The sequence below is a fragment of the Mangifera indica genome, chromosome 14, assembly GCF_011075055.1.
Source record: "Mangifera indica cultivar Alphonso chromosome 14, CATAS_Mindica_2.1, whole genome shotgun sequence".
NCBI lineage: Eukaryota > Viridiplantae > Streptophyta > Magnoliopsida > Sapindales > Anacardiaceae > Mangifera > Mangifera indica.
The window spans coordinates 13,435,766-13,507,854 of NC_058150.1; the positions used below are offsets into that span (position 1 = coordinate 13,435,766).

General features: G+C 31.7%; 4 protein-coding genes across 9 annotated transcripts in view; 1 reads left to right on the forward strand and 3 right to left on the reverse strand.

Moving 5' to 3' along the window:
- Nucleotides 1-4,952, reverse strand: part of LOC123196833 (transcription factor IIIB 60 kDa subunit-like) — a 10,381-nt gene extending 5,429 nt beyond the window's left edge. Inside the window, exons 1-10 of one of the 3 annotated variants that reach the window (XM_044610969.1) lie at nt 4,326-4,952; nt 4,141-4,251; nt 3,941-4,022; nt 3,453-3,528; nt 3,295-3,380; nt 3,141-3,217; nt 2,393-2,449; nt 2,147-2,259; nt 613-692; nt 430-516 (exon numbers count right to left, since the gene is read on the reverse strand). In XM_044610969.1, the coding sequence (XP_044466904.1) occupies nt 430-516; nt 613-692; nt 2,147-2,259; nt 2,393-2,449; nt 3,141-3,217; nt 3,295-3,380; nt 3,453-3,528; nt 3,941-4,022; nt 4,141-4,202 (720 nt within the window). In that variant the 5' untranslated portion in view covers nt 4,203-4,251; nt 4,326-4,952. Of the gene's footprint in view, nt 1-429; nt 517-612; nt 693-2,146; nt 2,260-2,392; nt 2,450-3,140; nt 3,218-3,294; nt 3,381-3,452; nt 3,541-3,940; nt 4,023-4,140; nt 4,252-4,325 lie in introns of those variants that run through there. The other 2 variants (XM_044610970.1, XM_044610971.1) reach the window with 2 other exon arrangements.
- A 23,401-nt stretch (nt 4,953-28,353) lies between these two features.
- Nucleotides 28,354-32,088, forward strand: LOC123196346 (selenoprotein F-like). The gene is made up of 4 exons (XM_044610343.1): nt 28,354-28,669; nt 29,386-29,444; nt 30,404-30,585; nt 31,568-32,088. Exons 1-4 carry the CDS (start codon nt 28,501-28,503, stop codon nt 31,638-31,640), a joined length of 483 nt encoding a protein of 160 aa, XP_044466278.1. The 5' UTR covers nt 28,354-28,500; the 3' UTR covers nt 31,641-32,088.
- An 888-nt stretch (nt 32,089-32,976) lies between these two features.
- On the reverse strand, nt 32,977-37,386 carry LOC123196347 (transcription factor bHLH153-like). 2 transcript variants are annotated; one of them, XM_044610345.1, is made up of 7 exons: nt 36,817-37,386; nt 35,859-35,959; nt 35,085-35,210; nt 34,334-34,399; nt 34,156-34,221; nt 33,688-33,735; nt 32,977-33,429 (listed from the first exon to the last, which is right to left on the reverse strand). In XM_044610345.1, exons 3-7 carry the CDS (start codon nt 35,190-35,192, stop codon nt 33,277-33,279), a joined length of 441 nt encoding a protein of 146 aa, XP_044466280.1. In that variant the 5' UTR covers nt 35,193-35,210; nt 35,859-35,959; nt 36,817-37,386; the 3' UTR covers nt 32,977-33,276. The 2 variants fall into 2 exon arrangements, with proteins under 2 accessions (XP_044466280.1, XP_044466279.1); XM_044610344.1 differs by lacking the exon at nt 35,859-35,959 and having other exon boundaries at nt 36,817-37,384.
- Nucleotides 37,387-65,773: 28,387 nt separating this feature from the next.
- On the reverse strand, nt 65,774-69,413 carry LOC123195944. 3 transcript variants are annotated; one of them, XM_044609814.1, is made up of 8 exons: nt 69,371-69,413; nt 68,801-69,198; nt 67,669-67,740; nt 67,508-67,575; nt 67,207-67,354; nt 67,038-67,121; nt 66,849-66,944; nt 65,774-66,227 (listed from the first exon to the last, which is right to left on the reverse strand). In XM_044609814.1, exons 2-8 carry the CDS (start codon nt 69,161-69,163, stop codon nt 66,207-66,209), a joined length of 852 nt encoding a protein of 283 aa, XP_044465749.1. In that variant the 5' UTR covers nt 69,164-69,198; nt 69,371-69,413; the 3' UTR covers nt 65,774-66,206. The 3 variants fall into 3 exon arrangements, with proteins under 3 accessions (XP_044465749.1, XP_044465750.1, XP_044465748.1); XM_044609815.1 differs by lacking the exon at nt 69,371-69,413 and having other exon boundaries at nt 66,849-66,938; nt 68,801-69,316; XM_044609813.1 differs by lacking the exon at nt 69,371-69,413 and having other exon boundaries at nt 68,801-69,314.
- Between the last annotated feature and the right edge of the window lie 2,676 nt (nt 69,414-72,089).

Below are 72,089 nucleotides of genomic sequence, written 5' to 3' on the forward strand. Positions count from 1 at the left end.
ACCTACTAATAAACAAAGGGAGTGTGCATCATTTATATTCTAAACAATATGAATCTATCGTTTAAAATTTTATGGCACAATCCAAATCCTAGTGAAACTTCACCATGTGCACCTAATAAGAAAGGGTTACTACTTAAAAGGAATCTGTTTTAAAACCAACTATTTATTTTCTCCAACTGGGGCACCATATCACCATCGGTAAGAGCCAGTTCATGTTCTAAAATCAAAACTGAAAGCCACCTGTTAAAGGCATCCCTGCAAATAAACCTCTAATTTTCAAGGCTTTCCAACATTAGACAGATTCTTATAAACAGCTATTTAAAAGCTAAAAAAACAATCTTTTTAAGACAAAAACACAAATATAACATTAACATTCTGCAGCATGAACCAAAACACAGAGGAGCAACATAAGTTGTGAGCTTCACTTACAACATCTAACTTGGAGAACTTGAGACCATGTGTAAGTGCAGATATGTACAAAGCAGCACCACACAATCCACTAGGCTTTCTACCTGTCTGTATGTTTGAATCAAGTCACATTTCAACTTCTGACAATTACCAACTGATTCTAATGCCGAAATTGCATTGAAATAAGATAGTGAAATATCAAACCGTAATCCAATTTCGTTTCATGCTAGCCAAAATATCCCGAGCTGTACCGCAAACCTTCTTATCCCCTCCTGGTAGTAATCCTGCAAAGCAAATTGGTGATATGTCTCCCTAACTCAATCCAAAATACATAATACATGTTTGAGCCGATCTAAAGTGAAAGAAAAAAGAGGGTAAGCAATTTTTATTGTCATGAAACTGAAGAAAAGTTATTGTAAACTCTGGTAAAATAATAAAAAATGTCTAAAGTGGAATAAAAGCAAGCAAAGAGATAGGAGAGGACAGTAAGAAAATGAAAGAAGGACCTAAAATTTAACACGCATCCAAATCATCGAGAAAACACGTAACTGTCACCAAACAAAAAGATCTGTAATCCAATTCAGCAACTTAAGCCTAGTGTACAACTCAAGAAAATATTAACCGAAAAAAAAAAAAGGGGAAACAGATAAAAAATTTTAACCAAAGACCAAGTTTACAGATCAACAAGAGCCAAATAAGATTGAAAAGGAAAACTGGGTTTGAAAACCTGAAATGCCATACTCACAACGAACACTAGATGAAATAATTCTTCAAGAAACATTACCAATATTGTTATTTATAATGTGTATCTTAGAAAACCAAAATTATGATATCACCCTTCTAGCTTCAATCCTATTGAGGGAAAAAAAATTCTTGCACTGCCAGCAAACAGAACTTTAATTTAACAACGCATTAAGCTAAGAGGGATTCCACAAGTCTAATGTAAAGGCAAAAAAAATATGATGATCAAAAACCTACTAAATTAGTTTTGGATAGGCCCAATGCACTAACAAAAAATTATTCTTGACTTAGACCTAAACAGAAAAATCAATTTTGTGCATTATCAATCGACATTAAAGTAACTAATTTAGATTGACAAAAAGCTGCTGTTTAATATATCACCAGTATGATAGCCCTGGCATTGCAGTAGTATAATAGATACCTTCAACCCTTGTTTTACACTTGCAAATCAACTACAATTTTCCTTTTAACATTTAAAATCTTACAACAACAATGAAATAGTATAATAAAATCCTTGAAACCAGCCAAGAAAAGCCCTAGGATAGATGAAAACATACAATTTAGAGAAATGCTAACAGTGTTTACTAACTCACTCCCTACACTTACTGCTTGTTTTCAGATATCTCCAATGTTTTCACTTTGGTTTGTCAATCCACATATAGTATGAAAACAAGCCAAAAAGTATTGTAAAAAGTGAATTAGCAACTAACATTGGCAATCCTTTTTTACTTAAAGTTAAATTGAAAACACTTACATCAACCAAAATAGAATCTAGGAAAAGTACAATATGATGCAATCATTAGAGATATTGTCTTCAAATATGACCTCTTTGGCCAAAAGTCTTGAGGAATAGAAAATTTTAAATTAGACCCTTTTGAAGGATCTAATTTTAAAGAGATATTGTCTTCAAATATGACCTCTTTGCCCATTCCTTCCAACTAAATTTACATAGAGAAGCAATACTGCTAATCATTGTGAATTCTTTACAGAAACTTACGGTCAGTAAATTTAGGCAAAAATATGGAAGGATCAAGTTGTTTCTGTATATTGGATTCGTCTGCAAGGTACAGCACTTGGCACAGCTGCAAATATACACCACCCAGCTCATAACTGCAAAATAATTAAGAAGAAAGCAATAATAACTCATAATTGCAAAAACTTGATAGCTACATTAATGTTAATGTTAACCACACAATATAATTTGAGAAGTATTCATGAAAAAAGAACAGAAAATTTTCCTTACACATTGACATTCAAGTAATTGGCAAAATCAATTAGAAGAAATGGCTTCATTTTCTCCCTGCAAAAGAGAGATTCAAATTTTATATTAGCAAATATCTTTACTGCACAAGTTTAAAACCCAAAAAGGCAATTCTAACTTAGTTCATTCATTATCCAACTTAGGATGAACACAAATTCTTCAACTTGTGCTTGACTTTAACAATGTGTATGAATAAATTTGCAATAATTTCTTTGAGTACTTGAGAACTACAGCAGTTTGCAACTATGAGAATATTAACCAAATTAGAAGATAGCCAGAGTTCCTTGATCAAAGGGCATAATTAGCTACTGCAGAACTTGTAATTCATAGGTATGGTGGCTTATCCTTGTTAAGATGAAACAACATGATGAAGTACTTTAATCTCTTTCTCACAGTCTTACTCTTTATTATTCATAAAATTCTCCTTCAATCACAAAATTCCTATTTTTGACACACATATATGCTGGTTCAAGTGAAAATAAAGCATGAAATAAATTCCATTAGACCAGCACCAAAATCCATATTCTGTCAAAAGACCCTGATTTTGATTTGTTCTTTTGCATCCGCAAATTGATATACATAACATTATTTTTCTCTAAGAAACTGATATACATATAATCGCAGACTCTTGTCTTATATCTGGGACGACCTTTATATACCGATGCCACAGGTAAGAAAGCTATGCCCATGAATCACAGTAAAAATGTAAAGACAGAAAGAAATTTCATACCTGCATGCAAAGTATAGACAAGAAGCTTGCACTTGCTCTGTTCTACGCCCCCTAGTGAAATTCCGTGCAACAGCCATCTTCACAATTAAGAATCAATGATCAGGACAATCAATTAAGAAAATGTACAACTAACATAAGCTACAACAAAACATACTCCATAGAGGCGTTTAGCTATGTGAACTATCTCATCACTGTCACCAATACCTAAGGCATTCTTCATTTGTCTCATATCATCAAAAGCTGCAGCACCATAAACAATTAACAAAAACAACAAACTAGTACCCATGTTAACATAACATAAACAAAATATACCTCGTTCCAATAACCGTTCCCGGGAGGCTCCATATTCACTTTGAATAGTTCTTATCAAATTTCCTGACAATTGACTCTACAAACAAATCTAAACCAGTAAACATATTGGATATAAGTAGCAAAGGAAAGCTAAAGAACATGAAAATTCATCTAAAACAATGTCAATCATTACCAAAATGAAAATTCACACACAAGGCACATTTTTCAATAAAATCACCATTTATTGATGAAAAGCAACAAAAATCAAACATTCCCCAGATGAACGAATTCTACCACAGATTTCAACTAACTTGCTGTTCGGTTACAACAAGAATACAAAACCAAACACTCCCAACATGAGCAATCGACACAGTAGGGAACATGTAAATTTTAATCAAATTTCAATTCCTTAACAAATACAATACAAATCAAACATTCCCAAAATGAACATCAATACAAAAAGGCACATATAAATTTCAACAAAACCACAAATTTTAACAAAATAATACCTGCCCAGATGCATTCTTCACGAATGTAACTTCAGTGGAATAATTGTAATAGTCTAGAACTTTCCCACACAGTTCACAGAATCTACAGATTCAACCACACAATCCCACCCAAAAAAAAATCAAAATTAATAAAAACAAGACAAAACTAAAACGAAAATCAGCGGAATTCAATTCAGATTCAATTCCATCATAGAGCTTACAATTGAGAATCATAAGGACGGGTTCCAGTAACATTTTTGCCACAGGACGTACACCACACCATTCTTCTGGAAAAAAAAAAAAAAAAAGAAAACGAAGTAACTACCTCGAATCTGCAAAACAAAGAATAAAAATGAAAATCCAGAAAAATAAATAAAGACATAATGAAAAAGAAGAAAATACTCACCTGAAGTCGTGTGAGAGGAAACTGAGAATGTGGGGTTTTATTGAGAGTAATTGGGGTTTACGTGGGCCGAAGAATTGAGTTATGTTCCGTTAAATAGAAGTCACTGACTGTGACATGTGGAATGGTTTTATTGGGTGTAAGGTGGGACCTTGGAAATTGAAGTAACAGACTTGCGCCGGGTTTCTGATCTTGAGTGTTGCTGGCGAGTGTCTGGGTATGTTGCAAGAATAGTCATACGTCAACTCTTGAGAATAATAGGTTGTCCGATTCCCATACTTCCATTCCAATCTTGAGCACTCGTCAAAAAAACAAATAAGTAGGATAAGGGCCCTCGTTTCCTTAAAATCAAAAAGGACGGAAGGATGACAACTCGTTACTCTTTTTCTAAGAAAGGCGCACTCCAAGCAGGTGGGTATCGACAGACACTACGACTTAATCAACTGGATCCACCGAAGCAATTTCCTCTAGAATGAGGCTCTCATTGATAGATAGATTAGTGATTGGGTCACCCCTCCTGGCAAAGAAAGAAAGGCAGGTTCAGGCGATTAATCACTAAAATATTTCCCTCCCTTTCTTCATGACAGAGCAATTGAATGTGCGGTGCGGCTGCAGGGCCCCTATCAGCTATCTTTCAACCGGGTTTGAAGAAACTTAAAAGGCGGATAGGACATTTTTCAACCCCGGGTTTAAAGAAATGACACATTGTCGAAAAATTGAAATTAATTAAAGCGGACACAAAATTTTAAATATAATAAATATAGTTTTTTGTAAATTTAATATTTATTTTAATAATATTTTTTTTGATAATTAATTTTTTAATCATGCTCTTTTTAACAATATTTTTGTTAACATAATGTTTTAATATCATTATGTTAATTATAAGTATAATAATTTATAAATCAAAATATTGATAAACTTATTTAAAAATATTTTAATTTTAATTTGATTATTAATATATTTAAATCGAAATAAAAAATAAGATAGATATAAATGCGAGTGTAAAAGAGTGTAAGTATAAAGAATACAAGAAATACAAACAGTACTAGAAATGTAAAAAGTACTACAAATGCAAAAAATATGAGAAATGTAAACAATACAAGAAGTCCAGGTTATGAATATTTGTATAAATAAGTGTAAGAGTATTCTCGCACTCATGTATGTATAAATGTTTTTTATTATTTTTATATTGTTATTATATAATAAAAATATATTTATTTAATAAAAAATATAAATATTTATATAAAAATATATTTTTGATATAAATGTATTTATATAAATATTATATTATATATATTATATTATATACATTATATTATATTATATCATATATATATATATATATATATATATATATATATATATGAGAGTGTGGGAAATACGATTCTCATATTATAATAGAAATATATAAAAAAAAGTATATTTAAATAATAAATATATTTCTATTTATATAATTAAAAATATTTATTATATGAAAATATTTATATTTTTTATTATGGATATTAATTAAAATAGGCAGTTGTTTTCCCGTCTAAACCTTTTTCAGCAACAAATTTGACGTTTTACTTTTTTAAGCAAATTGTATTTTTCATAGTTCATTCATAAATAAAATGTTACCGTAGCATTTCGCCGATTAATTGTCTACCTTCCGCAAAAAACATTAAGATTAAATTATCTGTCATAAATAAAATTTATAAATTGAAAAATAAAATAATTGATTTTTATATATCCAAAATAATGGATATGCAGGTTTTTCTTGAAACGATGCGTTTTTTTCTCAAACAGGTTGTCGGAATTTGGAAAAATTTATAAATTGAAAAACAAAATAATTTTTTATAAAATAATTTATTGTTATATGTCCAAAATAATGGATATATAAGTTTTTCTTGAAACGGTGTATTTTCTTCTCAAACAGGGTTGTCGAAATTTGGAAAGGGGTGCGGGAAGGGATTGGGTACGTTAAGAGATGCGAAAATTTGAAAAAGGGTATGGAAATGGTGCGAAAATTTGGAAAGGGGTGCGGAAATCTTGTAAAAAGGTGCAGATGCGGGTGTGGGGATGGGGGTGCGGGAATTTGGTAAGGGGTGCTGGTGCGCGTGCACGTGCGCTAGTGTATGCATGCAGGCGCACGCGCACCGGTGTGTGCGAGCGGGCGCACGCACTCGCACCCTTTAAGCAATTGTCGCACCCTTCCATGCACCCTTCCACGCACCCTTTCGGCAATTGCCGCATTTTTAGCCAATTGTCGCACCCTTTCACGTAAGGCTGGACTCGAGCTGAGCCAGCTCGAGCTCGAGCTCGGCTCAGCTCAGTTCAGTTCGAGCCTAAAACGAACTGGGCTCTTCTCGACTTGATCGAGCTCGAGTTGCCTTACGTTGGTTCGGTAGATTTTTTTTCAAAATTTTTTATACAAAACGACGTCGTTTTGATCCATATATATTAAAAACGATATTGTTTTGATAATAAAAAATGAGTCAAACCGAGCCAAACTGAGTCGAACCAAAAATGAGCCGAACTGAAGCTGAGTCGAGTCGAGCTCGAGCCGAACTTGAGCCGCCCATAAATAAACTGAGCCAAACTCGAGTTGCCCATAAATAAACCGAGCTGAGCCTAAACTAGCTGCCAGCCGAGCTCGACTCGGCTCGAATCCAGCCCTACTTCCATGCACCTTTTCAACAATTGCGTGCAAGGGTGCGGCCAGAATTGCGGGTGCGTGAAAGGGTGAGGCAATTACTGAAAGGGTGCATGGAAGGGTGTCATAATTGCCGAAAGGGTGCGGGAGTTGTCGAAAGGATGCGGGAATTATCGAAATGGTGCAGCAAGGGTGCGGGGCACGTGGCGCGGTGCACTAAGTGATAAAATTACTAACAACTATCAACATGCAAATCAAAACGTCAACCAAACCACAAAGATCGACAGTCTCGCCAAAACCAAAATTTTACTCACGCACCATTCACCGTCAAGAAACCATCATCAGAAAACTACGGCAATGTCGTCCGAGTCATCTAAGTCGTCTCAGGTACATATTTATTACTAACATTGATTCGGCTTTGGGACATTGGATAAGATTTAGGTTTTCATTTCGTATTTCGTTGCATGCATGGATGTCGATTGGTTGATTACAGTTTTGATTATGCGATTGATTTTGTCAGTTTGACTGTGTTGGTTTAAAATATGTGATTTTGCCGATTGATTGTGTTGGTTCGTAGTTATAGGAGGAGGAGATGCTATTTTGGAGTGCTGATTTCCTTATTCACACTGTTACACACACATTCACACCTACAAGCCACCATTGACACCTTCCCGATCACTTCTCTTCTCCTGCACCCCTTCACACTTTCCCGCACCCTTTCACATATCCATGCACCCCTTACACTTGCATGCACCCTCAACGCATCCATGCACCTCTTAATATTTTGCCGCACCTGTTCACACTTTCCCACACCCTTTAACGTATCGATGCACCCCTTAGCAGTTCAACGCACCCTTCACGCATCCACGCACCCCATTAACACTTTGTCGCACCCTTTCACACTTTTCCGCACCTTTTCATATTTTCCCGCACCCGTTAACACTTTTACACACCCCTTTAACACTTTGTTGCACCCCTTTGCATTTCCACGCACCCTTTTTCACATTTTCCTACACCGCTTAACATTTTCCCGCACCCGTTTGCACTTCCACACACCCTTTAACATTTTGCCACACCCCTTTGCACTCCTCTGCACTTCCATACACCCCCTTAACATTTTGTCGCACCCTTTTGCACTTTCATGCACCTTTTAACATTTTGTCGCACCCTTTTGCATTTCCACGCACTCCTTAGCATTTTCTTGCACCCCTTTGCACTTCCACACACCCTTTAACATTTTCCTGCACCCTTTTGCAATTCCACACACCCCTTAACACTTTCCCCACGTTTTTCACATTTTTTCTCACCTATTTGCAATTTGATCGATTATATTGATTGTAATTTGACTAGTATAAAACCTTTTTGACATTTTTCTGATTTTTGGAATATGTTTCTTGTTTTTTAGGAAATTGGAGCTAATGAACGTCCTGGTGAAAGGAGGTATAACAACGGTCATTATTTTTTCGTGAAGTTCAAAGTTAGAGGTCATGTGGACACTGTCCAAGCAATCAGAAATACTCTTACTCATGCCTAGAAAAGAATGTTCAAAACATGTTGTTTCAGGAGATTTTTAAAGATAGAGACTCTAAAGCATAGCTCCAGTTTATTGCATTCTGTGTTATTTCGGCAAATCAACAAAAGAGTGGTGGGAGAGGAATTATGGTTTCGGCTTAATAGGGTGGACTGTAGATTTGGCCCTATTGAATTTGCTTTCATTACAGGATTAAAATTCAGTAGAGAAATGGGGAAGAGCAAGGTTATCGAAAAATCACAATTGAAATCTAAGTATTATGCGGGTAAAAAAGTTGTTACCTGTGGTGATCTAGCAGCAGTATTTAAAGAAAGAGCATGGGTCAACAATGATGAGGATGTCATTAAAATATATGCCCTATATCTACTTCATTTTGTATTGTTGGGATTAGACAATAGAAAAACTGTTTCAGAGTATATTTTACGTATTGTTGATGATTGAGATACTTTTAACTCATATCCCTAGGGTACTCTTGTTTAGAGGATGATCGTTAAATCTTTAGATGAGGCTTTACTAAAACAATATAATGAAGTTTCTAAATTATATCAGCTGTATTCAGAAGATATCCCAATATTAACTTACGGGATACGAGGATGTACCTTAGCATTTCAGGTAATATTAACCCTTTTTTAATATTTCATAAGTATATACTTTTGATCATTTTATTTATTTACAGTATATGCATTTTTTAATGACAGATTTGGATATACGAGACACTTAATAATTTGAAAAGTTTTGTGATTTGTAAATCGATGAAGAGAATTCCTCGAATGTTGAGGTGAAAAAGTTTAAAAGGTCCAAGCTGGGAGGAGATCAATCGTATTTTGAACTCTTCTAAAGTAAGTTATTATGTTTTTCAACATTATTTATTGTTAGTTTACCGTAACCCTCTTTTAATAAACCTAATTTGAATATCTTTAGGATATTGTCAGCCCTCGTATGATTGCATCCAAAGTTGAGAGACAATCACCGTATTACGAAGATGTTATGGATTACATTGATGATCCAGAAGAATCTAATACTATTCATATCGTTATAACATCCCCTCCAGACATCCAACCTGGAGTAGCATCCTTTCCAGATATCCTATATGTACTTGTAAGTTGGAATACTCCTATTTGTAAGCGACGGAGTACATTTGTTAGTAGTCCTGTACCATCGGCTATGCAGCCACCTGAGCGTAGTGCTTTTATATCATCGTCTCAGCCAACTAAAGAAACACATACTTGCATGCCTACGAGTGAATCTACCCGAATAGATGATGATAAATTTGATAGACTTCAAGAGCTTCTGCAAGGGTTCATGCAAAAAGTTGATGAACGACTTGGAAACATCAACGAGCGACAAACACTACTTGAAGCACGTCAAGCATCCATGGAACCCAAGTTGATAGAGCTTCAACATACGGACCATCCAAACCCAACAAGCCCAACAGAAGTGATATGTCTTTAAACTATATTGTGACATAATATATTTTTGAATAATTAAATAATGTTATTTTGAAAATTGACAAATGTTTTGTTTACTATTTTCAGGATGAACTAACAGAAGTACTATTTGAGTATTTTAACAAGTTTGATGCAGTTATCTAGCAAACAACGGATGTCACGAATGAAACTCCATCAGAGCATCATTCCATTACTCGAAGGACATTATGCGGAAGGATAATGAAGAAGGGTAAAGCACTTCGGAGCCCATACACTGATCCTTTCAAACATCATCGTGCATGGGAGGTGTATCAACGATCCTGTTTAGAGGAAGCAGAAAATAATATGTATAAATATTTGAAATGGTACGGGGACCCTCCAGAATCAGGTTTGGGCAACACTTATTTATATGGAGTGTAACATCCGAATTCAGGTGTGTCAGTAAACTCCACTTCCAAAATTACCCCTAGAGTTGATTTTATAACTTGTTGTGTAAAGAAATTGCAAAAGAATCATAGAAAACTACTAAATGAGCAATATTTTTCAAAGGGGGTAAAATGATCATTTTATAAAGATTCAAGGGACAAAGTGGGAATTAAAATTGAAGGGCACACTTGAAATTATATGGTGGTGCTAAGGGTTTTTGGTAATTGGCTAAGGATAAAATAGTAATTTATGGAAAAGGTTAAGGGCAAAATGGTCCAAAAGGCTTATAAACTTATGCTATTCATTTTCTCTTTCATTTTTGCCGAGAACTCCATGGTTTTAGCTAAGCTTTTTCCCTTAACCAAAATTTGTCTAAAAACCTAGCTAAACCACCTAATTTTCAGAGGCCTCCAGTTATAAAAAGTGTAGATCTGTCAGTTCTGATCAGGTCTAAGGTAAGAAATTTAATTTTTAAGATATGTCAAGTTTAGGGTTTTGATGAATGATCATATTTTTGGTTGATTAAGGTTGCCAGAAAGAAGAAAAGAAGGTGAATAAGCTTAAATCATCTATTTAGCAAATAAAAGGTAAGAATTTCATACTTTACATACTTGAAGTAAATTTGAGTTAGGTTATTTAAATAACCTTTACTTATATAAGTGTGTAAGGTATTAGAATTAAGATGATTTATGTTTAAAAGGATAAAGAAATTCATTAAGATTCATGATGTAATTTTTGGACATAAGGGTAAAAAGGTAAATTTTTTCCATAAGGGCAAAAATGTCATTTTATGCGATATAGGTTAATGTTGCTTAATTATGTGCATGTTATATGAAATAACCCTTATATTAAGCTTATATTGTATAATTGAAATTAATTTGAGGCATGATATATATATATATATATATATTTATATATAAATGCATGAGAAAATAACATGATGTTTGAGAAGGAATGAAAAAAAATAAGGGAAAATAACAAATGCGCATATTTCATATTGTGGTTATATATGCATACATGAGGAATCATAACATATGCATGATTTAGAAAAAATAAAGAAAGAGGAAAAATATTTTCTAAGTCATGCATGCTTTTAGAAAATGGAAAACAAGTATTTTTGGTTTTATAATGACTCATATGATACAGGAAAGCAGAAAACATACTAAAAATCCTTACACGCCAGCTGTACTGTGTGGACAGCAAATAAAATAATCGGTTGTACTGTGTGGACAACCAGCTGTACTGTGTGGACAACAAAGAAAATATTAGTTGTACTGTGTGGACAGCAAAAGAAAAATATCAGCTGTACTGTGTGGACAGCAAAGAAAAAAAAATATGCGTGTAAGAGAGAATTATACTTTGTATGGTGACTGCAACTACTATCATATGTAGTCTAAATCGATCAATGAGAATGAGGGAGAAACAAATTAGTAAATATTTTATGAAAGTCATTTGCATTAGAATTATGCATACAAGCCTGTGTGGCTGATAAAGAGTTGAGAAAGATGTACGATCAGAAAATAAAAATGTCATGGCACTCATACATGCATAAATCATAATGAGTGAATCATATCTGTATAGTAAGAAAATGAATAAATGTGTGAAAAAAAAGAATTATAATATGTGTTAAATGCGTGTCCTGTGTCAATTATTTTGTTGTAAATAGTTCAGACACGCTGAGTATGGAAAATATTAGAAAAGATTAGTACTGGTATAAAATGCTTTAAGTGTTGAGTATGATTTTCTTACTGAGCCATAGTCGCTCACTCCGTTTAATTTAATATTTTACAGGTAAAGAAATGCAGCAAAGGTTCCCGGGGAGCACTAATGAGACATGAGGCTAAGGGATGAAGGCACTATATTGTTGTTGATTTATATGTTTTGATGTATATGTGAATATATGTATATATATATATATACTTGAAGTAGATATTGGTGGATATGTATATATATATATGGCTAGTTATGAAAATTGATTATAAAGTTTCTGTGGGTGATAATTTTTATAATTGTTATTATTATGTATTTATTTTACTAATTGTGATTAAGTTGATAAAAATTCAGTCGATTGGTAGGACTGGTTTGTGTGAATTACAAATTGGGAGTGTTACAGGACATAATGAAAAAGAGAAAAATATTCCCCGGGCCCTCTAAAATAGGGGAATTCTTGCCATTTTTCTGTAACACATCCAATAGTTAGGAGAGGTTACATTTTTGGTATCAGAGCGCGATTTTGGGCGCTTAAAGGAAGATATAATATAATGTGTGGTAATATAATACAATATATCTATGGTTTTGCATTCTAATATTGCATAGGTGCCCCTCATGTCTCACAGATCAGCTCCCGAGAATCGACTGCAGTAAGTTGTTTTCTTTACCTGTATTCAAATAATAGAATATTATGTAATTACACTTATGCAGTTATTAGATGATGAGTACCACAAGATGAGGACGAGGACGGGGTTGTGGAAGGGGTATTCAGAGAGAGACGGGAGAACCGTCTAACCCTGCCCCGTCAGTTGGTTCAGGATTTGGGCTAGCAGAAATAAAAGATATAGTCCGTCAGGTGTTGACTGAGAGTCAAGATAGACCCACACCTGAAAATATAGCCAGAGATGCCATCCGAGATGAGATTAGAAGTGAGATTCGTGAGGAAGTCATAGAAGAAATCAGAAATGAAATGAGGAATGAAGGGAGAGGAGAAATTAGAGCTCAAAGGCGACTTGAGTCCATTTATTCCTTACCTAATCAGCATACCCCTCATGAATTTAAAGGTACTAAAGATCCTTTAATGGCTGATGACTGGATCAAGCAGGTGGAAAGTATTATGGATTTATTTCCTATGACTGATAGAGAAAAAGTTCGGTATGCCAGTTTCTTGATGAGGGGAGAGGCCCGCGTATGGTGGGACCTAGTTAAAGAAACCAAAAATGTGGATCTGATGACCTGGAAAGACTTTAGAAGGGTATTTGAGGCCCAATACAGAACAGCTGATGTGGTAGCAGTCAAAGTTCAAGAGTTCATTTCTTTATAGCAGAGAGAGGGTTTAGTAAAGGATTACTCTACCCGTTTTGATGTCTTAGCCAGTTTTGCTCCAGGTATGGTGAGTACCCCTAGTCTTCGACTGGACAGATTTCTTCAGGGTCTTAGACCGGAGATAGCCTTGCATGTGTTAGCTGGACCACAACCTCCTCAAACTTATGAAGAGGCATTGGAAAGAGCATTAAGATTGGAGGTATATGTTAATAAGCTACCCAGGAATGTACCTTCCATGTCAACACCTCCATCAGTGACAGTACCCCAGATAGTGATGCCAAGTCGGTCAGCTTTACCTGCTTCATTGACTATTTCAGCACCTGCTACAACATCAGGGGGTAGTTCAATTGGCTCCAATTTCAGAAACAATAAGGGAAAAAGAAAATTCCAGTCAAAAGTAAGTAGAAAAGGCTGGAAGAGTGACAAGAAGCCTAGAAAAGAAAATATTCCCCAATGTCAGATTTGTGGGAGACGTCATAGTGGGGAATGTTGGTACCAGCAGAAACAGGTGATTTGTTATAGATGCCGACAGCCAGGGCATATAGCAAAGGATTGCCAAAGTACCGAAGTGCCAGTTCAGATACAGCCACAACAAAGCCTAATTCTGCCAGTGCAACCAGGTAGAGGTACTAATGCACGGGTTTATACAGCTACCCATAGTCAGGCGGAGGCTAGTCCATCTGCAGTTACTGGTCAGCTCTTTTTCCACTCTGTTTCTTTATATGCATTGATTGATTCAGGAGCTACACACTCTTTTATTGCACCAGGGATTATTGAAAGGGTAGGTTTAGTGCCTGTTAGATCTACCCATTCCATTAGAATTGAGATGCCAGATGGGGGGAGTGTGATTATAGATAAAATGCTAAAAGACCAGAAGGTAGTGATATATGGGAGAGAGTTAAAGGTGGACTTGATTGTCTTTGATATGCCCGATTTTGATGTTATCTTAGGCATGGATTTCTTAGAAAGATATGGAGTCGAGATTGACTGTAGAAAGAAAAAGGCTCGATTCCAACTCGATAATGGAGATCACTTTAATTTCGGAGAGGGCCATCAGCCTAGTATGATGATCAGTAGTGTAAAGGTGAAAAAATTATTGAAAAAGGGGTGTACGGGATATTTAGCTCATGTGGTACATGAGCATGATGTTCAAAGATTGGGTGTTCAAGATGTCTTAATAGTACAAGATTTCCCAGATGTCTTTCCTGATGAGCTACCAGGTTTACCTCCAGAGAGAGAGTTGGAGTTTAGTATCGAGTTAGAACCTGGCTCAGCCCCAATTTCAAAAGCCTCTTACCGAATGGCTCCAGCTGAATTACAAGAATTAAAGAAACAGTTGCAAGAACTTTTAGATAAGAGTTTTATTAGACCTAGCCACTCTTCTTAGGGAGCACCCATACTATTTGTCAAAAAGAAAGATGGGTCGCTTCGTATGTGCATTGATTACAGGGAGTTGAATAAACTGACGGTGAAGAATAAATACCCGTTGCCTCGAATTGATGATTTATTTGATCAATTGAAAGGAGCTTCTGTGTTCTCCAAAATTGACTTGAGATCGGGTTATCACCAGGTGAGGATTGCAGAGCAAGATAGTTCAAAGACAGCTTTTCGGAGCCGCTACGGGCACTACGAGTTTGTGGTAATGCCCTTTGGATTGACTAATGCTCTAGCAATCTTTATGGATTTAATGAATCGAGTATTTCATGATTGCCTTGATAAATTCCTGGTGGTATTCATTGATGATATCTTGATATACTCCAGATCAGAAGAAGAACATGCCGAACACTTGAGATTTATGCTACAAAGATTGAGAAAAAGGAAATTGTATGTCAAATTCTCTAAGTGTGAATTCTGGTTGGATCGAGTAGTATTTTTGGGACATGTAGTTACTAAGGAAGGTATAGCTGTGGACCCCAGTAAAGTAGAAACAATACTTGAATGGGCGAGGCCGAAGACTGGGAAAGAGATCAGAAGCTTTTTAGGGCTAGCCGGCTATTACAGAAGATTTGTACAAGGTTTTGCTCGATTGGCCAAGCCACTTACAGCTCTTACTAGACAAGGAACTCCTTTTATATGGACTGATGCTTGTGAAAAGAGTTTCCAAGAGCTAAAAACACGGTTGACTACAGCTCCTATTTTAGTATTTCCAGAGGAAGGTGTAGATTATGATATTTATTGTGATGCCTCGCATAATGGCTTGGGAGCCATGCTGATGCAAAGGGATAAGGTGATAGCGTATGCCTCTCGGCAGTTAAAAGATTATGAAACACGCTACCCTACCCATGATTTAGAGTTAGCAGCAGTGGTTTTTGCTTTAAAAATTTAGAGGCATTATTTATATGGAGTTAAATGTAATATCTACACCGACCATAAAAGTCTAAAATATTTCTTCACTCAGAAAGACTTGAATATGAGACAAAGAAGATGGTTGGAGCTAGTCAAAGATTATGAATGTGATATTAAATATCAACCGGGTAAAGCAAATGTGGTAGCCGATGCCTTGAGTAGAAAGATTGCCATAGCTCATCTCACCATTCAGATAGAGATACAGAAAGAGTTTCAAAGGGAACAGATTGAGGTGATAAGAAGTCAAGTGGCCAGATTGGAATTCAACCTAATCTTTTCAATGAAATAAAAGAAAAGCAAGTAGAAGATTTGTGGTGCCAGAAAATAAGTCAACAGATATGCGAAGGAAAAACAATTGAGTTTCAAATGATAGATGGAATGCTCAAGTTCAGAAACAGGGTATGTATTCCCCAAGATCTGGAGTTGAGAAAGAAAATCCTAAGTGAAGCACATGATACACTTTACACTGCCCACCCTGGGGGAGTAAAGATGTACCAGGATTTAAAGAAAGCTTATTGGTGGATAGGTATGAAGAAAGATATTGGAGACTATGTAGCTAAGTGCTTGGTATGTCAACAGGTCAAGGCTGAGCATCAGAGACCTTCAGGTTTGCTTCACCCACTTAGTGTTCCTGAATGGAAGTGGGAAGATATTTCAATGGATTTCATTATTGGCCTACCTCGAGTACAAAAAGGCTATAATGCATTATGGGTGATTGTAGATAGATTGACTAAATCGGCCCATTTTATTCCAGTGAAAGATAGTTTTGTTTCAGATCAACTGGCCCAGATTATATACGGGAGATTGTGAGATTACATGGTGTACCCAAAACTATTGTGTCAGATAGAGACCCCAGATTTATTTCAGCTTTTTGGGGTAGTTTACAGAGAGCATTGGGTACGAGGCTAGCATTTAGCACAACATATCATCCTCAAACAGATGGCCAGACAGAAAGGGTGAATCAAATACTAGAGGATATGTTGAGAGCCTGTTGTTTAGATTACCAAATGACCTGGCATGAAATGATTCCATTGATCGAATTTGCATATAATAATAGTTACCAGTCCACCATTAAAATGGCACCATATGAGGCTCTTTATGGACGAAAGTGTAGATCTCCATTACATTGGGATGACATAGGAGAGCGAGATGATTTGAGTCAAGTTCTTGGGCCTGAGTTAACCCAGAGGATGGTGGAAGATATAAAGGCTATCAAGACTAGAATGAAGCAAGCTCAAGACAGACAAAAGAGCTATGCAGATTTGAAAAGGAAAGAAGTAGAGTTTCAACCGGGGGATAAAGTTTTTGTGAAAGTAGCCCCTTATAAGCACGTGATGAGATTTGAAAGAAAAGGGAAACTTGCTCCAAGATTTATTGGCCCATTTGAAATTTTAGAAAGAGTGGGCAAGGTGGCTTATAGACTTGCACTTCCACCTAGTATGGATCGAGTTCATAATGTATTTCATATTTCTTTATTGAGAAAGTACATTAGCGATCCTTTACATGTCTTGAAATCAGATGATGTGGAATTAAAAGAAGATTTAGCTTATGAGGAGCAACCAGTGTAGATACTAGACAGAAAAATAAAAGAGCTCCGAAATAAGAGAATTCCATTAGTGAAAGTATTATGGAAGAATCATAAGGTGGAAGAAGCTACATGGGAGGTTGAGCAACAAATGAGAGAGAGATTTCCCAACTTATTTGTTTAAATTTCAAGGACGAAATTCTTTTAAGGGGGGAAGAAATGTAACATCCGAATTCAGGTGTGTCAGTAAACTCCACTTCCAAAATTACCCCTAGAGTTGATTTTATAACTTGTTGTGTAAAGAAATTACAAAAGAATCATAGAAAACTACTAAATGAGCAATATTTTTCAGAGGGGGTAAAATGGTCATTTTATAAAGATTCAAGGGACAAAGTGGGAATTAAAATTGAAGGGCACACTTGAAATTATATGGTGGTGCTAAGGGTTTTTGGTAATTGGCTAAGGATAAAATAGTAATTTATGGAAAAGGTTAAGGGCAAAATGGTCCAAAAGGCTTATAAACTTATGCTATTCATTTTCTCTTTCATTTTTGCCGAGAACTCCATGGTTTTAGCTAAGCTTTTTCCCTTAACCAAAATTTGTCCAAAAACCTAGCTAAACCACCTAATTTCTAGAGGCCTCCAATTATAAAAAGTATAGATCTGTCAGTTCTGATCAGTTCTAAGGTAAGAAATTTAATTTTTAAGATATGTCAAGTTTAGGGTTTTGATGAATGATCATATTTTTGGTTGGTTAAGGTTGCCAGAAAGAAGAAAAGAAGGTGAATAAGCTTAAATCATCTATTTAGCAAATAAAATGTAAGAATTTCATACTTTACATACTTGAAATAAATTTGAGTTAGGTTATTTAAATAACTTTTACTTATATAAGTGTGTAAGGTATTAGAATTAAGATGATTTATGCTTAAAAGGATAAAGAAATTCATTAAGATTCATGATATAATTTTTGGACATAAGGGTAAAAAGGTAAATTTTTTCCATAAGGGCAAAAATGTCATTTTATGCGATATAGGTTAATGTTGCTTAATTATGTGCATGTTATATGAAATAACCCTTATATTAAGCCTATATTGTATAATTGAAATTAATTTGAGGTATGATATATATATATATATATATTTATATATAAATGCATGAGAAAATAACATGATGTTTGAGAAGGAATGAAAAAAAATAAGGGAAAATAACAAATGCGCATATTTCATATTATGGTTATATATGCATACATGAGGAATCATAACATATACATGATTTAGAAAACAATAAAGAAAGAGGAAAAATATTTTCTAAGTCATGCATGCTTTTAGAAAATGGAAAACAAGTATTTTTGGTTTTATAATGACTCATATGATACAGGAAAGCAGAAAACATACTAAAAATCCTTACACGCCAGCTGTACTGTGTGGACAGTAAATAAAATAATCGGTTGTACTGTGTGGACAACCAGCTGAACTGTGTGGACAACAAAGAAAATATTAGTTGTACTGTGTGGACAGCAAAAGAAAAATATCAGCTGTACTGTGTGGACAGCAAAAGAAAAATATCAGTTGTACTGTGTGGACAGCAAAAGAAAAATATCAGTTGTACTGTGTGGACAGCAAAGAAAAAAAAATATGCGTGTAAGAGAGAATTATACTTTGTATGGTGACTGCAAGTACTATCATATGTAGTCTAAATCGATCAATGAGAATGAGAGAGAAACAAATTAGTAAATATTTTATGAAAGTCATTTGCATTAGAATTATGCATACAAGCCTGTGTGGCTGATAAAGAGTTGAGAAAGATGTACGATCAGAAAATAAAAATGTCATGGCACTCATACATGCATAAATCATAATGAGTGAATCATATCTGTATAGTAAGGAAATGAATAAATGTGTGAAAGAAAAGAATTATGATATGTGTTAAATGCGTGTCCTGTGTCAATTATTTTGTTGTAAATAGTTCAGACACGCTGAGTATGGAAAATATTAGAAAAGATTAGTGTTGGTATAAAATGTTTTTAAGTGTTGAGTATGATTTTCTTACTGAGCCATAGTCGCTCACTCCGTTTAATTTAATATTTTACAGGTAAAGAAATGCAGCAAGGTTCCCGGGGAGCACTAATGAGACATGAGGCTGAGGGATGAAGGCACCATATTGTTGTTGATTTATATGTTTTGATGTATATGTGAATATATGCATATATATATATATACTTGAAGTAGATATTGGTGGATATGTATATATATATATGGCTAGTTATGAAAATTGATTATAAAGTTTCTGTGGGTGATAATTTTTATAATTGTTATTATTATGTATTTATTTTACTAATTGTGATTAAGTGATAAAAATTCAGTCGATTGGTAGGACTGGTTTGTGTGAATTACAAATTGGGAGTGTTACAGGGCATAATGAAAAAGAGAAAAATATTCCCCGGGCCCTCTAAAATAGGGAAACTCTTGCCATTTTTCTGTAACACATCAAATAGTTAGGAGAGGTTACATGGACCATGTGATAAAATTAAGTGGTGGAAGCTATTATGTGAAGATAACCAATGGCTACTGGATTAGGTATATTAATTTTTAAAGGCAAAAATTACATTGTTTTTACATTATATTTTTATTTTACAATGTTTGCTCATTTGTGTTGTAATATTTTATTTTTCAGCATATTGATAGTTATCTAGTGGTATTACGACATACGTTTCTATCAGCTAAATGGACTTGTGTGGAAACTTTTTTTGATGGGTGGTTACCGCATATAATAAAAGAACGAGAAAATTATGGATTAGATAATTATCAATGGGTACGATTATTATTAGATCCGATTGAAGGGATAAATGATCCAGACTTATATAGAGGTTATATATCATGGGCTGACGTTGATCGGGTTTGTACCATTTAAATTGATATTTATATATTATTTTGGTAAGTATATTAGAAAAAATTTGATTGATAGGATTCATTTTATTGCATTACATGTTTATATTTCGATCAATTATGAATCTCAACACTGGGCATGCGGTGAATTAGACCTAAATGCATGGACTTTGACGGTGTATGACTCATCCAAGGCATTTTTTGACTCTATAGAGAGGTTTCTGGAGGCTATGAAACGTTATTCTTATCTTCTGTCTATTATTAGTGCGACCAATTATTGGGAGTCATGGGGTCTTGAGCCAAAGTTAGAACCATTGACCATTACGAGATGCGTGGATGTACCACAACAAGGCACTGTCTCCGGTGATTGCGGGATATTCTCATTATATATTTTAGAGTATCTCGCCACTGGCAAAAGATTAAATTTCAGGGCTAAAAATGCTTCTTATATATGTTGCATTCTTGCATCCAAAATATGGAAGCATGGCGGGAATTCACTTTTTTCCTTATTTTTCTTATTATATATAAACTTATGAATATTCTCATTTTTTTTGTATAGTATGTAAATTTTATATATTTATTTTGTATTGGTTGGTTAAGGTGTATTAGGGTTTAGGCGTATGCATGGGTTGATTAATTGCATATCATAATTTATATTGCATATTTTTATTGATATGTTGATGTGGCTGGAGTTTGGGTTGATGGATATATATATATATATATATATATATATATATATATATATATATATATATATATATATATATATATATATATATGGAGTGCAGTTTCTTTGATTTTAGTATATACAGGTTGGGAATTGTTGAAATTACAGAGGAAATGCTGCCGGAATTTTTATGTAACAGTGTATAACGCAAGACGAAGATGACAATGAGTTTTTATAATGTTGTCTAAATGATTCTGTTAATTTGCTAAATTTGTATTCATAATCTTTATTGACAAAATAATGAATTAATTCCAGGATGAGAATGACGAAAAGGGGAAAAAATAATAGGCCAAACAGTGTGGTTTATTTTCCGCTGAAGAAACATAATTTGCACTCATTCACAATACTTGCACTCATTCACAATACAAGACATTCAACATATACCATATGCGCAATATACCCATTCAACATTATCTAAATTTACATTCTTCCTGACAAGCCCATACCTGCTAAAGATGTTGTAGCCTCAGTTAAAGGATTTGTACAAACTAAATATGTGTGCCCTTTTTGATGACATCTATTGCATTCAACTTGACGTATCTCTTCTCCTTCAGACGGTCTTCTATCATGTTCTGAGGGATGACCAGAACGTCGTTGTTGCATTTGTGGTGGATTAACTATATAGATATCTTCAGGTTGCACCCATTCGGAAGGATCACCCAAAGGTTCAACAACCTCCCGGTAAACAGCTTTCCAATATTCAGTTGAGTAATATTTATTTACCGAAGGATAACAATTTAAGAGGTTTTGAAATCCAACAATTGTCGCAACATGTGTGCATGCTATTTGTGATAGTTGAAATTTTTTACAACTGCATTCTTTTGTTGCAAGATTGACTATAGCGACAGATCTACCGAAATTATGCACTTCATATCTATCAATGGTTATCAGTTTGACAATCATATTAACTGATTTGCGAATATGAGTAGCTAACTTTTCTTCAACCCATGGAGTCAGAGGGTGAGTGCAAGTATCTGAAAGATATTATAACCAAACCAAAATTAGTAAATACTGAATTGATGGTTTGTACCTGAGATATTGCGAAGAGTAACAAATGTATGGTGGTTTGTACCTGTCATATTGCAACGAGTATAAAACCATTTTTGTAAGGTCGAACGTAGGAATTCAATGAGCATCACCACTGGCAATTTACATGCATGTCGTGCCAAAGCATTAAACAATTCAACAATATTTGTGATCATAATGTTATATCGGATACCGGGAAAGTGAGCATGAGCCCACTATGCGTAGTCAATTCCTTCCAAATAAGCTGTTACAGTGGGGTTTTCAACTTTAATCATATGCAAAACCCCCTCAAAATCTTCTATTCGATAAGCTTTCGCCGTTCTCTAAAATAATCTCTCTATATGTTTTGTTTGCTTATACCGAACATGCATATTTTCTTTTATATGATGGTTACACCAGCCATGATGCGTATTCGAAAACACTTCTCTCACAGAACGAGTGATGGCATGGTGCCTGTCTGAGATGATCACTAGATTTGTGAGATCGCCGATACATCTGTGTAACGCTCATAGAAACAAGGTCCAAGTCATCGTTTCCTCTCTTCCGCCAACTCCAAAAGCAATGGGATAAATTTGATTGTTTCCGTCCTTGCCCACAACAATGAAAAGTGTACCCCAATATCGACCTTTCAGGAATGCCCTATCAATACAAATAACAAGACGACAATACTCACGGAATGCTCTAATAGAGCATCTTAAAGATATGAAAACAAATTGGAATCGATTATTTGAGTCAGTTTCAATTTGTGTAATAGTACCAGAGTTTCGTTGTTGAAGGTTATAATAAAATATCGGTAATAATCTAAATAACTCTTCGGGTGAACCTCTTATCTCGTTCAACGCCTAATTCTTTGCACGCCAAGCTTGTGCATAAGATATATCAATTTGAAACTTATCTGTCATATCTATTATAATTTCTTTCACCCTATACACACGGTTACCAGTAGTAAATAAGGTCTGTAAGATTTTTCCAAGTGTCCTTTTACCTGCTTGCTTGTGGTGAGGTCTTATGATATCGCGAGGACAAGTATGTGTTCCTAATTTATGTAACACAAATATATTGCTATTACTTAACTTGACCCTTCCTATTTTCCATTTGCATTGTTGATGTAAACACTTTATATCTCATCTCTTCTTATTTAAGCTCCAGACCTTGAATTGATAATCATTTTCTATTGCATTTCTATTTAATGTATCTATTAAAACTTGTTTAGAGGCAAACTGGTATGTCACTTTGAATTTGTCGTCTGATGACACAATAATATGAACTTCAATTCCTTCATTTTCAACATCTCTGTAGGGTTTTGGACCACCAAAAAATGGATTACAACTACGATGTATTGGAGTAATGTCAACTAAACTTTCAGGTGTTGTCATTGACGTACCAACCCCTACATCATCGACAACATTATCACACATTTCCACACCATTATAATCTTTATCGCCCTCATTATCACAACCATTATATTCATCTTCTTCTTGAAGGTGAATACCATTTCTTGGTAAATCATCTGTTTGATAACAACCTTCAGATGTATCCCAAATTGGTTCTGGGCCTCTTTCACCGTGTGCCAGGTCTTGAGAAAAAGGATTTCAACCAATATTGTTCTCAATACCATCATGATCATGGTTTATATTTATCTTGCTACTTCCTGGTACACTTTCTGGTTGTGTATGCCAATTATCTATGGAATGAACTTCGATTGATGGATTTTGTTGAATCCCTTAATGAATCTCTCAATCTGGTTGTGAATATTACTGATAATTATCTCGAAATTCATTTTGTTGTAAAACCACTTCAAGAAATAAGGGAGACTTTTTGTGGGATTTACATAGTTGCATCATCATTTTGATATCATAATCATCTTTCAATAAATAAGGCGAATCGCTAAACTTTGTTGGATTTGGCATATAAATTTTAATTTCATTAAAACTTTGATTGATACCTAAACGAGAACATACTCCTTCCATAAATCCTTCGTAATTGATTATTCTATTGGCTGAAAATAATTTCTGAAATCTACCGATATATTTGAGGTTATTACCCTCCTCGTTGTGTCATTCTCCACCTAATCCAAACATGAACATCACTCCTACCATTCTTTCTTATGGATGGATTCAAGAACAAAAATATGAGATTAGTTTATAATAAAGCAGATTTGAACTATTAAAAATAAGTGAAGAAAAAAAGATATCTTTGTGAAACAACAATAAGGAATTCTTTCTGGAGAAAGTAAATAATCGTAGTTTTATTAATATTGCAACAAATACTTTCATCTGCCGCAATATCTACCATAACTAAATATTAATGAAAAATTGAATTCTCTTCTTATTAAAATTAATTATTAAATTCATTTAAATTTTCTTAATAAAGGGTTTTCATTGCAGATGATAAGTTGTGCATGCATGCACATGTCCACACATTAGGGTTTTCATGCACCCATTAGATTATAATGCAATGCACCCATCCACGCATCGTCGCACTCGTTGTCATACCCTTTCAGCAATTCCCACACCTTACGCAGACTAGCAATGCTTGCCACATCCTTTCAGAAATTGTCGCACTCTTTCGGTAATTACCGCACCTTCCATGCACTCGCAACACTTTGTCGTACCCTTTCAGCAATTCCCACACCCTTTCGGTATTTGTCGCACCCTTTCGGCACTTGTCACACCCTTTCGGCACTTGTCGCACCCTTTCGGCACTTGTTGCACCCTTTTGGCAATTGTCGCACCCTTTCGAAAACTGTCGCAACCTTTCAGCAATTGTCGCACCTTCCATGCACCTGCAATGCTTGCCACACCCTTTCAGAAATTCCTGCACCCTTTTCCAAATTCCGCACCCCTTTCCAAATTTTCGCACCATTTTCGCACCCTTTTTTCAAATTTCCGCACCTCTTAACGCACTCATTCCCTTCCCGCACCCCTTTTCAAATTCCCACATCTCTTCACACAACCTGTTTGAGAAGAAAACAAACCATTTCAAAAAAAAAACGTACCGTTTTTTATATATCTATTATTTTCTATATATAAGAATAAATTATTTTATAAAAAATTAATCTATTATTAATTACAGATAATTTAAAGATATATTTATTATTTTGGATATATAACAATCAATTATTTTATAAAAAATTATTTTATAAAAAATTATTTTATTTTTAAATTTATAAATTTTATTCATTACAGATAATTTAATCTTAATGTTTTTCATGAAAGGGAATCAATTAATCGACGAAGGGCAAGCGTTGCGTTTGAGAAATTAGACAAGGGGTATTTTTGGAATAAAAATAACAATTTGCTTAAAAAAGTAAAACATCAAAATTGTTACCGAAAAAGGTTTAAGCGGGAATATTGTTGCCTATTTTAATTAATATCCCCTTTTATTATATAAATATTATATTATATTTTTATATATTATATTAATAATAATAAAAATTATAATTAAAAATATTTTATATATATATATATATATATATATATATATATACATACATACATACACACAAGTGTGAGAAGTGTGAGTGCACTTCTGCCACTTATATTATAATAAAAATATATTTTTTGTACTTTTTTATATTTACACTCTTATTCATCGTATTTTTTACACTCATATTTGTATATATTCTATTTTTCATTCTAATTTAGATATAATAATAATTAAACTAAAAATTGACATGTTTTTAAATAAGTTTATGAATATTTTATTTAATAAGTTATCAAACTTATAATCAATATAATAATGTTGGAGTATACTATCGATAAAAACATTGTCAAAGAAAAAATGCGACTAAAAAAAATAATTATCAAACAGAGATATTATTGAAATAAATATTAAATTTACTTAAAAAATAAATTTAACAAAAATTTGCCTAAAAAATTTAGACGTAAAATTTTATCTTTATTTTAATTAATATCTCGTGGAAAAATCCAATTTTCCAAAAGAAAAAATCTCAACCAAAAATTACTTTGATTAAATAATTCTTTTATCTTTTTTTTCTGAAAAAATTGGAAAATTTATACTAATTTATATTAATTTTAATTGAAATAATAAAAATTTTACCATTACAAAAATAAATATAAATAAAGGTCAAATATAGTAGAAACAAAAATGCAAACCCTTACCGGTGATAGCAAAAATTCACCAAATGGAAGTTTACAATGAAAATTTTAAGCAATAAGAAATCAAAAAACTTATTTACATAAATAATATATATAATTTTATATCCAAATAATGATATATCACTATATAATTAGATAAGACTTTATCTATATTAAAAACTATTCAATCATATAATAATATGTAATTGTTTGTTTATATTATTTGTTCATATAATACTACTCATAAAAAATATAATAAAGTTTTTAAATTGGGTACTTTTATTGATAAGAAGTCCATACCAATTTTGGCATATTAACAATAGGCCAAAAGACTTGTTCATACTCAAGGTATAGTGAGATTTCAATGTGATCTTCTCTAACTTTCAAAAATCTAAACACCTACTCATGAGCAAATATTATTAAAATTTTCAGTTAAAGTTAAGGGTAAATTTGTTATTTTAATAATATTATTAAAAATATATATAATTCACTATTATTTCCCTTTATGTTTTAAAAACTAACCATTTCACGTCTATCCAGAGTTTCCTAACTTTAAAAAACACATTCTCCCCTCAAACCTAGGGTGTCCATATTATTCCAAAAATTCAACTGTCCCTCATAACTTATAAACGCTATAGTTTTCTTTATATTTTAAAAACTAACCATTTTACGTCTATCTAGAATTCTCTAACTTTAAAAAATCACATTTTTCCCTCAGACCTAGGGTGTCCATATTATTCCAAAAATTCAATTGCCCTTCATAACTTGTAAAAGCTATAGTTTCACCCCTTCTTAAACTTCAATCTCTAACATCCTTTTTATCCATCTCAGACGTCCTCTTTCACCTAAGTCGAGTCGACGTCAACCTTACCTTACTGCTCTATCCATCGACAACAAGAAAATACCACACGATGAAGAGATCTCTGTTTCTTCATTACACATACATCTTCAGTGCGATGAAAAGACATCTCCTCATCGTATTGTATGACGAAAATACTTTTCTTCGTCACACAATATTTTTTTGTTGTTGATGGATAGTTTGGGCAAGGTAAGGCTAACGTCGGCTTGACTTAGGCAAAAGAGGACGCTAGAGATGGAAGGAGAGGATGTCGAAAACTGAAGTTCGAGAAAGAGGTAAAATTATAGTTTTTAAAAGTTATGGGGGGCAACTGAAATTAGAAAAATATAAAAACTCTAAATTTGTGAGAGAAATATAATTTTTTAAAGTTAGAAAACTTTGAATAAAAATGAAATTGTTAGTTTTTAAATCTATGAGGAAAATAATAATAAATTTTATATATTTTTAATATTATTATTAAAATAATAATTTTATTCTTAAATTTAATTGAAAATTTTTAAAAAAATTTATTACTTATAAGTAGATATTTAGGTTTTTAAAAGTTTAAAGATAAAGGCTTTTAGATTTCAGGATCCCTAAGTGGAACAAGTCTTTTGCCTTAACAATATGAAAATACAATATTCCTCTTGCATACAATTATACTATTTGCAGAACAATTATAGTGTGATTAAATAATTGAAAGTAGATTAATGCATCTGTTAATTGTGCCTATCCCATAATTAAAACTATTAAAACTCATTCTTCCCACCATGTCAACTAATCTTTCTTAAGAGAAAGATAAATGTATAACACTTGAAGTAATTCTCAATGCTAAGTTCTAGCATCTTAAATTCTGAAAATCCTTTTTACATCATATTTTTATTTATTTAAAAAAAAACTTCAATCCTCTAATTTTATAATCTAACAAATAATACTTAAAATAAAATAGTATGCTAGCCCTGAGAGTAAAAAATGTTTTTTATCAACAATCTTTCTTCTTGGAGAATCATTTTCCACCAAAATTTGTAAAGTGATGTTGCAAATGATTGATGTATCATCGTCTTAATTCTCAATGGGAGTGTGACATTGTTATTGAATGTCCTTTTTTTGCTCAATCTTTTCCTCTAGAGACATTTTGCTCTTACTCGACTTTAACATATTTGCCTTCTATTTGAATTTCTTACTCTATAACCATGGATTACACCCTATTACAATCTTATGGAACAATGCCAACCTTGTTTCAATATTCAAATTATAAACAACTTTAAAATATTCTATCAAAATGTTTTCTTCTTCTATTGATGTACTATTAACTTCGGATTAAAAGTTATATTTTTTAATTAAAAAATATTCATAATTCAGCATTTTTAGATGTTGTTAAATTTAAAATATTTAATTAAATCAATCAATTATATTATAACATATTGTTCATTCCTATCGGATGACCAACCTTTCTAATTTGACATCTCTCCAGTTGGGGATAATGGTTGTCAAATCCACACAAGGGTTGGAAAGTAAGTTTGAAATCTTTTTGTCCCGAAATAACTTTTCCTATTCGGGAAACGACATCGTTTTTCCTGGAATCTTGACTCCATGTCCACCTGCTTTGATCTTAATTAAACTCAGAGACAACCCCTGGGACACAAAGGAGAAGCTTGAACCTTGGAGGCCAAAATCGAGATGGGTTTGTTCACTTTTTGCAGAATAATAGCGCTGATCGTTGCAATTTCAGCAATTTCTGTTACTTCTAAAAAGCAATTGAGTGCAAGAAAATGTGAGGATCTAGGGTTCACAGGCCTTGCTCTTTGCTCTGATTGCAACACTTTTGCTGAGTATGTCAAGAACCAAGGTGACACTTTTCCCAAATTTGTATTTCGCTTCTCAAGTTTTTTTGTTTTTCATTTTTATGTCATAGTTTTTACAGCAATTTCTTTATTTAACTGTTATTCTGTGTAATCTTTACGGCTTCTAGTGTAATCGCGTTTGATCATATGCAATGATAGATACCTAGATGAAGTTTTAGTTTTCAGGTTGAGAATTTATTAGTTTCAGGCATTTTTGTTCTGAATTTGCCTGTTTAGAATTTAAATAAGTGAATTATGTGAAGTATAATGGTTCCAATTAGGGCTGGATTCAAGCGGAGCCAAGCCCGAACATAGGCTGGCTTGAGCTCAGCTCAAATCCATAATAGCCAGCTCAAGCTCATTTGAGCTAGCTGGAGATGTTGTTGACAGGTCATTGGTGGGATGAATAGTATTGCCAGTGGGATGAATAGTATCACCAACAGGTTAAACAGTATAGCTGGAGTAGGATTCAAGTTGTAGCTTCAGTTCAAATTCAACTCAAATTGTGTCAAACACCAAGCTGAGCCAAGCTAACTCAGTTCAGATTCAACCCTTGTTCTAATGTTGAATTCAATAATTTGAAGGAATGAATAATTGTCTACTAATGTGCTTCATTTTTATTAAACTCAAGTTCATTCATGAATGTAACTTTAGATAAAATTCTTTAAGCATGCCTTGCTCAGTGTTCCAGATTTGCTGAAGTCTTAAGTTTTGGTTGTAGAGTTGGTATCTGACTGCTTGAAATGTTGCACAGAGGATTCTGATGATTCCATGAGCAAGGTATGGATCATTTAAATGAACGATAAATTTCTCGCATCTGAAAATAATTGTTTGAATACTTCGGCGATCTATGGTGCTTTTAAGTTTTCTTTTCTAAAACTTTATGATGAATGTAATATTAAATGATTCAATGATTTGGGACCTCATTTTTCTAGTATGTTGATTCTCATGAAGTGCTAAAGTTTAAGTACAAAGTTATTAATGTTTTCTATTCATTTTCTTCCTGTCTCTTTCTTACATTGGGGGAAAGAATATGGAATGGATTTGAGGAATTGCAGGTATTCCAATTATAAACAGCATATACTGGTTACTGAAGTGTAAGCAAACACTTCTTTTCCTTTTTCTTTCTATTTTTACATATAAATAAAATAAAAATTGTTGGAAGGGATTTGTTAGGCCCCTGATTGTAGCAACATATCTCAGAAGACAACATAAGGATAAAACATTGAAACCCTACCAGAGGAGGACAAAAAAAAAAAAAAGCAGATATGGCAAGAAGAGAAGAGTACACAAGGCAGGAGTGGTTTTCATATTAGCAATTTAGGATTGAATAATAAACAAGATTACCTATTCAAATTAAGATTTAGGATAAGCAAGGAAGGTTTTTACTTATTTAAACAAGTCATCATTGATGGAGGAAACATGTACATTTTCTAAACATTGTTGACAACATAGCTTTGTTAAAATAGGTATTGACAAAGTAGCTTTGCCACGATAGGTAGAGCACATCCATTCCAGTCTATGTGTAGTGTCTAGGTTATCTTATTCTATATTATATTACCTTCTGGCTTTATTTGCTTATTTTTCAATATAAACTCTTCCTGTTATTTGTTTAGCACAAGTTAGGGTTCTATCAAGATTGCAAAGAGCTTTTTTTTTTTCTTTAAAACTCAATTCCATGATTACATTGATTGCAACAACAAAAAGAAATGATGTATCATCATCTGTTGAAACTGCAGATTACCTATTCTGGAGCGATACTGGAGGTTTGCATGAGGAAACTGGTTTTCTATCCCGAAATTGTTGGTTTCATTGAAGAAGAGAAGGACAAGTTTCCCACCATTAAAGTTCAATACGTTTTCAATTCTCCACCAAAGTTGATCATGCTGGATGATGAGGGTCAGCAGAAGGAAATCATAAGGTCAGCATCCATTTACTAATATTAACTATGGATCTTTTCTGCTGAATTACTGTCCTGTTATCTACGCGGAAATTGAATCAACGGATTTGCATGACCTGTTGACCTCATGCTCTTCTTAAGTGAGTTGCGAAATTTCAAGCTAGCACTGATGCTTTTGATTTTTGCTTGGTACATTAATTTGATTATCATTCCCATAACCAGAAACAAATGAAGTACTTGTGTTCTTGCTCAAGGCACAATTTAATATTTAGTACCTAGGCTCAACTAAAGCTGAAATCCTCTATTGACCTTAGAGCTTCCCTCTATCTTGATTTCTTGCATAAACAGCTGCAAAGTGCATTTTAGGTTCAGATAAATGCTTTCTCCTAAAATAGACGGACCATCTTTCTTTTTAATGGATAAAATGTGGGTTTTATAAGGTTTACTAGGGCAATCAAGCTTGAGCCGAGTATTGTTGGACTCAAACTTAGTTCAATTAGTTTTATGGAAGGCTCGAGTTTGGGAGTTCACAGGTGGAGTTTGAGCTCGAGATAGGAATTGTTTATTCGAGTTAAAAAATCACAGTTAAACTCTATAGCCTATATATTTATTAATTATTTCTTATATTCAAAGTTCAATGTTGGTTGTATATGCAAATTTTAAAAGTTGGGAGGGGCAAATAAATTTTATCATTTTGAGATGTAAAAGTTTAGCAAAGTAAATATGAGATTTTAGAGTATAAGTGTAAGATTTTCAGCATTTAAGAGTTTATTGATATTATACTCAAGTTATGAGCTTGCAAATTCACTGAGTTGAGAGACGATGAGCACGAACCAAGCCGCAAATAGCTCACGAGTGGCTCTGCATGTTTGCAGCCCTAGGTTTTACTGAGTATTGAACAGCTTGCCTGCTGATCTAATTTCAAATTTCTTTGCTTCCTTTCTTCGATGATAATGGAAGTCTCAAAACTCATTGTCGTTTATTTCCCTTGTTTGCCTTGCAGAATTGACAACTGGAAACGGGAGCATATGCTGCAGTTCATACAGGAGAAGGTTAAGCCAACTTCGGCATCTTAATTAGCATCTTCAGGGGGCTTACTATTTTTCAGGAAAGTACAGATTAAATTGACTGAATTATACAACTAGAATGGACATAACCAATCACCATATTCACTCTAGTTTGAATATTGAGTACAAGCGACAGAACTACCAGTAGGTGAATATTTAAAGCGCTTCCTGAACACCTCTAAATAAAGTTGGATTCAAGTCGAGAGTTCAACTCAAATCCTAGACAATTTGAGTTAATCAAAGATATCGTCGAGGATTGTTGGTGGAATGAATAGTATCATTGATAGAATAACAATGTCAATGGAAGGGGATTCAAACTGAACTTGAACTGAGTTGTTGATAGGAAACTCCACTTTGAAGAAGGCTTGAATCAAGATTGCTTTCTCATCCTTGAAATGAGGAAGAAAATGTCCCACCATATAACCATAAGTAAAAGTCTTTATATTATTTTCATCTATATTCTTGTTGGATGACCTTGCTTATTTTCTGAGTAAGTGGGCAGTGTTTATTTTTGCACGTACATTTTGGAGAGAATTTAGGGTCCAAAATGAGTCCCCGAGGTTTGATATAGTAACGAAAATTCTCTTATAGTTTCCTAAATAGAAAAAAATCCCCCTGTTATTTGTAAGCCAGTGTATTTAGGGGTAGATTCAAACCAAACCAAATCTAAACAAATATTAGTTTAAACTCATTTGAATCTAAAATATTCTACTTGACCTTGAGCTGGTAAATAATTCACCAGAGAAACAAACAAAAGCGCTATAGAAGTGAACAGTAACCATAATGAGGATCTCCAAACTTCAAGTTTATCCATTAAATTGAAGTTTTAGTTCGAATCCAGTTTGTTCTAATCAAGTATGAATTCAGTTTGAATCAGATCCATTGGAGATTGTTTTCATAGCATCATGAAATAATGAACATTTACGGCTTTAACATTCCAAAGATTAATTAATGTTTAAAACTTAATGGAAAGAGGAGTTATGAATTAATAAATAAACTTACAGGTAACTTTTGTTAATTGCCAGTGGTTTTGATGTTGGTGTCACTAACTCTTAAGAATTTATTGAGTTGATACTCAGTAGTGCAGAAGAGCTCTTAAATGTGCAGTCAGTATACAACAATTCATTCTTAAGATGGTACTATTTACCCTTCCACCAACATTCTTTATTGATAACTCTTTAATAACATTTTGCTAACTCAAACTGCACTTTATAGATTCAATCTAACCTTAACCCAACCTTAAACTCGATTCAAATCAAATCCAAAAGAGATCCCTAGTTCTTTGGGGAAGACAATTTAAATTTGAGAAAGTAAAAAGAAACAAAATGGAACCATGACACTTTCATCCATAAATATATTTATCATTTTAATATGGGGATCATTATACAACTGAAGTTCATACATTTACATTTCCCTTGATCAGAGCACAAAATAACATATTAGAATGCCATGATTCCACCACCAATTAAAACGAGAATGGGGGTGCATGATTGCGATTGCAGAGTAGATAGCCCCATCTTTAGTACCTTCATGCCCCATTCCTGTTACGGCTGCCTAACAAAAATCTGTTATACATTAAGAGAGTTGTTAACCCACTTCCACATTACCTCGAATCTTTTCCGTTGGAAGTGTGATGGATCACTAATCAATGAAATTGTGTAATTGCCTTGTCAAATTTTGGTGATGTTGTCTTGATGGGTGCCCAAATATCTGCACCATTGCTTCGAGCAACTCCAGTGGTACAGGAGATGGGGACAAGACATAAACCCCTGGTTCGTAAGCTACAGTCATCAAATTCCTGCAAAAATGATTAAACATTTTAGCTCTCGATGACAAAATCATCACTACAATACTCCAAAGTACACTATCTTAGAAATTTCAATGCAGAGCAATAGAATTGGTAGATTTTGAACTCCAAATGTTGTCAAGAAGATATTGTAAATGTTAGGAAAGAGTTCTCAAAGAAAAAGACTGAAAGTTTGAACCTTTTTCACCTTCACTATTCAATTATATTATGGTTATATCCAATTAATCAATGGGTCCAGTTCATGCTCACCTGCACCATAGCCGCTGGTGTTCTTTGGAGGTAAGGAGCACTCAATACCTGTAACAATCCAAAGAAAGAAAAATAGTTGAGATCAAAGCTAAATTTGTCTCCTAAACACTCAAGAACAGAAACTCAGTAGTCTCAAAAAGTATCATAAATGTATGTACATAACCATGCTGGTACCCAAGACCGGTTATTTACCATAGAACAATATGTATGTATGTACATAACCATGCTGGTACCCAAGACCGGTTATTTACCATAGAACAATAACATCATCTATGGTCATAAAACATGATATATATATATATATAGAGTTCGACACCACTCGCATTATGAACAGTCTTGACCAACATAACCGTGCTGGTACCCAAGACAGGTTATTTACCATAGAACAATAACATCATATATGGATGATTGCTGTCACCAGAAAGGCTACTAAGTTAATCATAATATAGAAGGGAAAAGAGGACAAACCTTCACTTGTTCATGTAGAAATTGTATGTACTCCATCGCCTCCAAGAGGACCGATGCTGTATCTGTCTGCAAATAAAACAATTTCAAACAACTAAGGTAAGTTTCTAAAATTGCAGAAACTACCAAGATTAGCAGTTGTAAGGGAACTGAAGCGTAAAAGATCAATCTCCACACTTGCCTTTCCATATGGTGAAACAAGCTGCTGTAGAGCCATGATTCGTTCACCAATCTTCTCTTTCCCCTCCTATGACCAATAAGTAATGAAAGATCAGTAAGAGCTGCATTTATTTCTCACAGTAAAAGAGAGATAACAGATGTAAAAATTTCTACAGGACCATGTTTAAGATTTAGCCAGGTAAACAATGGTCAAGACAGTGGGTTTTGTGTTGTGACAAACTTTCGAGTAAAAAGGATTACAATTTTCAAGCAACTTATTATGAAAATACAAACCAAGGAGGCATATGAGACTTTAACACTTGAGAATTTAATTTATCAAAAATAATTTCATATTGAGCTGTAATTGAATTCCGCACATCTAAAAAAGCAATTGCTACCAGATTTTTCTCAGAAAAACTTCAAGCATTCTATGAAATGCAACAACAGTTACAGTAAAACTAGCCCCAAAATCACCACATTGATTGTGTACATTCTACACTTTTGATTTAAGTATTGGCACTAAAATGAGCAGAAAAAGTAACTACAAACGGGGGCAGAAAACGTGGTCCAAACAGCTAATCTGGAACAGAGGATAGACTCTAGATAGAGCAGTCCTCTGAAAATGATGCAAGGAATCCCGATTAGCTGAGACAAGCTTACAAGAGATTTTACAAGTCTTTTGATCCCGAAACAACCCTTACTATTTATCAAAGGGGAGAAAATCAGAAAGCATATATAAAGTTATAAAACGGGTAAAAAGTAGGAGAAGAAACCTTGGTGGAAATGGATAAGTCGGCTTTATGTCGTTTTGAAGCAATAGTGGTAAGACTGCCCTGATCAACAGAGCAAGGACTGCGTTTATTTTCCATCATCTTCGCCATTTTTATACCCTCTTCTCCCTGATTCGACATAGCCAAATGAATGACCACACATAATAGAAGATAAAAACATGCAGACAATATACAAGTCGCAGAACATTTCACAAGTCCCACCAGGTAATAACAATGTGAAAACAACCGTAAAGCTTATCCATCCAACCATGATTCCTTTCAAAGGTCAAGAAAAAGGAAAAATTACACAACAAACATATGACCCAACGTGATTGGAACGAAAATTTCATCAAAACGCTTTTAGCAGTACATAGGAGCTATCACACTTACTGCAAACTCAAGCTCAAACTAAAATAAATATATCCTCCAAAATGATGTACTGTCACTATTGACTAAGCTTAAGTTGAATAGATTCTCTTTTGCCATACCAAGTGACAAGAAAACTCAAGCAACCTTTCATATGTCTTATGAACATAAAGTCATCTACATCCAATTATTACTACTTTTGCAGGTCTGTTGCACATCAAGAACATTAGGCCAATCGGATTTTTCAAGGGAAAATGAGAAAGCATGATTGACCAATTCATTATACTGACTAGTGAAAACCTAAAAAATACATTCTCTTAAATCTACTACTATGGTTTTCATGTGCAGATAACTAAAGAAAAGTCCATGAAAGCTAAGCCCGTGTCTAACCGAGGCCGGTTCATCCCTTACCTCCGACTCCAATGAAGTAGGTCACCACTAAGGATTCTCTGATCCTCCTGATCACGGGTTGAATCTTTTGCCTAGATACAGATAGCAGAATACACTCTTGTCTAACGACAACCAAAATAATTGAAATTAATTGTCAACTATCCAATAAGCTTACTTTGATTAAAAAATAATACATCATAGAACAAATTACCATTCTTCTCCTCCTAGTTCAAGATAACTAAATATTTTATACACCATACAAGACAAACCCTCAAATATAAAGTATTGCAAAACTGATAATCTCCACATAAACAAATAAAATAAGCACTGTTTTGGTCAGAAGTGAAACCCCCATCAAACACTAGACAAAACACAATCGGATCTGCATAAATAAAGAAATGGTGAACTAATTGTAGGCTCACAAATTCATAACAGCACATTTCCAAGAATCAATAAAAAATCACAAATACCTAACTATTTATCAAAGCAAAAAATGGATTGAATTGATTAAAATCTGAAACAATCTAATATGATTTAGTGGACCCATGAATAAAAAATTAAACTTTTACATGCATGAATGGTCCATTAAAGAATCTTATATGGATATATAAACTTCTTAGTTCTCATCCACCATTATTCCATTCCAAAGAATATCATCTTAATCTAATCTATTATTAATCAATCGACATGTTTTTACATTGAATGTTATTAAGGCAACGTTGCATGTTAACTAAATCTCATTGAGTCCACCAAGACCATTGATTCCAGCAAGGTTACCGGATTCTGCTTCCAGTAACATAACTTTTCCCCTAGTAAAGACATGATTAGGTGAATATATACAAAGCAAATGCATAGAAGGCATGAATTAAAGAGAAAAACAGGCACAAATCGAACACAAGTGCAAGAAAAAAAGGGGGGAATTGAAGTAGAGATCTTTAACAAGTAAAAAGGAATTAAAAAAACAAGCTTGGAAACTCACCTAGTGAATGAAGTCTGCATTGCCAAAAGAGCTCACAAGAAAATCTAAACTTTATTAGTAAAATTAAAACTTTCCAAACCCACTTCAAGTTTTCACTCAAACTCAGCAAAAACGTTAAGTGAAAGCCAAAAGGAAAGGCTTTAAGGGAAATTTTATCCACAAAATAACAACCCAAAAGTCATTTTCTGACAACAAAAGAAGTGTTTTTTTTTTTTCAATCAAAAAATGAAACTTTCAGCTAAAATTGTCAGTCTTTGCGTCTAAAGTTGGAAAGTTTACCCAATAACTAATTAAATTAAAACCTTCAATGGAAATTTAAAAAAAAAAAATCACTCAAATCACAGAGTAGGACTTTGAGTGTCAAAACATGAAGGATCAAAGAAAAGGCTTCTTAAATGGGTGGAAGAAGGTGCTGAAACTTTGAGCAGAGAGTAAAGTGAAGACAGAAGAAGAAAGAGAAGGAAGAGGAAGAAGAAGAGAGTGTGAAAGCGTTGAAGGAGGGGAGGAAGGATAAAAGAAGACTTGAAGGTGTTCTTATAAGGTCTTGAAATATGAAAACAATAAAATATTTTATGAAAACAAAGTAAAGTTAGTTAGCAAATATGTTTTTAATTTTGCATTTGACAGCTAATATCCAACCATGCAGACTATGAACAAACAGCCAGGAAATGACATCAGATGCCACTCAGGAGGAGTTGTTAGTTCAACTGTTCAACTATATATGATGTCAGTCTTCTTACTATAGTTTTGAAGCTGACATGTTTAGTCATTTGGCCCCCCATTTAGGGTGAGGATGAACCGTGTCAATTTTGAATTCCTTTTAGACGCAGCTTTAATAATTGTTTGGTATAATTTACATTAAATTATATGTGAAGTTTAAATAAATTAAATTATTTTTTTACTTTATAAATTAAATTGAGTAGAATTACCTATAATTTAAGTTTAGTTTAACTTAAAAAATAAATTAGATTTTTTTATCTCAAACTCAAATTAAATTTAAGTTAAATAAATTTAAATTGAATTAAATTAGTTTTTGAGTTCAAATCCATTTGGTTTGAGATTAGTCCTATCCCCTATTGGCTTTTTACTACACTTGAGTTGAGCTAAACCAAATTTAAGTTTAAGCTTAATTAAGTTCAATTTAATTTAAAAGAGTTAAACTTGAGTCTAATTTAAGTTTGATAAATTTCGACAAAGCCAAAATTCAACAAGTTTTGATGAATCAAGTTTGAGCTCAATTTAGTACTATAACTCTTTTTCATTTAATTGTTAATTTAAAAAATAATTTTATGTTAAACAATTATTAAAATAATATTATTTTATTTATTAATTATAAAACAATATTGTTTTGCTAATAAATTATGAACTCAAGTTATACACTTAAGTCGAGATTTGAACTTTAAGCGTAGAAAATAAGTTGAATTCAAGTTACAATTAACTTTGATCTGACAGACTCAAACTAAATTTAAGTTACCTTATTTTTATTCAAAATAAAATCAAGGCTCTTATATTTATTAAAGACAATAAGTATTGGAACATATTTCTATTCAAGAGTATTTAACATATTTCCAATCAAGTATTTAAACATAGTACTTAAACTTTTGTAAGAATTTGACACAACATAACTAATGGCACGTCAAGTGTTACCATTTTAGCCCTACCGTGATATGATCCAATCCACGACCCCTTCTAGCTTCAATAATATCTTTTAGGCCAAAATACTTAGTCCCACGCAAGGTATAGTGAATTACCAACCAATTCCCACCCACCAACTTTCAGAAACCTAACACTCACCCATGATTTAGAAAATTAACACTTACCCTCTAAAATTAAAATAAAATTAAGGGCAAAATCATCATTTAACAATAATATTTAACATTTATATTATTTTACCCCTTTAATTTGAAAAACTAACAATTTCGCCCAAAATTAAGTTTTAAAAAATGACATTTTTTCCCTACCTAGGGTTTCTAATTTCACAAACGAATTTTCAACCAATGATGGCTGATCTCTCTCCCTCTCGGTGTCATCACTCCTTTCGGTGTTCAATATTAGACGGACAATATTTGGATTCAAAGAAATCCAGACAAAGAGTCAAAACTCTTCGTCTAGATCTTTGTTGTCTAGATGAAGTCGACTTTGTGTGGACGATGATGACGGTCCAAATGAGGAGATTGATCTCTTTTGGACCGTCGTCATCGTCTAGACAAAGCAGACTTCATTTGGACGATGAAGATCCAAACGAAGAGTTTCAACTCTTCATCTAGATTTTGTTGAATTCAAACATTGTCGGTCCAATATTGAACACCGGAGGGAGAGATGATATCGAGAGGGAGAAAGATCGGCTATCGTTGGTCAAAAATTTGTTAATGAAATTGGAAACCCTAGGTAGGGGGTAAAATGTCACTTTTCAAAACTTAATTTTAGGTGAAATTGTTAGTTTTTCAAATTAAGAGGGTAAAATGATATAAATGTTAAATATTATTATTAAATGATAATTTTGTTCTTTATTTTATCTTAATTTTGGAGGGTTGGTGTTAGTTTTCCAAACCATGGGTGGGTGTTTGAGTTTTTAAAAGTTGGTGGGTGGGAATGAGAATTCACTATACCTTGGGTGGGACAAAGTCTTTTGGCCTATCTTTTATTATAATTCTATTTGTTTTAAATGAGTTGCAAGCTAACATTTTGTTTTTGTTGGTGTAATTTTTAATATTATTGAACATATGCTCACTAATAACTCATTTTCTCTAATTTTTTTATTTGTTGAAGTTGAAATTAAGTACCAAATACATTCTAACAATGTAACTCACCCACTTTTATTTTACAATAAAATTATGTACAACTAATTTTGACTCTTTTGAGTAGTATTGAGTAGTATTATGTGCAAAATTTTTTCACATAATTTTTATACATAAATAATAATATGTTATTATATGATTGAATAGTTAAAAATTAATAATAAAATAATACCCAATCATATGATAATACATTGTTATTTGTGTACAAAAATGGTGCACATAATTTTATTGTTATATATTTAACTGATATATTATCATGTAATTGAGTTATTTTGAATTAAGGATAAAATAATACTTAATCATATAATAACATGTCATATAAATATCTAATTAAATATTTAAAACTAGATACACATAATATTACTATTTATTTTATGGTTTAGTAGATGTGTAGATAAGTTCTAAATATTATCTCATATTGTGATTTGCTGGAGTTTTATAATATCATTGAGGCCAAATGACTATTTTCTCTCTAAGGTTTAATACAAACTCAACCTCTCCCCTGCTAACTATTAAAAATCCAAACTCTCACTCATAGACTATTAAAATTAACAGAAATAATTAACTTTAAAGGTAAAATAATCATTTAACTAGTAATATATTCAAAATAATAAAACATTATTTATTTCTCCCTTAAGTTAAAAAAATTAATAATTTTCCTCTAGAATTAAACTTTGAAATCTTACATTCTCCCCTAGGGTTTAGGGTTTTTTTCCTCCCCTTTTTCAATGTTGAAACCGGTCAATTTTTCTCTCCCTCCTCTTTTTCGATGCCTCTTTAGTGTCTTTTCCCACTATGAATTGTATTCATTCAATGACGAAGACGATTCACAATGAAGGAAGACGTCGAAAAGGCATAAAAAAAGGGGAGGGAGAACAACCTTAAACCTTATGGAGGAAAATGTAAGGTTTCAAAGTTTAATTCGAGAGGAAAATTATTAGTTTTCTAAATCTAGGAGGAAAATGGATAATGTTTTTATTATTTTTAATACATTATTAGTTAAATAATGATTTTACCCTAGAGTTAACTATTTCTATTAATTTTAATAATCGATAGGTGGAAGTTTGGATTTTTTATAATTAATAGTTGGGAGGTTGGGTTTATATCAAACCTTGGGTAGGAATATGTCTTTTGGCCTATCATTGAATAATAAAATAGTCATATTACAAGTTAAAGCGCAAGCAAAAAATTCTTACCAAATAGATGAATTTTAGCATTTTTATGATACATTTAATCATCTTTCATCTTTATTTTTGACAAATACATGATAACGATTATTATATTATTATCTTTCATTTTATTGGGATAACAACAATTTCCTTCTAGATAATTAGATTTAATATATGATTTAAAACATATACCTTATATAATTTCTTGAAATATTTTCGTTGTATAAATGAAGGATTGTACAAATGTGAGAAGGGGATCTAATAATTTTTTTGAGAGCTTTTTAATACCATCTACAATTATTTTTCCGAACAATGATAAGAATATGTGGACATAAGTTTCTAAACAATGAGCCAAACCACTCTAACAACATCTTTCTCTATTGCTTTTAGACAATTGCACAATCTCATTCATTTTTTAACTTCTTGTGTGAGATTACTCCATTGTTTTTGCAAACTTGTCTATGGTGTAGATTTTCACATCAACAAAGAATAACACACACATCCTCAAGATATTTAAAAAAGAAAAATTGATTTATGTCATTTTAAAAGATGAATTTTTCTTTTGGTCCAAGATGTTAATGTTTTATTGAAGATAGTTTAAAATCGTCCTTTATTAATTATACAACAAAAGTTATCCGATTATCAATAATAAATGTCTTTGAAATTTTGCCTAACAAGACAACATATCACAGTTTTAGTAATAAAATTTGTGGTCCACAAGTCATGTAGCTCTTGACTATTAGATGAAAAATTCTTAGCCTGAGGCACATGCATAGATGTTGATTACTTTCTCAAATATTTTAGCCTCATGCACAATTATTTTACTTGAGAATTTGGTCCAAATTTGGGAAAGGGAGATACAATATTTTTATTTTTTAATTATTTTGCTTAGAATGATCATTACACTATAATAGCAATCCAAATGAGAAAAGATAATATGTTTATATTGTGTAAAAACTTTATATTTTTATTCAATATAAGATTTTTTATATTAATACAATTTTTCAATCAAGAAACTTCGAAGAGTATTAGATATCATCCTACACAAACAGTTAAACGGAGGTATTTTCAGTTTTACATTTATTTGGTTTCACGATTTTGTTTTGCAGAGTCATCTTTTTAAGAAAAAAAAAATTTATATTGACGTAAATCTCTTAACTATATTTTACGTGAGATTATTTGCATAAAAAATAAGTTCCAATATATATTTTAATTAAGGAAAATTAAAATAATTACTCCTTTTTTTGGGGTAATAAAAAATTTACCCCAAATTTAGGGTTTTAAACAAAAATACCCATATATTAAAGGATTTAAACAAAAATGCCCCAAATATCCTATAAAATACCAAAAATACCCTTCTTAATTAAACTACCCTTTTTTTAAGGATGTAAGCAAAATTACCCCTAATTTTAGGGTTTAAATAAAAATGCCCTAAAATAATACCAAAACTACCCTTCCTTTATTTCTATATAAACCATATATCTTCTTTCATTTTTAACATATCTGAGAGAGATTTCTGGAAAGAGAAAAGAAGTTCGCATTCAGGATTTCAAGCGAGAAGAGAAAAGTTCGTGATATCAAGGTATTTATACATACTATTACTTCAATTGTTATTATTTTAATAATAATGTAATTATATGTAATGTTTTATATAATAAATTATAGTGGTATGTAAAAAGTGAAATAATAAAAAATACATGGGTTATGTTGTAAATATTATAGTAGTATAGGGTGAAATAATATTTTACAATAAAAGATGTTAGAGGATTAGATAAGATAATATTAGAGGGTAAAATGATATTTTATAATATAGGGGTAACATGATATTTTCACAAATTAGAATCGCATTATTCAAAGTATATTAATAGTCACAATATATAATTGAATTATGGAATAGGTGTAATTGTGCAATAGAAATCTGTAAATAGTATTTTTAGTCATATTATTTATGTTGAGTATATATTTTATTGTAGGATTAATCTAAATAGTTGGATAAGCTTTGTTTCCAGATTTTTATATAAACCATATATCTTCTTTCATTTTTAACATATCTGAGAGAAATTTTTGAAAAGAGAAAAGAGGTTCATATTCAGGATTTCGTATTCAGGATTTCGAGCAAAAAGAGAAAAGTTCGTGATATCGAGGTATTTATACCTACTATTACTTCAATTATTATTATTTTAATAATAATGCAATTGATGTTTTATATAATAAATTATAGTGGTATGTAAAAAGTGAAATAATAAAAATTACATGGGCTATGTTGTAAATATTATAATAGTATAGGGTGAAAAATATTTTACAATAAAGGATGTTAGAGGATTAGATAAAATAATATTAGAGGAAAAAATGATATTTTATAATATAGGGGTAAAGTGATAATTTCACAAATTAGAATCACATTATTTAAAGTATATTAATAGTGACAATATATAATTGAATTATGGAATAAGTGTAATTGTGCAATAGAAATTTGTAAATAGTATTTTTAGTCATATTATTTATGTTGAATATATATTTTATTGTAGGATTAATCTAAATGACAGGATATGCTTTAATTAGATACGGAGGGAAATGGATAGAAAGAGATAACAATGTTATAAAATATATTGAAGATAATAGGAAATTGATTAAAATTCCAGAACACACGACATTTGAAGAATTAATCCAAATGGTGAGTGACAAGTGTAATATAGATTGAAAGATATTTAACATTCAACTAAGCATGAAACCAAAACATCTTAACGATGACATTCCAATAGAAATTTCGAATAATGAAGATGTTGAAGTTCTTAATGGTCTGTCTAATCTTTTTAAAGAATATGTTCTAGTTTTTGTAACAACTACAGTTAATGATGATAGTTATGAAGCTTAACAAGCAGATAAGGGTTTACAAGATGGTGAGTCAATTAGTTATCTAGAAAATCAAATTGTTGGTATAGAAATGATTCAAAATATCAAGATCAATCCGAAATAAGAATTTTCAGAGGAAGATTTTGCATATATAAATGATGTTCATGTCGATGCATTATATCATGCAGAAGAATTTCTTAATGGCAACGAAGAAAATTTTTCAGAATGGAGTGAATTTGACAGAAAAGTTGTGCATGATATTCCAATCGAGGAATCAGAGGTTGAAGAAAAGACACATGTTAATAAAGATATCGGAGGTACAAGTAGTTTTCCAAAAACAAATCCTGATGATAGGAATATTCGTATTAATGCATTTCATTGGTTACCTTCTTTTCCTAACCAGTCATTTACATCTAGAAGCTCAAGAGTGTCAAGTGATAGTGATACTTCAAAAGTTGGTACATTATTTTCAAGTAAACAACATGTCATTGACATGATATGTCAAGATGCTCTTCAGAGGGGATATCAGTTTACAATGGTTAAGTCAAACACATGCAGATGAGTGGTTAAATGTGTTAATGAAGGATGTAAATGGTGTGCACGGGTAGTTAGAGTAGGAGAAAGTGATAGTTTTGAATTACGTTGTTTGGATACCCATCACACATGTTCTAGAGACCAGATATTACCTTACCATAGGCAAGCAGACATCCGAGCTTTAGGACAAATTTTGAGGACCAAATTTATATTAGTTGATTGTGTTTATTAACCAAATGAGATCATTACAGGTATCGCTAACCGATATAAAATTGATATATCATACGCACAAGCATGGCAGACGAGAAATTAGGCACTTCAATCATTAAGAGACACACCCGAAGAGTCGTTTATATTGCTGTCAAAGTATTGCTATAATTTAATATGTTGTAATCCGGGAGCTGTGACACATACACTAATGGATGAGTAGAAACGGTTTAAATACTTTTACATGGCATTGGGTTGCAGTATCTGTGCATTCCAACAACATATTCGACCTATTATTTGTATTGACGCTGCTTTCTTAAAAGGTAAATATCTGGGTCAACTATTTATCGTTGTCACATTGAATGGTAATAATCAAATATACCCATTGACTTTTGGCATTGGTCCCAAGAAAGACCATGACACATGGTATTGGTTTCTAACAAAGCTAAAAGATTATTTTGGTAAGGTACCTGATTTAGTCATTATTTCAGATCGATATGTCAGTATATTTTTTACAATGGTTGAAGTATTCCCTGGTGTGTACCATGATTATTGTTGTCAACACCTTCATTGTGCGATCCAAGTACAAGAAGAATGCAAAATCACATAGATGTATTGGAAAACAGCTAAGACGTACACGAAGTATGAATTCTGAGAGGTAATGAAGTCATTGGCCCATATGCACTCTTATGCAATCGCATACCTGTGTGAGGTGGGTTTTGATCGATGGACACGAGCATATTTTCTAAGGCATAGGTACAATATAATGACTATCAATATCACTGAATCGTTTAATACACTAGTCAGACATGTTTGAGGTTTACCTATTACTATGTTAATTGAGTTCATCAGAGGTACATTGCAGCGATGATTTTATGAAAGAAGAAACCATGCAAGTAAATACATATTCAATATTATAACATGTTATAAATGTGTGTATGTAAACTTGTACTTAATTACTCACCATATATGTTTGTATTTATGATTTGTAGATACTTTTACCAGCCTAGTAACACCTTAGGTTGAAGAAAAAATTGTCAAATGTGTGCGAAAATCTTTAAACTTAGAGGTACGTCCTATAACATCTAAACGATATCAGGTTCTTGGTAATGTCCAATATGATACCTTAGTCGACCTTACGGAGCGGACATGTGCTTGTAGAAAATTTCAACTATCACAAATTCTCTGCATACATATCATTGTTGTTGCCAGATATATTATAGGATCGAATGACCTAAGAGGGGGGGTGAATTAAGCAACTTTAAAACTATCTTTACCAAGTTTGATAATTAAAGCAATTTATTCAAATCAAATTATATTGCCTATTTTTAATCCAATGTATGAAAATAACTAAAATATTTCAAATAATCAATACAATCAAAATAACATAACATAAAATATAAGTTTAAGGAAAGAGAAAATCAAACACGCGATGTATAGTGGTTCGGCTTAACCCGGCCTACGTCCACTCCTCCAAGCTTTCTCCCTTGGAGTATTCAACTAATCCTTGGTTGATTAAAACCTCAACCAAGCTTTTCTTCACAACCAAAATAGCTTCCAAGGTGCTATTAACCTTTATAAATGTTGAAACTCAATTTTTCTCACAAGAAATTTTCTAATCTCTCCAAGAGTGAACCTCACTCTTTTATAACACGAATTTTAGTATGAAATTGAAATATGATCTCTCTCAAGAGTGTATATGAAAGTTAAAGCTTAGTACAACCCAATGCAAATGAAATTACAAAGTGTATGAGCAAGGGTTTTGATTAGAGAGAAAAATTTGCAAGTAAATAGCTCAAAATTAATTTGCTCTCAAATATGTGAAAGTTCTTGGTGGCAAAAGTTGTTTTCGAATGAAATTGATTGGGTTTATATAGGGGAAAATAAAGAAAGTTACGGTTGTGCACAAAGATAGTCGTTTTAGTTATCCAGAAAATGCACAATTCGGTCGATCGGATGGAATTCGATCAACCGGATGTGACGTGGCACTTCCGTGGAGTTTACATGACACTAGCCGTTGGAAAAATTTAAACCAAAATTCGGTTGACCGAATTTCTGAAGCCAAAATACATGGCTTCTGGATAATTCGGAAGCTAATTTGGTTGGTCAAATTCGGTCGATCGAATTTTATTACATTTTACCCCCTGAATTTTCAAAAATCGTAATTTGACCCTTAAAACTTTGAAAAGTGACAATTTAACCCCTTTTTTTTTAAATTCTTTCAAAACCAACTTTAAGATATGAAAATATAGTTCACAAAACTTCATCATTTTAAATGAATTAATAAACTTTAATGAAAAACTTGGCTTAACCCAATAAGTTTGAAAAACGACATTTTAACCCAAAATGTGAAAGATATAAAAATGAGTTTTCAAGTGAGCTATCCCATGTAAATAAATATTCTAATCAAAATGAATGCTCCACATTACAAACATGTCTATCTAAACTTGAGTTTTACTTCAAATCTTCAAGAATTCTTCACTTGAGTCTTGTCTTCATTTTCATCTTGAAACTCCTTCAAGTGCGCTAGATTAATTCTTGCAATCTAAACACATACTCAAGTAAAATCATTAGTTAATATGTTAAGGGACATATTAGTTTGTTATCATTAAAATAAGAGCATAATGACTCCTTGAGTCAACATATGAAACTCACCACTTGTATTCAATAGGTGCATCCATACTATAACACCGTTTTTTATCGTACAATATACGCAGAGGTTGTCAATCCATTAGAAGATCAATCTGGGTGGATCCATCCAGAGGAGGCAAGTGTTATCCACCCTCCGTTCGTGCATTATCGTTGTTTGGGTTGTCCAGTAAATAAAAACAGACATCCCTTGCAACGAAAGATTGTTGAACAACTTATTTGTAGCCGATGTCACAAACCTAGATATACGAGACAAAATTATAAGAGTCCTATTCCAATACCGAGTTCTATATCATCAAGTTCAAGAAGAAAAAAAAATGGAAGATAACTACACTTATAATTGTACTTGTTAATTTTGATATAAATGTTGTTATCGTGCTTGTTATTTTAACTATAATGTTTGTGATTGTAATTTATTATCTTTTAAATTTGTGATTGTACTTGTTAATGTATTTGTAAAATGTTGACTAGTAATTGTTATATATGTCTACGTTGATTTCATATATCATTTTTCATTCATTTTTTATTCATTATACTTGTCACTTATAGTAATTATATAAAAGGCAAACGCATATGAATGAATCAATATATAGATATACATATATACATATGAATGAATAAACATGTATACATATAAAAATGAGATATAATATAATCGTTAATCAATATCCTAAAAAAATAGTTATGTGCCTAAACGCGTGCGTATTCGTAACGAGTCCTCCCCCTCAAAAGATAACGATCGATGAAGTGTCAAACACTCGAGGTATCATAACATGAACACATCACAATCACTTGATAAGGGCACCTACTGCGGTATATCCATCACCCTATGCAATGCAAATGGATCATCCCATAGACTCTGACCTGTGTGAGACCAAAATGATGTCGCAACTAGCAAATGTAGTATCATCGACATATACCCCAACATCTTTCACCTAAATAACTCTGGGTTAGTAGTAAAACTCTATAAGGAGTCGTAAACTGTAATTTTTCACTTCTTCAAATCCAACGCCTCTACTACCCAATATGCATTATTGAAGTTTATCGGGATATAAACCTACACATATTGATAAAATATATATATTAGACCTTAATTCAATATTCCTTGAAAAGTAATTGAGATTTGAATACTGACCTCATTGATCACACTCTAAGATTGCAAATGTAAATCAGATGGATAATCCACATCCACCAATCGTGTGAAAAGCGGAGGAAACTGGTAGTTATACTGATCTTTCATCCATGTAGCATACTCATGAGAGATGTATCCAACAAAGCAAATCAGAACTGTTGTCTAGTTCTGACAAATATTCGTAGCATCATCATGCTGTCGTCAACGTAATAATCCTAAAAATGAATCTATATGCTGAAAAAACAAAAAATATAATGTTATCACGCACCTAAATGATCTTCTATGCTAAAAAGAAAATTAATTGATCAAATGAACTCACCTCGTCAGATAACAATTCACATGTATCCATGAGTGTACCCTAGAAAGCAATTTTGGACCTTTTTCCTATGTCGTATACATGACGTTTCTCAAAAAGATTTGGCTCTGCATACCATTTCTTAAAAATTTCCTCACGCTTAGTGTTCGAGTGATCGTTGGATCTATGGTTTCAATGGATTTCTGTATGGGCAACGAATGAGCGATCCCTTCTTAATAATTCTACCATGAACTATGCGAAAATACTACACCAAAACAAATAATACGTCATTTAAAATTATATTAACTCATGAGATTTTTATAAACTTTTTAATAGCTTTTGTAAAGCTGGAGTCATAGACGGAGAATCCGCAATCAAAGTTAGGTCGACCTATTATCTTGCGAGATCGGTTGTAGTTAAATACACGAATTTAATAAATGAATAATATATTTTTCATTTGCTTGGAATGTTAACCTAATAAATGAGGTCCCCCTGTATAAGGAGTTCAACTATATCAACAATGACCTTGTCATCCTGAGAGACAATATCAATCACTTGTTTTCTCTTGTTTAGAGTGTTGAGATAGATCAAACGGAGATCTTATTGTAACAGTAGATCAAGGGTAAATGATAATTGATATTAATAAAAGTAACAATTTACAGTGGTTATTCTGATAGTTTACCTTAACCTCCGCCCAAGGTGATAATAGTGCATCCTCATGGGGTGATCCATTGTCTTCGGCGATATCCTATGACAATATTTACATTTCATACTAGTAAATCAAACTTTTTAACAAAAATTATAAATTATACAATTAACAATATACGTACCTCTAATGTCGAAACCAATGTTATGATGGGATCCCCCCTTGACGTGGCCTCCTCAACACTGGGACACTGTCGTAATATTGACAGTAACAAGTTAACAGAGAATCACAATATCACAATGTTAGAATGTGCACAATTGATGATATACATACATCTATTTTTGGAGTCGATGTCATCTCTGGGTCCCTTATCGGTGTAGCCTCAGAAAGGTCAGGCCACTGTCACAATATCGACAATAACGAGTTTAGAGAAAATGGATAATCGGATGTGTAAGTAATATATAATATTAACAATTGGTATTATACTTACCAGAATCATCATAGAAGGTGTCGACAAGGAAACTGTGTGAAGTAATCCATCATTGTAGACATTTTGTAACAGTATTAATAATTTATATTGATACATCAAAGAATTACGTTTATTGAGAATAATAGATGTACAGTCGAAGGTATACATACATCTACTTTTGAAACCAATGTCATTTCTAGATCTCCATCAGTGCAGCTATAGAAACATCAAGCTATTGTGATAATGTCAATAGAAATTACGTTTATTGAGAATAATAGATGTACAGACAATCAATTAACCATTATTGAATTCAGATATAACATTTACAAACGATGTTATAATTACCTGAACTATCATAAAAAGTGTCATCGAAAAAACCTTATGCGAAGATATGTCATCGCCCATATCAAAAGTCAATATAGGATCTTCTCTGGATGGTCCCTCATCAAACACCTGACGCTGTGAAAATTACCCATTCACGAGGTAATAGAAGGCAAAAAGTATTTTTAAAGTATTATTTCTAATATACTCAAAACATTTAGCACTCACATCGACAGTAGGTAGAGACTGGAATGTCGGACCCCCTCTCGATAATCCATTACCATCGTCATGAAAAGACTGTAACAATAAATACAATTATTATAAGGTTTACATGATTGTATCTATAAATAGATGGAATATCTAGTAAATTATTAACTTTTTTACTTGTCGGATAGTATCTGTGTGGTGATGAGATTGTGTCTCCTCCGTACGAGTCATTATATCCTCTATACAACTCAGCCTATCCTCCATACGAGTGATCATATCCTCAATCAAACTAAACATATCCTTCATTTTAGCCTCCAAACCAGTGAATCAATCTAAAATAAGATTTCCCCATCGAGCCAATGCAAAATCAAAGTAATAAATGGAGAAATCTAGTCTACTAACAAAAGGATCATCTAACGTGTGCTTTGTGGTAGGGCGCAGAGGCATGAGCTCCGATGATATCTACTTATCAACAGGGGTCGTTGATCAAACAAGGCTCGGTGAGAGGAGGCTAAACATGAGCCTCGATAGGAGGAGGAACAACGATCGGAGAACTAATGTTAGGAGGACTCAATGATACATCTCTTGAGGACACTAGGGGTGATGTGGATGAAGAAGATCGGCTATTCGACATCCCTATGTATTAGATGATATCATCATACCAGTCTGTATCTTTCTCAACCGGAGATAAAATTAGTGAAAAATTAACATCATCCTACAAAATTTTTTTTTTGGTGCACTTTATTATTATACCTTATACATATGTTAATCAATAACAAATTAATACTCATTGCATCTCCGGTGAAGATAGTTGAGATAGAATCTCATCCCGAAGTCTCTTTCATGTGCCATCTCAACATCTGGACGGCTCATAGAACTAGAGAGATATTCACCCATCGATATAGCGAGTCCAGTGTCTCATATATCCAAAACTATAATTTCAACTTAAATCGGTTATTGTATATTTACAATCGTATTAAATCAATTCTATTTTAAACACAAATTTTTTGTTTAAATTAATAAATGTCACAATTACCTGAAACACTAGTGGAAATCCCATGATCTCATACTGTTTAAGCTGGTTTTTCTTCTTTTTTTTAAGGTTAGAATCTATATAAATTCGGGAGATATTATCACATATAGAGTGATATGTCATTTGCCACACCCATACTCTCCATGGGTATGCATTGAACCCATCAAGATGATCAGTCAATTGTAATATCTTATGAAAAATTGTTTTTCTCAAATCACTCCCTAATAATCCCATGTGAAGATAAAACAACAGTGCTAACTTAACTACATCAGTGTCGTCCTCCTCCCACGACTTTTGCTGGAAAACACGGTTTAGATCAGCATATGTAACTGACTTACACCAATAAAAATATGTCTAGAGGATCCAATCTGTGGCCTTCAATGGAATATAGATATCAATATCTACTATATGACTGGATCGAAGACCTATCATAATGACAAACTCATACAGACTGAATCTTATAACCACATCATTAACTCGAAACCATAACTCTTCTCTTGAGGTCACCTTATTTACCGTTCTAAGGATGAAATAGTGTATTAGAACCCCGCTAAATCGACTATCCTTCAAGTATAGTAAATGTCTGAAACAGGTACGTCGAAAAATTTGTAATTGCCTCTTTGTTAATAATTTTTTTATCACGGCTTTCACATCTTTATACCCACATGTAGTAACTTGACCCTTAAAGTGTTTTTCAAAAGGAAATCGCATTTCATCCCTTTTTCTCTTGTGTCTAGCTCCCTGTATCAAAATTAAATTGCAATTATAATAAATTTATATCAATTTTATATTATAAATTATTCAATTCTATACATAGAGGTCTTATTAAAAAAAAAATAGATATCAAATTCAAATTCTATATGTCAAAAAACCTTAAGATACACAAATTTAAATTTGCCCCTCATATGAAAAATATAAAAAAAGCCCTAAAATTTTGCATAATCTCATTCTACCCCCTTAATCCAACCATGCGAATTCTCGTGGCGGATAACTTTGGAAAAACGCAGTTTGCCCACCACCACACAAATTTGCATGTCAACCACACGAATTCGCATGTCAACCGTACGAATTCATGTGGTTGACCATCACCTCGTGTGTTAACCAACTTTTCCAATTTATATTCCGCCCCACCACACGATTAAAACTCGCATTTTCACCCCAACCACACAACTTCATGTGGTCCACAAAGTTTGAAAAATGCACAAAACCTCCCCGTTTTCGACAAATCTCATCATACAAATTCGTGTGGTCAGCGAGCCATTCGCGTGGTCATTGCCGAATTCATGTGGTTACATTTCACCTCCCAAACTTCGTTTTTTAAACTCAATTTCAACAATAATCAACTTTAGACCCAATCTAAAGCAAAAGCCCTTAGAAAATTTATTAAAATCACCAACAAATCAAACAATTTCATCAAAATTTTCAAATCGAAACCCTAACACTAAACACCCAAATTTCACATCAAATCTTGAACCGAAATGCATAAAGAGATGACAAGGATTGTTTTACTAATCTTTTTGTCCATTTTTGTCATCAAAAACATCGCGAAAATCGCCTAAGAAAATTGAAAGTGTCGACTACGCAAAAACGTGTATTTGGATTTGCTGTTTTTCTGTGTTTGACAGAGTTACGCATCATTTTCGTCGATTTTGATATCAGGGGTATTTTCATCTTTATACAAATTTAGGGTATTTTTGTTTAAAATTTAAATACAAGAACAATTTCGTTTTGCCCCCTTAACTTTGAAGCAACTTAATTAATTTCCCTTTAATAATGGGTTCAATTAAATTTTGAAATGATTTGACCCAAAAGTTAAAACTCTTATATAAGATTTTAGTAACAACAACAATATTATTAAAAAAGTGAGGTGTTCTTTGAGTCAGCAGATGAATTCATCCTTGTAAAACCAATAAAATTAGAATAAATTCAAATATTTAAATTTAAATTTATTTAAATAAAATTTAAAATAAAATAATTTTTTAATCAAATTTAAATCTCAATTAATCCATTATAAGAATTTAACCGATCTTAACTAAACTTTATTTAGCTCGGCATGAGTCACATGGTGACCTACCTCTCACACAAGAAGTAACAAAGATATAATTATTGAAAAAATTCGAAGCCGCCAGCCAGCTGACACTCCAATCTTTGGCGGCAAATCGCTGTCAGACGAGTTTCCCAATTCAGGTGGGCGTTTCCCGACACTAGGTCCCACGTACTCCGTGACATCTGCTACAGATTCTTTCCAAACTTGCCGTCCTAACGTTGCCAGATTTCACTCGCTGTACCTACATCTCCACGTGTTAAGAACAGCACGCGTCCGGGTGACCATTAGCGCGTGTCCTCATCGGCATGAAAGAAGAATGGGGTGTGTGCCTCCGTGCACACAAAAGTCCACGAGGATTATTACTGTAAGTTTAAAGTCTTAGGTGGGACCCACACGGTTTTGATTTTTGGCTTCTTTTGTTATTATTTTCTCCCGTTGATCATTTTGGAAATTGCAATGGTACCCCGATGATGCTCCCTTGCTTTTGTGGTAGAGTTTCAGTACCAGTGTGGTAACGGTACCCACCTAACACCTAATCACACAGATAAGGTCGAGTGATCCTAAATTTGTCTCTTGATAATTATGATAGTTTGATTTACTAGGTTAATTAATTTTCTTCGTCATCAATTAAATTGTGTGCGACAGTGATAGTTGTTGGAGTGAGTGAAAGCTTAGAGAGAATCGAAGAGAAATTTAAAATTTCTCGTTATATAATTACGGATAGGTGTTAATCAAAACGAGCTTAAATAAGGGATAGGTATAAACTAAATTAATTTAAATATTTTTTTATTTAAGTTCAATTAGAATAAAAAAATAGATTGATTTGAATTTGTTGAATTAACATTAATAATAATTTGAGTTCAGTTTAAATAAAAGTGAGTTTAAGTTCAGTTTGAGTTTGACTTAAATGTATAGGTTAAATCTATAATTCGAATATATAGCTCAAATTTATTATTCGAATTTGTTATTCATTGATAAAATAATATTTTTAACAATTATTTAATATAATTCAAATTGAGTCATAAGTCTAGTTTGAATCAAATCGAGTCATCTATCTAACTTTTGAGTCAAACCGAGTTTAACTCTCTTTAGCAATAGTTCAACTCAATTTCAAAACTAATCAAATTTTTTAATTCAGACTAAACGAATTTAAACCAATCTGACTTTTGAATTGAACTAGCTCGTTTGAGTCCATCATTATACATACATTATACATAACACCAAAGAGAGTGTGTGTGTGTGTGTGTGTATAATATTCATAATTTATTACAAAAAAATAATTGGCATGGAATAACTTAATCAATATTGTTAATAAGATATCTTATCACCAACTTAAAATACACAATGCCAAAGTTTGTGCAAATTAAGCTATGATAACAACAATAAAGATTTGGTAAAAAAGTTCTCATATCTACTATTGTGTAATATAAATAAAATAAAAAGAAAGTAAAGTATACTTTTTTTAAACTGATTTAACTCAATAATTGAAAAACTTATTCCCACACCAGCATAGAACATAAGAGCAAAATTGTCCTTTTTACTTTATATGAACGAGCGTCACTAACCATTAATCTTCATGCATCTCACTAAGCTCATGTGTAGGTGTTCACCTTTGCTATGAATAGATGTTCATTTTCTTTCATGACTAAGGACCGATTTATGTTGAATAACGTCATTAAGTCTTTATAATATTATTCATGGTTGCCCATCTCTCAAAGTCACCATTTATCCTAAAACACCATGAATGAGCGTCTATCCTATATTGAACGACCAATGATGTCTAACCTTAGAATGAACGTATGTTGTAGAACGAAGAGTCTTCCTCTTCCTAAGAGATGGATAGGCATCCATGCACACATAAACAACCATTCATTTGATAGTGAAGATGTCCTAGAACCAATTGATTTAACATTTGTAATTGTAATTTAACTCATTAATTAATAAAAAAATTTATAGTTTTTCAGTTCATATGTTTGTCTATTGTATGATTATGTGAATAATATACCCTTAGAATGGTAAAATTGTGACGAGGGGATTAGAAGACTGATCATAGGAACCTTAAGAGATGGATAGACATCCATGCACACATGAACAACCATTCATTTGATAGGGAAGATGCCTTAGAGCCAATTGATTTAACATTTATAATTGTAATTTATCTCATTAATTAATAAAATGATTTATAGTTATTCAGTTTATATGTTTGTCTATTATATGATTTTGTGAGTAACATACTCTTAGAATGGTAGAATTGTAATAAGGGGATTAGATGATTGATCATAGGAACCCTATACATACATTAAGTGGTCACTCTAGAAATATTCATAATCTCAATATTACAATGACCAAGGGTACATGTAATGATGATAGGATTATCATAGTACTGAGTGACTCTACCGAAAGATAGTGAAAGTTTTCATGTGTTAAAGCTATTTGTTGACGGCTTAATGCAATACATGAATGTACGTTGTAAACATATTCATTGGACTAACCCCACCATAGGATATCCATATAAATGGTTGCTCCAGTGTCTATGAAACAAATCCTCTAAATACCATAGGTGCATGTGATCTTTTGACTTAAAATTATTAATCCGTCTCATGTAAAGATTGGTATGGTTTGACACTATCCAATGTATCATCATAATAAGGGTATCATATAGGTAATGATTAGTCATATCGTGAGATGCATAAAAGATATGGTTGATTAATAAAGAATTTATCACTCTTGAGTACAGGAGAAAAAATCCTATATGCGAATGCTGAAAAATATTTATAACTGCTTGAATTTATGGCTACAGTGGGATAAGGTTATAGTCTAATTTGTGTAAGTGATTAATGTGTATTAGCTCATATTGAGGAACTACTAAGATGACACATTTCTATGTCTCAATCTCGAGAAATCAGTTAAGGAGATAATTGAATTACATATAATTATGATATTGTAAAAACTAATAGAGATGTTCACTGACACTTTGTTGTTTAGGTGGTCATGACACTTTGTTAGAGATCAATCTTGATTTGTGTTTGAATTCGATTTGAATTCAGACACTATCGATTTGATAAAGAGATCATAAGTCACATGTATTAAAGGGTTGATATGAATCAAAAGACAAGAATCGTTTGACAATAATCCTGGGATCATAGAAAGAAAGAAACGTATGAATGTGTTTTGACTAAAATCATTTGGTGTGCACGATGCCATATGACATCATATAAATGCATTGCATGGTTTTGATTGGACCTACTTAGGAGTGCAACTGAGTAAGGCCAAATGATAGACATGAGTCAACTGGCTAAGTTAACTCATAAGTAAGGTGTTTTAGTTAAATAAAGATTTTTTAGAGTCATTGTTTAATAGAAAATTTAAGTTAAGTTGAAATCCTAATTTCATTAGAATTCCTATGCATTAAAACTTTCAATAAATTAAGAGTCGCAATGTAATAATAATTATTGAATAACTTATCACCTAAGCAGTTAGACTAACTTAGGATTCATGCACACCTTATAAATAAAGATATTTAGTTTAAACCAAAGTTTTTACAACAAGCCAACACATACATTCTAAACACATATCTTCATGGCTAGAATCTTGTTGATGCAAGCTTCCATTGTTGTGACCTTCTTCTTACTTTATCGTGATCTAATTTCCAATATTCAATTGACAGAACCCTTAGCAGCCTTCTTTCTAGATCACCTTCCATTTGTGTTCTACGTGGATACCAAGGTCCTGCCTCAAAAAAGTTGGATAGCAATCTTTACATAGCCACGTGAAGTCTTGGAGGAGCTAACAACACATGTATAATTTCTAAACACCCTATGTGTGTTTAACATGTCCATAAATCTATGCATTAAAAAGGACATCCTGGATGGGTTTTAAGATCTTTGATAATTTTTAAAATTTTAATTCTGTTGTGTTGCTGATTAATGGCACCCTAAAACTCTACATCATTGGCGTTTGGAAATATCACACCCTACTAGTTCTTACGAGGTTCGACCAAACCATAGTAATTACAACATACTCGAAACATATTAATCATCATAATTCAGCCAACAAATTCATATCATACCATTATCTTCTCAAAACCTTATATCATATCAACACATGAATATGTATATCCCATTGGCATGTAGTTTTTAATATTACTCTTGTTCATTCATTATCAATAACTCAAATGAACCATCATAATAACATACTCATTTAAACTTAAAACAAACAAACAAAATTAAAACAACCAAATAATATTAAATCAATTAAGAGAGTGAGAGGCCAACTACTTACTTGCCCTCCGAAGAATGTTAAATCTTTATGTGGCTTGGTGATTCTGACTTTTCTTTCTTTCTCTTGGTGCTCCTTGATCACACATAAAGGTTCTCTCTTTCAATTGTTGTTTGGTTTCTAAAATTGATAAAACACAATGCTCAACCAATCAACGCAATTTCTCTTTCTATTTTGCCAAAACAATGACACAAATGGTTATGCATCTCTTATGTATGGTCATCCCTTCGATTACCCAATTAATAACATATCTCATAATCACCATGAAATTGGTACTTATCTAATTTCAAATTTGACAAATGCATACATAGGCGCCCTCATGATCTTGCACAACTATTCATCCTTTATACTTAAAAAAATTTCATGTGCTCAATGCAAAATAACCATTTTGCCCTCTTTAAGGCATGGACAGGCATCCATACCTGTGGTGAACGATTGTCCTTGCACACAACTAACACAAACTCAATCCAATTCACATAAATTCAAAAAAAAAAAAAAAAAACTAAAGTACTCTTGCACATATTTGTGGGTATTACAAATATGAAGTGACTCAAATTAGAATGTTTGAATCAATTTGAATTCAACTTGTTTATAAAAATGAACCTAATCTTTGATTTAGACTCAACTCATTTTATATGAGCTCAAATTAAAACTTACAACTCAAATTAAATCTTTTTGTTTTATTTGAATTTTTTAAGAGATCAATTAAGTACATTAAGTTTGTTTTAAAATTCTAATTAATTCATGTTGATATCATTAGTCAAACCAATCAATGGAATCAATACCCAAACCAACCATTTGACTAGTTCAATGTCCAATCAAAGTCTAAAAACATTGCTTATAACCATTCCATTCCTATGAAATGTCCACTCAATCCTTTTTATTGATTTTATCATCCAAAACTTTATTTTTGAGTTTTCACCATAGCAAAATTATATATACAAACAAATCTTATTAATTTATTTATAAAATTGATATGAAATCGTATATTGAGTGATTTTGATATGAAAGAAAAAATAAATGATCATACTACCCAATCACATGTTATTAAGTCTTTTATATAAAAAATTAATCAGATTTGTTTGTGCATATAATTTATAGATTTATTCATAGGGTGGTAAATATAGTCGTGGAATACTTTAATTGTAACTATTAGTTTATACAGGAAATTCTAATTACAATAATTTACTAATGTGACAATCTAATAACACTAACCAATGAAATAATTAGTGAGTACGACCTAAACTATTCGAGTTTAGATCGATGTATAGTTTGGTTGGAACCCTTTTGCCTTGCTACATCAATGCATGCCTTGTTGACAATCCTTCTTTTGTTTTTTCTCCTATGATTCTTCTTTTTCTTCTATGATAACTCTTTCTTCTTTAACAACATTGTTCACAAAATGAACGAGTTGAAACCAATTTCAAGTTGATCATTCTAAATTTGAGTCAAATTTGAATTAATATTTGTTCAAGTTAATCTGATCCAATACTTAAAATGAGTTTTAGCCTTGATTTAGATTAAATTGACTATTGATTCATGATTTGACCGATCAAGTTGGCCTCTATCTAAGTTTCTAAATACTAGATGTTATTACAAAATGAAGTTTCCTATAGTTAAATAGGCACCAATTTTTCCGCATAAACTTTTTTAGGCAAACTTACAGTGATTTTACTTTTTTAAGCAAATTTAATTTTGTTTTCAATAATATCTTTATCGGCTAATTACATCACCTTCTTGGTTAATTACATCAAAATATTTTTTTCTAATAACCTATGAGTATTCTCTGTTTGTTAGGTTATGATTTAAAGATTCAAAAACTTATTCGAAAATGATCAATTTTTGTTATAATATAGATTAAAACGAAAAGATTAACATAAGTACGAAGAATGGTGCGTGAGGGTGTGCATAAGGGTGCGTAAAAGGTGCATAAAGTGCGTAAAAAGTGCGTAGAGTGCGTAAAGGATGCGTAAAGTGCATAAAAGGTACATAGGGTGCGTAGAATTTGTAAAAAGTGCGTAAAACTTATTTTATCCATATATATATATATATATGAGGGTTCTGTTTTATATATATTTATTTATAATAATATAATATAATATTTAAAAAATATAATATATATAAAAAACAATATAATTATATTTAAAAATTATTACTATTATTATTTATATTATATTAAATATTATAATATTATATTATATTATATTATATAACTTGTGCACCTTATGCACCTTTTACTCATTTTATGCACCCTACACACTTTTTACGCACCATTTATGCACCTTGCACACTCTTTACGCATTCTACGCACCCTTTACACACCTTACGCATCCTTTACGCACTTTACACACCCTATACACCTTACGTACCCTTTACACACTCTACGCATCATTTGTTCGCATTCATCATTCTCCTCGCTTATGCTTATCTTTTTCGTTGTTATCTATATTTGAATAAAAATTTATCAATTTTCAAATATGTTTTAAATCCTTGAAACATGACTTACTGAATCTTCAAATAATAACTTATCAAATCTTCGAAAAAAAACTATACCAAATTCAACGTAATTAGTCGAGAGTAACGTAAATAACCGAGAATAACGTAATTAGCCGAGAGGGTATTCTTAGAATTAAAATTAAATTTACTTATAAAAGTAAAATTACTGTACATTTGCCTAAAAAAGTTTAGACGGAAAAATTATTGTCGATTTTAATTAATATTCTGTTAAATTATTGCCTTTGAATTTTGTTCACATTATATAACAATTATGTTAATTTATATATACAATATAAACTAGTATTTATAAGACAATATACTTTATGTATTAGTGGTTAGATACAGATGAGTACGAATACATTGATGTATTATCATATTATTTAGTGATTTAATTATTTATTTTATCTTTTATTCTAACTTACTCAATCACAATGATATGTTTGTTTGTTTATACCCATTATTACTTATCTTTTATTCATATAATATTACTCTTTATAGAATAAAAATAATTTTCTGATAATAGATCAATTTATTTTTTCAAAAATATCAAAAATTATTGATGTGATTTTTTATCACTAACTAATATATGCAGTTGTAAACGTTATGCAGGTTAAGGTAAGACAAAAAAATTTGAACGTAGTTTGATCAAATAATCGAAATGTCTGTATTTATGATATAGTTATTAGTTGATATATATATTGAATAATACACTATGATAAAGTATATTTTAATGTATTTATGTCTTTTTTTCTTTTATAATCCATCACATTTATAACTGAAAATCACTCAGTTATAATGATACATTAATTTGTTTGTATTCATCTTTTATTCATATAGTATTACTCGTTATAGAATAAAAAAAAAATTTGATAATAGAGCAATTTTCTTTTTAAATATACAAAATTATTGATGTGATTTTTTATCGCTAACTAATATATACAATTGTAAACTTTATGCAGGTTAGGTTACGGTAAGACAAAATTTTTAGCACAGTTTGATCAAATAATCAAAATGTCTACATTCACGATATAGTTATTAATTGATATGTATATTGAAGAATACACTATGAAAAAGTATATTTTAAAGTCTTTGTACACTTTTTATGAGCCTTTTTTTATTTTCTAGTCCATTATATTTATATATCAAAATCACTCAATCATAATGATACGTTAGTTTGTTTGTATTGACCTTTTATTCATATAGTATTATTCTTTATAGAATAAAAATAATTTTTTCATATTATAGCAATTTTTAAAAAAATATAAAAAAAATTATTGATGTGATTTCTTATTACTAACTAATATATTGTAAACTTTATGCAAGTTAGGGTAAGATAAGACACAAAATTTTTAACACAATTCAGTCAAATAATCAAAATATCTACTTTCACAATATCATTATTAGTTGATATGTATATTGAAGAATACACTATAACAAAGTATATTTTAAAGTGTTTGTGCCCTTTTTATAAGTGTCTTTTTCTTTTATAATTCATCATATTTATAGGTTTTATTAAGTAGAAATTACATTCAAATTTGGATAATTTAGAATTCTTGATCCTAATAAGATCCCAGCAATGTATTGTTCATGTTTCAATTGGACTAAAAAAGAATATTTTTAAAATCGAAACTATCCTAATCAAGAAGGTAAAAATATCTTTTCACTATTATGGATGCAAAAATTTTATAATTTAGTTCGTTCAATGAAAAAAATTTAAAAATTTAAAAATCCAATCCAACAATTTAATTAAAACAACGAGCTCGATTAAAAGAACGAGCTCCAGTGTATTGCTTTGGCATTTGGTGATTGTCTTTGACCATAACAACTTGCTTAGAGACTAACAATATAGAAAGAAACCACCGAAAATTATTGCAGAAGATAGGGAATGAAAACGACATCAAATCTTGAAATTTTCATGCTTTAAGATTCTTTAATGATGAAATTTATTAAAATATAACCCTAATAAAATTATAATTAACTTTGAGATGCATTAATATTAAGTTAATGTCATTTGAATAATCAAGCTCAACTATTAAATTGTGATTTAATTTGATAACTAAAATGGAAAGATAATTATTTAAAGAATATAGTTTCTTATTATTGAAATATTAAGATTATGTTTATATTCATAACATGATAATATTTCATTTGAGCCGAATGTTTTTTTGATAGATAAATCATATTTTAAAAATTATAAAATTATTTTTCAATCATAAATGGTAGATTAAAACAATGTTTCAAAGCTTGAATTGCATCGAGGAAAAATTAATGATATATTCAAGTCTGAGTCATGACTAAAATCTACTTTAGCCATCGAATCAAAGTGATTCAAGATTTAATCAAATGAATCATGTCAATCCACAATTAAATCATTAAATTAGATTGATCTGATCGTTATGTTAATGTTAATATAATCAAAATTATTTAAAAATTTTAATTATATCATATTGATGTTATTGGATTAGTTAGTCAATTGGCAAAACGACCTTTTGATTGAATAAGGATTCATACGATGTCTAAAAACCATTGAATTAAAATAGTAAAAAAGAAAATCTAATTTCATATTGTATTGTAGTTGGTTAACTAATTATAGAGGTAGGTAAATGAGTTTATATATTAAATAATTATTCTCTTGAATTTACAATTATTTCCATCTTAAATAAAGATTCTAATATTACCAATCAAAGAATCAAAATCTTCATGGGCAATTTCTTTGAAGTCAGAAGTCTAATTCACCAACAAAGCCATTTATTTTTTATTTAAAAAAAAGTAATAAATTAAATAAAATTAGAAAAGGTGGTTAAATAATGTCAAGAAAAGCTCAAAAAATAATTAAATAAATAAATTGGAGGGCTCTTGAAGGTGGTAAATCACTTTCAAGCCGAAAAAAAATTCTTAATAAAAAGAAATATTATTTTACTTTAAAATTTGTTTCTGATCATTGGGATGTCGATGATGACATAATCTATACGTAAAGGTTTTGAATTTTATTTATATGTATATATATACACACAAAAAAAAAATATTATGTATATTCATATTAAATATACAAATATGTATATATTTAAATATGTCATAATGTGATTAGGTGTTATTTTATCTTAAATTCAAAATAATCAAATCACGTGATGATATATATAAGTGTGTACATATTTATGTACTAAAAATGGATATACATAATTTTATTATATATATATTAACGAAAAGCAATGTTATTTGTATCTGACTTTGAGTATTTAATTAGATGTTTAAATGATATATTATCATATGATTAAATATTATTTTCTTCTTAATTCAAAACCATATAATTATATAATGACAAATTGTTTAAATATCCAATTGAATAACAAAAATGAATACATATAATATTACAAATTATTTAATTTATTTTTAATTTAAAATTATAAAATCATATGATATAGTATCACTTTGTTTATAAATATTAGTAAGCAATCACCTAATATCTTCTTTGCTTCTTATCTCACCATTGGATTATGATTCAATCAACCATAAAGTCTTCTTTTGTCACCTTTAGGTCATGATTAAAGTGTTAGTTAAAAGAGGGTTACATTACTTTGATACTGTGATAATACTTCATTTGGCCTAAATGCGAGTTGAGCTGAATCTAAATATAGGTTGGTCAGCTTGAGTTCACATCGAATGAATAATTAGACTTCAAATTCGATTTGATAAGAAAGTTTAAAACTTAATGCTTAACTCGATAGACAAGTTTAAAACTCAATGCTCAATTTATGTTCGTGGCTCAATTTTTTACGTCTAAAACAATACCGTTTCGTCATTATGAAAATAACACCGTTATCAAAATAATCAAAATAATGTCATTTTAAATATAAAAACAATATTGTTCTCCTTTTATTAAAACAACATCGTTTTCATAATAATAAAAACAACATTTAGCTCAAACCAACTCAAATCAAACAATTGACTCACAAATTGAGTTGAGTTGAACACCCTTCAAGTTGAGTTTTGTTTGGTTACCTAGAAGACAATTGTGCCAACAAGTGTCCAATCCTCATGGGCAGGGCTAAATTTCATCGGCAGCAAGCCCAGACAAAAGTCATCTCAATATTGATGAATTAAAACTTGAACTTTATTTAAAATTTTAATCACAATTTGAATCGAATCAAACTCAAACTCGACTAATTTGATTTAAACTATAATTTAAATTCAAACAATTCAAATCAAATCCAACCCTACTCGAGAGACATAGCCTACACAACAACCTAAGTCGCCATTTTGTTGACAGTATTCCACTTATATAAACCAATATGATTTGACCCATTTGACATCTTTTATTCATGATAAGTGATTTAAAGAAAGACTAGGAGATATTATTAAGGTTAAAAATTACTTCCCAGCCTTCCTAAACACTGCCAAAGATTAACAATGTACAAACATACGTAATTGACTACGAGGAATCAAAGTCACACTCATATAAATATAAATATATACTTATTTGTGTACTTAAAATGAGTACATATAATATTACTTTTTACATAAAAACTATCAACAAAAACCAATCCCTAAATTCCAGTAGATATGAATTGAAGTCAAAAACTTTTCTGAAGATGATTGTTAACACAGAAACATCAATTCTGTTAACAAAATGGCAATATGATTCAGTTCAAGCATTAATAATAAATCTTCTTGCCTCATTTTAGGCTTAATCAAGACCCTAGAAAACATTACAAGTAGCCCCACAAATCACAACTACAATTTGTTAGAAACCCAGCCAATTACTTGAGCAAAACAACCAAAAACACACACAAACCAGAAAACAAAGATGATTTTATAGATAAAAAGGGATTTACAATGATAAACTGACAATTCGAAGTGCGGGAGTCTGCCAATTCCAGCCATTTGAAGCACCAGAAACTTCCCTAATCAGCCCTAGGGCCGCCCCTTCCTCATTCCCCTATTGACAACTCTTAATTTCCTTTATATAATAAACTCTACCCTCTAAAATTTCAATATGTATTCCCTCAAATGCTTGCCACCAAAAAAATATGAAAAAAATTATCCCCTCACATCCTAATGCAATTGCAAACCCAAATACTCAGAAAAATCAGACTTAGAATTATCTTTAAGTCTAATTTTCACTTTTGACTTTATGATGAACTAAGTACATGAGAAATCACAAACACATTACTTCGAACAAAATGATCTAAAAACTTAACTCAGGCATATGATCAGAATTGTCCAATCAGTAACCATGACGCCAAAGAAGAGCAACTAGATCAATACAAGATATAAATTGGAGCAACATAGCTGTTCTAAGTTTAGCATCAATCTCAATTGATATATGATAGCACCGATTTATCAATTGGCAAAATACTTCTTTTCAACTTGTACTAGATTTTTTAGTACACATTAAGAGTGCAAACTTTTCCAATCTAAGCTGAGTAATACTTGACTCGACTTGACTCGAAAAATGTGCTTAAACCCTTAATTTTTAAAATGTTATATTTAAACTTTATAACTTACATTTTTATAAATTATCCCACTATTCAAAGTTAAAAAACAAAATTTTAGAAGCATAAATGCAAGATTTGAAACTATTAGAAGTTTATTGATATTTTACTCAAGCTGAGATGCTAACATACAAGCTTACCGAGCTACCAACATCAAATTTAAGCTCATTTGAAAAACCAAACTCGAGCTTGACTTAACTAAAATCAAACAAAGTCTTGGGCTTGCAAGCTCACCGAACCATCAAACATCAAGCTCAAGCTAGACTCGACTTGTTTGCACCTTTAATTCACATATCATGAAATGACTCGGAAGAGAAAATAACAACATAACTAGATTAAATTTTTGTTAATCATTGCCCATCAAGTAAGCAGAACAGGCTTCCAAGTCTCTCCAGAATCAGGCTATTTACAACAGCTATTGCAATATGATTATATCTAAAAAGCGTTAATGAACCCTAACATTGCATAGCATTAGAAACAGGAAAAAGAAAAATATAGAGAAATAAAAGCCCTTAATGAACTCAACGTTCACATTTACATTTCTGAGCTCTCAGGGAGCTGAATGAAAACTACAGAATTTTCAATTTTTTTTCTAAAATTTTTCTTTTCTTGAAGGATTTTCTCAGCAATAGGTTTTCAGCCAATTTTAGCCTTTTGATTTTTACTAGAAATTACCATATACAAGAGAGCTTGCCTGCCATGAACAAGATGAGGTGTAGAACATGAAAGGGCCTCGATTTTGAAATGAAGGAAATGATTTACCATCAATGTGCCCCGAATAAACCCTAAGAACAAGAGGAAAAAAGAATAATAAACACAAGGAAGCACAATCTATAAAATTAAACAAATAATTCAGCACACCAATAATTTCAGCCCAATATTTACGAAGCTTGACTCAAATAAATACGTAAATTCAACCTTAACGAGAGCAGAAACTGCCATTGGGAACTTAGATGATGCACAGTGGCTGAGTCAGGATGCAATTTCAAGGGGGGATCACTCTTTATAACTGTGTAACGTGATTTTCTTTTCTAATAAAATACTCAAAAAATTAAAAAAGTCAAAGGGCATGGCCCCTCAGTACCCCTCCCTCTGTCATTGATGATACATATTAGAGTTAGAACTTGAGCCAATTATGCTAACTCCTGGCTTTCCATTGTCAGCTTTCTTCTAGGCAATCGAAAAGCTCATATGATTAACTTGAACTAGAATTTAAAATTCAAATTTCAGAAAGAAATACTGAGGATTTACACATTCTTTAATATTGCAATACTAAGGCATTCCAGCATAAGTTTTCTTTTTTCCTTTTTCTATAACAGGGTGAGAGGACTAGGAACAGATTTCTACTGTGTTTGGTAGTAAAACATAAAATGAAATATCCCGCCAAGTATAAAAGACAAACCCACCTGCCTTCTCCTTCGGCTTTGCATGATGTACCATGAACGGGCCATCACATAGCACGGCAGAAAAAAGCCAGCAAACTGAAGAAGTGAAACCTGAAACTGATGTTGGAATTCCAATTTAGAGTTCAAGATCCACAATATACAACTGAAGACATGTTGAGAGATTATAAGTTATGGATATGATTAGCTTACATTGAAGAACGATGACGATTCTTGTACCATCCCAGAATCCCTAGTAGCCATTAGAACTTGGCGCATAAGCCAAACCATCAGCAGCTGCATACATTAACCACAGATAAGCTTTGCAAGATCATTAGTGCAGTAATATGAAATGAAGAAAAAATGAAATTAGTTTGCTTACAATTAAAACAACAGATCGGAGACAGGCAATGCTACTTATACTAGAAACAGCATAATCCTCATACTCTGATTGCAGAAATTGATGCTCAGCTGCCGCTAGAGCTAGAAGGTGAGAATCATGGAGATCAATGTGGGGACCCCAAGCTTGCCTGATTACCAAAAGGAAAGATTATTATGAGACTTGGGGATATATTTAAATATTCAGATACAAAAATGAGCCCAAGAATGAAATTTAGAAGATGGTAAAAGATGGAAATACAATAGCAACACGCCAAGTTGAAATATAGACAATAAAGCCTTACCTGATATCAATTGCCATAACATCAGGATTGGTTCTGGCCGGCGGGAGAGAATAATTTGGTGAAAAAACCTGCAATTTCTCATCGAAGCGCATATTAGATATATTGAAAATTAATCAGGCAAATAAATCATCAATGCTTACACGCGCTTACAAAAACTTTACCTGACTGCAGATTTCGCAAGTGATGTCACCCTTTTTATTACACCATCTCTGAATGCATTTCCTATGAGCAAACTACATGCAAGAACCAAAAAACTCAGCAAAATATTGTTATCAGAAATGGACAATCGTATTCCAAGTACTCAAGAAATCAAGAAAGAGATTATGATTACAAGGCAATGTATTGCTCCTGATAATCTACCCAAAATAATAATGTTTGCTACGGTAATAAGGCTGTTAACATTACCAGACTGATGTTTTGATTACATGTAACAATGTTTTAGTTCTGTATACAATATTATAGTCACGGATATACATAACTATTTTATATTATCTCACTAAAACATCATCAAATGAAACCAAAACATCACTACTTAAAAACAAAATGAATTAACAACTAAGGATGTGTAAAGGCGAGAAAACTAGCAGACTAAATAAATGGTAAATATTGAGAACTAACAAAAGCTCTGTTTATTCAATTCAATTTTTTCCTGCAACTGCTAGAAAAATTTATTGGGAGAAGGGGCAAAAGGACACCTTCTATCTTCAACTATTTGAATGACCTCGGACTAGTACTCATAAAAAATGTAAGTACATGAACTATGTGAAAAGCTATTCATTCTCAGCTGTTTGGTTGAAATCACAAAACAGGTCCATATGAAGAAACCAAATATGAACACAACATTAATTTTCAAAGGCAGCCATGCAATTTATTTTTGTATTTAAAAAGTCAATAGTTTCCTAAGTTTTCTTGACAACCAAACAGGAGACTTGGGAAAACAAATAAATGAAAAAAAAAAAAAAAACTTTGACCAAGCAAATCCAAATTTCAATAAGAACAAAATTGAAGTTAAATCCTAAGCCCAGAAAGCGAAAGATCAACATAAAAAGAACATTCAAAAACTCACAAATGCCCACATACAAAATTCCAAAAAAAAAAAAAACCATAAATAAACAAATTGACAAAATTAGAGTCCATTCTGAAAAAAGACCTCAAAACTGCAACAACAAATCAAAGAAGAGCGAGCCCAAAAATTAAAAAAGAAAATCTGAAACCCAGAATAGGCTCACAAAATACTGACATACCCAGAAAAAGAATAAAAAGGAAGCCTCAAAAAAGGAAGAAAATCAAGACCTTGAGGGTGCCATTACAAGCACAAGGAGCTTCCATGGCTTGAACTTGATCTTCCTCTTGACAAATCCTACACTCCACAATCATGTCACCAACTTTCTTCTTGTTGTTGTTATTATTATTAATATTCAGACCTCCAGAAACTGAAGCTGAAGATCCTTCATCTCCATTTTTGAAATTATTATTCTCACTCACACAAACAAGAACCCCATTTCTTTCATTTCTTTCTTGCTCCTTTGCCACAACCACAACAGTATCATCACTTTGTTGACTGTGTTGTTGTTGTTGTGGTTGTAATGTTTGTGCGGCTTCAAAGTAAGCTGAAGCTATGATCCTATCCACACAAACCATGAAGTCATCAACCATTTCTTTGTTCTTCTTCCTTCTCCTTCACTCAAAAACTGTATAAAATTATAATGTAGAAATGAAGAAACATAAAATCTAGATGCTGTTATTTGTAAAATAGTGATGTAGAAGTGGAGGAGAAAGAGAAAGTGGGTGCATAAAAAAGGAGGGACACAGTGGCAAATACCAAGTAGTGGTGATGGTGGTGGCGGAATTTACGAAACCAACCTGCTTTCTTTTGGCTTGCATGGACTTCAATGTCCCTTGTCTCTGCTCTCATTTACAGTTTGGAACATCAAAATATCGGTAAAGTTTCTGCCTCTTTTTGTAAGTTGGGCACACACCTAGGGCTGGACTCGAGCGGAACCAGCTCGAGCTTGAGCTTGAGCCCGAAATGAGCCAGACTTGGCCGAGCTCGAGTTGGCTCAACAGATTTTTTTATTAAAATTTTTTATACAAAACGATATCGTTTTGATCAATATATATTAAAAATGATGTCATTTTGATAACGAAAAATGAATCGAACCGAACTCGAGCCTAAAATGAGCTGCCCTTAGCCGAGCTCGAACTCAAGTGAGCCGAGCTCGGCTTGGCTCATCTTGAATCCAGCCCTACACACACCAAATTGAATTGAATCTAAATATAAATTATTTAAAGTTTAACTCGAATTTTATTTGGGCAAATAGAGTGAGAGCTCTAATTTGAGTTTAAATTTGTTGAAACTAATTAAAGGTATTACCGAAGGTTATTTGCAAGATAAACAAAATTAATGATTAAGAAACAATATCATTAAAAAGAAATTCAAATCATATTTGTGTCAAGTTAACAAATTGAAGCCCTTACTTAGAATTTGGATTGAATCAAGCCAAATACTAAGTTGAGTCAAACTAACTCAATTTGAATTCAATCCTATTTGTAAGATTTGTTACTCAATTTAAACGGATAAAAAAAACATTTAATCCGAAGATGACATGTTTTATGAATGAGTTGACATGATATGTCTCATTTACCCCGTTGTAAAAACAAGTTGAGTTGTGTTTTGACACTACCCATTTCATCTATTTTGATATAAAATAATATATTTTTTATATTTTTTATTTATATATGATTTGAATTGATCTGATATAATTTGTTTTGGCACAAAATGATACTACACTTATATATGAGTAATGTTTGGATTATGAAGAGCCAATTACTTGTTTCCCAAAGAGGTTAACCAAAAATTGGTCATTTGTTACTTATGTCATACTTTAATGAATGTTTCATTGAGGGGATTAAAGATTATTCTGATAATTTATTTATTGTTATTTATATTATTTTATTTAGTTTATAAATAATAAAATATTATAGTAATTTTTTATTACCAATTGTAATATGAGAGATAATATAAAAGGTACTCTAATGATCACTTCCATCTTAGTTATTAAAAGATTATCAAGATAATTTTGATTTTATTGTAATTATGTTTTTATTTATTAATTTTTTTAGAATAAAAATAATTATTTTTAATTAATATAATAAATAGTATAAAAATATTTTAGATTAATTATATCTAAAAGTATTTATGTAAAACAATATACTAGTATCTTTTTATTATTTCTAACCAAATATAATAATTATTTGTATTTATCTATTTTTATAAAATATAATAATAATTTATACTTAATAACCCTCAAAATAATTTTTAAATTTTAATAATAAAATATTTTCTATACTAAACACATTGTAGGGAAACAATTATATTATAACATCCCACCATTTTATTAAAGTTTATTTTATGGTATAATTACATGTCGGGGCATCTAATATGTTATTTTACTAGTATTAGGTTTGACCAATCAATTATGTCATGTGAGTATGTCGTATGAGGTGACATAATACCTAAAATTAATGCATGAAATATCATATAATATTTCAAGAATACATGCTCAACCAATTGAATATGACTTGTGCAATCCGTGTGTTTATTCGTAGGACATCACGAGAGTGTTTCGTTTGACTAATATTTTATTATTAAAATAAAAAATTATCTTAAAGATAAATTATTTAAAAAATTATAAGGTATAAATGATTACTATATTTGATAAAATTTAATAGGTATAAATAATTATTGTATTTAATTAAAAGTAATAAAAATGTACTAATAAAATATTTTACTTAAATATTTTTGAATATAATTATTTTAAATATTTTATATATTATTTGTTATATTAATTAAAAATAAAATTATTTTTATCTCAAAAATTAATAAATAATAATATAATTATAATAAAATTAAAATTATCTTGGTAATCTTTTATTACCTAAGGGGAAGATGGTAATCAGATTATTACTTATATTATTTGTCACGTTAGTATTAGTAATAAAAAATTATCGTAATATTTTATTATAATAAACTGAATAAAATAATATAAATAATAAAAAATAGATTATCAAAATAATTTTTAAATCTCTAAAATTAAACAGCCCCTACATGTATGAAAATTCCACCACCCAAAGTTACATATTTATGTAGATATCTAATTTAAAATTTGTATATTGTTCCTTAGTACTTCATAGAATTATATATCTAATTTTCTGTGTGGATTTTTCCGTAAACATCTTTTTTAGTATTATTTTCACAAGAAATATTATATGAACACATTTTTAATATATAATTTAAGTATATAAATACTATATTATTATATAATTGAGTGTTATTTTATTTTTAATATAAAATTATCTAATTATAGAATAATATATTATCTATATATCAAAATTATATATAAAAAATATACAAACGTAATTTTATTATACTTTCAATCATTAGCATTTCTTGATAAAATATTTTGAATTTATTTAACATAATTTATATAAGGATTGCATATGCATTTGTATCCAATAAGAATTGAGTTGTTGGAGTTTTACCCTTTCAAAGAATATAAAAAATTACTTTATTTGCTCAATG

What these genes read in the sequence shown, in the direction of transcription:
- LOC123196346 (XM_044610343.1), top strand. Translation starts at nt 28,501, where the DNA reads ATGGGTTTGTTCACTTTTTGCAGAATAATAGCGCTGATCGTTGCAATT. An exon ending in TGAGTATGTCAAGAACCAAG is followed by an intron (nt 28,670 to 29,385) that starts GTGACACTTTTC and finishes TTTTGGTTGTAG; the next exon opens with AGTTGGTATCTGACTGCTTG. An exon ending in CAGCAGAAGGAAATCATAAG is followed by an intron (nt 30,586 to 31,567) that starts GTCAGCATCCAT and finishes TTTGCCTTGCAG; the next exon opens with AATTGACAACTGGAAACGGG.
- LOC123196347 (XM_044610345.1), bottom strand. Translation starts at nt 35,192, where the DNA reads ATGGCGAAGATGATGGAAAATAAACGCAGTCCTTGCTCTGTTGATCAG. An exon ending in TTGTTTCACCATATGGAAAG is followed by an intron (nt 34,222 to 34,333) that starts GCAAGTGTGGAG and finishes TTTTATTTGCAG; the next exon opens with ACAGATACAGCATCGGTCCT. An exon ending in CACCAGCGGCTATGGTGCAG is followed by an intron (nt 33,430 to 33,687) that starts GTGAGCATGAAC and finishes TCATTTTTGCAG; the next exon opens with GAATTTGATGACTGTAGCTT.
- LOC123195944 (XM_044609814.1), bottom strand. Translation starts at nt 69,163, where the DNA reads ATGGTTGATGACTTCATGGTTTGTGTGGATAGGATCATAGCTTCAGCT. An exon ending in GTTATGGCAATTGATATCAG is followed by an intron (nt 67,355 to 67,507) that starts GTAAGGCTTTAT and finishes TTTGGTAATCAG; the next exon opens with GCAAGCTTGGGGTCCCCACA. An exon ending in AAAGCCGAAGGAGAAGGCAG is followed by an intron (nt 66,228 to 66,848) that starts GTGGGTTTGTCT and finishes TCTTGTTCTTAG; the next exon opens with GGTTTATTCGGGGCACATTG.